We start from the raw sequence: 72089 nt of genomic DNA, 5'->3' as shown, positions 1-72089 counted from the left end.
TCCCCTAACATTGAAGAAATGACAGAAAATGTTTGCAGAGTTTTTTTAACTGATAGTTTGTTCACATGTCTAGTGAGTAGGCAAATTTTTATGCTACTAATACCATTAAAAACATTCCCATATATAATGCCTTCACCACCACATTTTCTATTATATACAGGTATTTTATGCAAACTTTCCTCTCTTAAACTGTACAGTAAGTTATATGATATGAAGTAATAAGAATAAATGTAATATCATTCTAATGTATAATATGTTATCTGATTTCCTAATAACTAAGTTTGTAATAACATACCTATATTAGGTTACTGTGTTTTTAGGACAGTTTTTCAGTCTTCTGTTGATTTAAAGTAGCAATTCATATTTGTGTTGAAGCTTATTATCAACCAGAATTATAACAGGTAAGACGAAGTTTCTTTTTGTTAAGTGTTATACTGCAATGAGGTTTATAGTTTTCTGTCAGTAAGTTTCAAATGAGGATTTAGTATTGTCTTTGAAATATTCACTCAGGTTTACTCTTTTGTTTATAAAGGTAACATTTTCTTGATACATATCAGTCTTTAAACCATTTGTGTTATAAAGAAAAAATAATTATAAAAATAACAATGTTGTGTATATATTATATTCTGGTTTTTTTAACAGTAATTTTAAGAATTTTATAACAAAACCTTTTTCTTAAAAAAAAACTAGTTTATGAACTTGTCAAGTTGACATGTAAATTATTGGTAGATGTATGATACAAAGAATTTTTACATTTCTAAAATTATAATAAATTCTTATTTCTGTTCCAAGGTTTGAACTTTCTAAATTTAAATAAGTTAATATATTTAAACATAATATTTGTTTTATTTAATTTATAAATAAAAATCATTATTATAATTCTGTTATTCTTTTTAACTGTTAAATAATTTTTTATTTCATTATTTTTAAAATCATTTTTACAAGAATGTATTTCAGAGAAATTTAGGATTAAATATTGCAATTACAATGATGTATCACTGGTTCTGACTTCTTTAACTACACTCAAATCTTTATCAGCATAAAAAGTATTGTTTAATCTACATTCGAACTGTCTAAGCAGCCATCTTCAGGATAAATTGATATATTAAAATTAGAGTACTTTATTAACATAATGTGCAAATTAATTATTTTATTCAGAAAGCATAAACTCAATTGTATTTGAAAATAATTGAACATATCAAACAAAATTATATATCTAAATATTTTGTAAACTGTATTATAAATAAAGTTCTGATTGTTTTCTTTACTATAAAACAATAGCTGCAACTTTAGAATTATACTTATAATAATGTTTTAACAATATTTCTAGTGCAAACATAATTTAATCTATCTAATAGAATGCATTAAATGGAAATTATCTAATTTTTCTGATCCAAAACAACAAAAATTAAGAAGTCACATTAAGGTTTACAAAAAAATAATAATTAATTTTTCCTTTACAATGACTTATTAAAGAAATATATTACTAGTAAATATACTGTATTTCTTTTATTAAATAACTTTACTGACTTATTAGTCATGCTCTTAATGTATCTTGTTAAAATTTACATTAAATGCAGACTACTGTACACTATAAGCAAACTAAGTACTGTAATTTACTGTGCATAACTTTCAGGCTATCTATGTTTTAAAGTAAATTTGAAAACAGGTGCAGAATATATGTAGGAAATTATATTTGATTAAGAGTCTCAAGCTTAAAGGGTCCTAAACTGAAATAATTGTTGAATTTTATCTATAATTTTTGCACTTAAGCTTGGAACTAACACCACATAAATATTAAATGGAACATTGAATAATTAAGATACTGCAACCAGGGCCACTGAGATGGGGAGCTGGGAATTTTGCTCTAGTTCCTGGAGTAAACGTAGGGGCCCATGATGGTTTTTACCACTATAAATTAATGTTATTTTATTAATACAAAAATAAAATCTTTAAGATTATTTTTATTAATAAAAGAAACATTTCACATATTTCATTTGTTCAAAAGAAAAAAAGACAAGAGGTACTTTCCCTGGCCCATACAAGCTTTGACAGTGCCTTGGCTCCAACAACCTATAACCAGATCTATTAATTCCCCTTTGATTAAGGGAATTAATTTGTAATTTTTTTTCTGACAAAGATAAAAAAAATCTTATTTAAAACTGCTTGTAAATAAATTTTTCTATATGATAATATAGAAAAATTTATTAACTAGAATTATTTAAAATATAATTCATCTTTTGTGAAGTTGATGAGTATTTTAAATTTCAGATTATTATTCTATATAATTCCATGACATATTTAATATATTTAATAAATATTATGGTTTCCTGAAGAAAAAATGATAATTTTGGGCATTTGTAGTTTTTATTGTTTATTCAATATTATCTGAAAATGCTTACTAATTACAATTTTTATAGAATACTTTCACAATAATTTAAGTGATTATTGCTAATATATAAACATATTTTATTAATTTTAATAATAATAATAATTAAGGATCATTCATTAATTACATTTGCAGTTTTGAGTACTTTTGACCTCCCTTCTTGTTGTATACAATTATGTATCTTTGGCAAGTCCTCTCTCCTTTTAATTATGTCTATAATTTTTCAAGAATCCCCTAACATTGAAGAAATGACAGAAAATGTTTGCAGAGTTTTTTTAACTGATAGTTTGTTCACATGTCTAGTGAGTAGGCAAATTTTTATGCTACTAATACCATTAAAAACATTCCCATATATAATGCCTTCACCACCACATTTTCTATTATATACAGGTATTTTATGCAAACTTTCCTCTCTTAAACTGTACACATAATTAATGGATGGTCCTTAATAAATTAATGAAATTAGTTTATTATTGAATTAACTAAAAGCCAATAAGTTTTGTTTCTTATCAAATTATATATGGAAATTTTTAAGATATAATTGTAAATAAATAATTACAGAATTGTAAACTTAAAAATTATATATGTAAGCAATGGTTGATTCAAAAATATTTAGAGGGGAGAGCAGAAAGGAAACAATATATCTTATTTTTTTAAGTACCTGGCTTTGCTTGCATAAACTCCAGAAGGAGATGGATCCATCTTGCCTGTGCACTCCCAAAATCCACTGTTATATATAAGTTTGTTATTTCATGATACTTTTAAATATAAATAAGTTTTTTAAAATGACAAGAACTATTTATAGATACAGTGTATTGTGTAAACCCTGTTTCACAAATATTAAATGTATTTAATATACCAACAGCACTTCTTAATAACTAAACATTTCAATGCTATCTTCAATTAAATACAGTAAACCTCTGCTAACTTGGACTAATACAATCAGACCATATCATTCACAATTCAACTAGGTACACATTTTAGAAGCAGTGAAAATAGTATCTAAAGCTGATTAAGCTCCAATTGTTTTTTTAAAATTTATTTATTTATTGATATTATAAATTGATGATATTATATTGAAGTGTTAATAAAACTGCTTTATTCAAAGATTGATTCTGTAATCAAAAACAGGTAAAACCAGGGACAGTCCCTGGAAATAGTCACCTTAACTAATAAGGATGAAGGTTGTCTGAGTTTTCCAAAAGTCCAAGTTAGTAGAGTGTTTTCTCTGACAACATGGAAAATGGGAAGGTGGATATACAGTACAGTAATTATGATCAGCTCTATACAGAAGTTTTATTGAACTTTAGTAGGCTATACTGCTAAATTTATTATTACAAGGAAATCAGCTAAAACATTTCATGGTAGTATAGTATACAATAATGTACAGTCTTTAGTAACTTACTGACTAATAATAATATAATGCAGGATATCACAAAGACTTCTGGATATTCATATAGGCCTTATTGTACTTTGCAGATAAAATCTAACAAAAAATTTCTTGATTTTGCATTTATAAAAAGTTATAATTTTTCTATTGTCAATGAAATTTAAAATTACTGTACAGTTTTTCAAAAAATTTCTCCAAGTTATGTGAAGTTACAGTTACCAGGGGTTTAATGTATACTAAAACTTCAAACTTTATTTTTTAAATAGAATTTTCAATAATAATTTTGGAATACTGGTAATTATTATTTGTTATAACATAAAAGAGAATGATGTTGCACAATTTGGATATTCAAACATAAAATAATTTTCAAGAAATGTTACTTATTGATGATATACCTCAATAATACACCATATAAGATGATAACATTCTTGAATGGACAATTGCTCAAAAGAATTGATTGAAGAACCAATTTATGATAATTTTATAATTTAAACATTTTAATTTTTTGAAGTTTTAAAAGTATTAATTCTATATTAAATATGTTGTTTAAATATAAAAATAAAATTGACATTTGCTTGAATTTTTATTTTTTGCAGCGATTAATTAAGTTATATAAATTGTTTTTATTAACAGTGACTGAAAATTTAAAAGGAATTTTAAAACTCTATCAAACATTGAGTTGTATTTTCATACAAGGAATGAAATAATGCTAATACAGATGCAATGCTATAGAGATATCTATATTTGAGAAAACAGGATATTTTGAAAGATTTTAAGTATTTACTATCACAAACGACTTCCAACAACTTAACACTGCATTGAATAACAATCCACGAAACCTTTTTGTACAAGTGTTATGACTGTAGTACACTCCACAAACGCTTTCCACCTGCTGATAGAAAGTTAATTGAAATTGAGATGTGAAAATTTTCTATACAGGAAATAAGAAACAATCATTTTGAAAGGTTGAAGTATTATATTTTTAAAAAAATTGATATGACCTCTTACAAGTTAGTTATATTATGGATTTGAAAATTAGAATGCAATCAGTAATGCTAACCATACTGTTATGCAAGATTAGTGCTGGTAATATTATCTAGTTTTTCTAACAGTCTGTATGTATTTCAATCAAATTGATTGATAGGAACACAAATGATGAAGGTTTAAAACTTTGTGAAATTCAAATTTTTTGATGTCTTATTGAAAATTGTCTAAAATAAAAACATATTGTTATTTTAAAATACATATGATTAATGTTAAAGCATATGTTTATGATTGAATTTTTGTATAAAAATACAAAATTTGGAAATTCTAACATTATAACAATGTTCTATTTTTTCTTAAAATCTTGAGAAGGATTTCTAACTTTTTATCATTTTTATTAGAACTTTTGAATTTTTGTACTTTTTACTCTCTATAAAACATATTTTTTCTCAGGTTATTTTTACTTTCATTGTTTTGCCCCAAAATTTTTAATTTTTTGATCAAAATAGATATCAATTTATTTCTTGTAGAAAAATATATCAAAGGTAATATAAGATTATAATTTCTTGCAATTTTGAAAGGCTAATTTTATATTTAAAAAATTTGCATAGGGGAGAGCAGAAAGGAAACAATATATCTTATTTTTTTAAGTACCTGGCTTTGCTTGCATAAACTCCAGAAGGAGATGGATCCATCTTGCCTGTGCACTCCCAAAATCCACTGTTATATATAAGTTTGTTATTTCATGATACTTTTAAATATAAATAAGTTTTTTAAAATGACAAGAACTATTTATAGATACAGTGTATTGTGTAAACCCTGTTTCACAAATATTAAATGTATTTAATATACCAACAGCACTTCTTAATAACTAAACATTTCAATGCTATCTTCAATTAAATACAGTAAACCTCTGNAAATAAAATATATATAAATGGTAAAAGTACTTTTATTATAATATTCTATTTATTTATTTATTTTTATATTAAATTTAGACTAACTTTGTGTAATACACAATGCTGTTTCTCAACTTTTGTTTTGGAAATGGAAATTTATAGGAAGTGTCACTAATACTATAGTTACTTCCTAAAATTATCTTATCAATAGAAGAAAAAATTACACAGAAAAGGACTAAACTAGATAAGTGTAATAAAATATAAACTCTTGAAATTATGAATTAAATACTTACTAAAATACAGAAATAAGAAATTGATACTCTATGCTCATTATTAAACAAATTAAATGAAAATATCATATATTTTGATGTAAATGCATAGAATCCAGAGTAATCATCCTATTCCAACAACAATCCTTCTCAAAATTCATCCAAAACTTGCTGATTCTTAAACTTCCACTTGAGAGACACTGATATATAGTATGAAATTAAATTATAGAATATATTATTAATAATGATTTTATTGTTTTGATCTAACTACAACAGAAAATTTATAACTGTAGTTGTATTTAAAGATCAAATAAAACATATGCCAATTATATAGAATTTTCTGTTAATGTTTGGACTTAGTAAATCTTGGATTTATATAATTCATTTTTCAAAAAAACAAGCAATGATATCTATATACTATGAGCATATACATATATAATTTGTTTGTTTATTTTTCTTTATATATATAATTTTAGTGTTAAATTTAATGAATTATAACAACTATAGAGAAAAATTTTGATTTCTTTCATATTAATTACTGTATTGATAATCAACAATTTGGTTAAGATCAAAGTGCAACATCTGTTTTGTGGAATAGTTGTATATTATATTACACTTAAAATATCAAAGAATTAGTCTAGATGGAAGTTTTGTCATTTTTAAAATCTTTAACCTTTTATAATGCTTGTTTTATTTAGAAAAATCTAGTACATGGAAGAAAAATTGTTATTCTGATAAAAGTATAGAATAGTGGAATATTCAATATTAAATTCAATAGTGAAAAATTTTAAATCCAGTATTTAAAAAATTAAATCAGAATTACATATTTTTTAAAATGAATAAACCATTATTTTCAAATATTAAATAATTAATGAAACATTCAATACTCGAAAATAATATGCTACTGGTGCATTAAATTACTCAAGTCAGTAGCGTACCGTAGTGGGGGCGGCAGGGGCGGCACTTTTTAGGGGGCGGCAAAATTTTACAATAAATAATAATAACATCTTGTAAAAATTTGAAACGTCCTAAACTATGCTATCGTCCGGACAGTCCGGGAATCGGCTCGCTGTCAGGGTGAACTAGTAATTTTCTTATCCGAGGAAATCCTGCAAAACCTATTGACCCTTTTTTTTGCTTGTACGATTCATTCGCGTTCATATACACTACTAATATCCAATAGAACTATTTTAAACAGGTCGCTGCACTACTACCGAATTTTCCATTGCTTGTTCTGTGACAAAACTGAATTTTGATCTTTTAAATTGAAATACCTAAATAAGGGGGAGCCAAAATTTTCCTCCGCCCCGGGCGGCTGACACCCACGGTACGCCACTGACTCAAGTAGCTTTATTAAATGACAGTAGATAAAATTAAAGAATGATTTATTAAATGTAAAACTACTTAAAATTATTAGGTATAAGTTCTACATTATATTTCAGTGGTTAGCAATTAGCAATAATAACAATTTTTTTTTGTTTATATATGTCTTCAAATATATATGTCAATTATGTTAGTGATTATAATTTAAAGAAAACATCATAAAAATATTTAGAGAAAAATAGTAATTAATTGTGATACGAAATTAACATACATATATTATTTACAAATAAAACAAATAATATTACATGTTGTTAATGGATATCTATATAGTCTGAAGCATGAAATGAAAGAGTTAAAATGGATCCTTGCTGACTGAAAATTTTTACAACCAAAAAAAAATATTTAATTTATGCATTTATTATTACAGAATTGCAATAACATTTTTATTATGGGTAGAAAAACACTAGTTCTTCACAGATATACTTTTATTAAATACAGGTGGAATATTGGAACCAAAACAATGTGTTTCGGTTCCAATACTCATACTTATTCAATTTATCTTTTATCACGAATTTAATGACAATGAAAAGTTATTTGTCAACTTTTTACCCACTTCTGGAAAAAAGGCCCATATTTTTTAGTGACCGCTGAAAAAAATGGGTTCCTTTAAAAATAAAACTTGAAGTAGTCACACTTTACACGTGTATATATATATATATAGATGAGAGCCAGATTTATGTATAAGCTATGTAAGCTATAGAGCTTTGCTTTATTGTTTATACATATTGTCTATTTGATGAAGGAGGAAGGGCCACTTGTATGTTGCAGCTTAGGGCTATAACAAGTCTAAATACAACTCTGTATGTATACATTATCATAATAATAATGTACATATGTTGTATTTTCATCTAAAGTTTATTTTTAAAAGAAATGAATTTACATATGAATAGAAAGTTTTTCAAAGCTATTAAAATTATTACAAAAATCGAATAAGGTAAAAAAGAATATTTAATATTAAGTACATGCTAAAATAAAATATATCGCACAGTAGTTTCTGTATATAGTAGATCAATATCATCTAACTAAATTAATATTTTTTTTGAGTTTTCCTCTTATGAAGTTAACCATACATTGCTTTAGGCTAATTGAAGAGGGAAAATTGGGTTTATTAATTTTTTACATCGTAATAAAATTATTGATTTTTTTTTATTATTATTTTATAAGTATTTGTTAATATTTCTAAGTAATGTTAAGGTTATATTTTGGTTTGGTTTGTTCTATTTTTCATTTTGAAATTTATATATTATAAAATAATAATGAAAAAATTCTCCAGAAGAATGTCATAAAGGAAAATGTAAAATAGGTCAGAGAAAGTGGTCCAGTGAGTGGAAAGAGTGAATGGACTGAAATTATTTAAAGATAGAATTTAACAAATACATTCTTAAATATCTTATTTTAGAATGTGTTCATTTTTTGTATTTTAATAATATAATAATAATTTAAGTGTTATTATAAAACATATTATGTTAATAATGTCAACACTTCTGGCACCCTGCCCCACACTTCTGGCTTGTATTACATAAAATTTAGAAACTTCTAAGCCTTAAAATAATTTTATATAAATTTAAAATTATTAACGTTTACACCAAATATTTCTAAAAATTATAAAGTTTTATAAAACAATTCATATGACAAATAAATTTGTTATTGTTTATTGATTAAAATTTGGTACTTATGTATAATTCTAACAAAACAATTTGTTTTATTATGCAAACATTTTTTTTTATAAAATTTATTACAGAATGAAAATTATCCATCTGAATGTTTTCTGTGATGTCTTTTGATGTAACAAGAATAGCATTGTACCAGTATAATTGGGACAAGGTGCAATAACCCAGATCGACAAACACCTGTCAGCCAATTGTATTTACTCTGTGCTATGAAAGAAGGATCAAAAAGTCTTACCCCATACTAAGATATAACATTTGACCATACTGTTTCAGTATTTCATGATTTCTTATTTATCCACTTAACCTCAATACACATTTATATTTTGTGACACACATTTCTCCAAAATATAAATCAATACCAAACATAATAACATACTTATTGAATCATCTTCAAAAAATTTTAAAGTAAACTTTTTGAAAAATTTATTTATTGTTAGAGATTAAATAGATACTTTTTATTCTATTTTTTGACATTACATATAATAATTTATATTATTCTATTTTAGCTTTGTTATAATAAAAATAATATAGTACAAACAAATTAATTTTAAAATAGGCTAATGAATTTATTTCCATTAATTCCATTAATAAAAAAAAAACAATTTGATAATGTAAATGATGTGAAAATATAAATATCAGAAGAATAAAATTTAGTATTTGTAAAAATATTTTTCAAATAAAAACAATTCTAATGTTTTATATCAGTTTAATTTTTATAACTAAAGTCTATAGATATTGATATTTGCTTTTATTGTTTTATCAAATAATATTATCTGTGGAGAATATATCACTGATAATATTTGTTTAGATATATAGTAACTATATATTGAAATTTTACATAAAGTAATTTACTGTAATATTTTGTAACTGACAGATTTAAATTGAAATCCCTTATAAAATAAATGAAGACAAAGAAGTGATGAAAGATAAAAAAAAAAAAATTTGTAATAATTAATTATTACTCTGAAAAAGTTTTACATTTTCTAAATTTAAATTTTTAATCAAAATATTGCACATACAATTTGAAAATAAATTTTTTTTTTTTTTCAATTAAAATTAATAATTCCTCATACTAGAGAATAATTATTTCTAAATCTTTTTAATTTAAAAACAAAAAGTATTTATTCAAAATTTTAAAATAAAGTTTTAATAAATTTAAAAACAGTTTATTTTTATGTAATGTAATTATTAATTTTAATATTTTTCTTTAGCTTTTATGAAAACATTTTTAATGAATAAAATATAATTAACTTGCAAGTAATGATGATTAAAATTTTAATACAAAATTTTGCATTTTTTTTCTTGTTAATATCATGAAATAAAATTTTAACTATTTAAGATTTTAAGATAATTATTTTAAAATTAGATTTATTGATTTAAGATCTAATGGTAATTTAATTATATTTAATCAATTTTGATTAAATTGTTTTCCTGTTTGAAAGTAAAAAAATAAAAAATATTTTATTCAATATTAAAAGCTATAATCAGGTATATACTTATATATTCAGGGAATTCTTATACGTTATTAACGTCAAAATTTCCAAGCATTTTCAATTATTTTTTTATTTTTAAAATAAATTATTGCATATGATGTAATATGTACTGTATATATAACGCAAATATTTATACATAAACCTATTTCATAATTATTTTCCTATTTCCTTAAAAAATATAGTTATAACATTTAATAAATTTAATATTAATTACAAGAAATTTTAATTTAGCATAGTAAAATTTCCATGAGTATCCTTGCTTAAGATATTTTAAATAATATATTCAATGAATTTTAAATACCGGGGAAAAAAACAAGGAAGTACAGTACCTGTACAGGAAAAATACAAACTAGTGAAAGTGAGTTGTTAGCATGCAAAAGTTATCAACACGAATAGAAAAGTGAATTAATACATAGATTTATTTTTCCTTAAAAATTCATACCAAGAAAAAAGAAAGTAAATTATATCATAATATATGTCAAGTGCATAAGGAATTGATGGAATATACAGAATAATTCTTGGTTAAAACGCAGACATGTCATTTTTTATAAGTAGCGTTTTTATTTCTGTAGTTCAAAGAAAAGTTGTTCGGCTTGTTCTTTCAGAAGAATTTTCTAAATTTTTTTGTCTAAATGTTCCGCTTTCAAGTTAGAGTATAAAAACGCCTATTAATCCAATTACTATCATTCAACTTCAGTTACAATTGAACGTACAGTACGATACTTTTGGAATATCGCGCTGACAGGAAGTTTCTCTGTCGGTAGAAAACTTGGTTAAAAATGGAGTCGTATTTAATTGGCGATTTTCATCGATGTTACTAAATAAAAACTACGATAAAAAACTTTTCCTAAATGTCAGTTTACGTTAAAGTGATAAAAATGAGTAAAATTAATCGCTGTATACAGTAATTTATCCTGGTTTTAAAAAATTTCTGAAAATCGAAAACTCTGGCTGTTGTGAAATGAAAGAAACAATTTTATTTGACACGAAATACATATTTCTAACTATAAGTATTTTTCGATTGAAGTGGCTATATTACTGTATATTGGATAAATTAAATTAAATATACTGTACTGTACATAACACTCAGAGCATTAGAAATCTTTTAAATGATATCAAATGAAATGTTCATTTTTACTGTATATTAAAAAAAAATCATCACAGACTACTGCTGACTACTTATTTTATGATTCATACTACTGACAGACTACTTATTTTATGATTCATACGCTGTATATATTATTGTTATAAATTTAATTAACAATGATGAAATATCTGAAAAGCTTAATGTTACATAGCCTATTTTCTGTTTCTTTAATTTAAAAAAAATGTTATCATTAAAACATAGGCTCCTTATTTCATATAAAATTTGTATTATTAAGAAAGGATCATTATTATTCATTTAATAGGGTTACTTTGTTGGGGTGTAATTTGAAAAAAATGGACGTATAAGTTCCCTTTGTCTGTGTTAATCTCGAGAACGGAGTTAGATAGATGGAATCCGAGACCAAACATGGAAACCTTAGGGGCAGGAAGCCCTAAATAATCATATATGAACTTTCGATGCAAACAAGAGATCATGTTATTTAAATTTAAAAATTTTTCCCTGAAAGGTGCTAGCTAGATGACCGGCACAACTCTATTGCTAGTATGATGTACAGAGGCAAGACACTACTAATTTGAGGTGGAGAGCATATATTTCAAATTAAATTAATTAAAAATATAATTAAACATTGCAGCTACATTTTTAATTGAAACAAGTATATTATCTCAGCTTATAGACCTATAGATTAAATATTGTTAGATAATACAGAAGAGATTAAATCATAAAGTCATTATATTTGAATTCGAAGTTTACAGTTGTGAATTAATAACATTATCAAAAATAATTTATTTAAAATAAAAATACATTTTTCTTATTGCAAGTTACTTAAAACTTTTATGCTTTATAGCATAGAGAATTAAGCTTTTTTCTGATATTTTATTTTTAGGAGTCTGCAATATATTCAGGTTTTTAATTCTTTGCGAGATTCAGTTAATTTTACCTGTAAAGGACAAATTCTTAGATTCACAATAGAATAAAATATAAAAAATAGTTCGAAGTAATTTTTGGTTACATTTTATTTTTATTTTTATTCGTAGAAAAAAATTGTAAAAGGGAAAATCACCACGAAAGTTATAAACGTCAAAACTTCATGGTCATTTATTTAGGGGATTTCTCAATACTCAACTATAATCATAATTATAAGGATGGCAAAGAAATTTACTATTGTTGTTATTTTTATTATTCTTTAGATATATCACGTAAAATATCCAAAGTAAAGAATAACTTTTGTTTTAATGAGTTTATTATTATAAATTTATAGATATTAAAAAAGTAACGTTAAATACAGCATTTTTCATGTCAATATTGGACAAGAAAATAGAATAATTTATAGTTTTAATTTATTCATACTTTATACTTTTCGTGAATATTAGAAAGAAATTAATATAAAATATTTTTAGTTTATTTGTATATAAATAAATTATATTTTTCTTTAATAACCTATAAAAGATATATATACTTTTTTAAAAATAAATTTTGAAACGTTTTTAACAATAAAATGATATAAATAAAATTACAAGCAATTATAAATATGAATTTTACAAAAATAAAAAACGAAGATAAAGAAAAAAAGCAAGAATTATTGTTAAATATAGACAGGCCAAGGATAACAACGATATTTTAATCACAAAATCTAATAAAATCTTATTCATTTTCATTCTTTTAAAATTTCTAATATTCTTCACACAACCTATCTTTATCCAAGGACTTCATTGAGACGATGATTAATATTAGTAAGTTCTATATATATTACCTGATATGAAAGAACTCTGAATTAAAAGTGGAGAAAAATTTACGCAATTGTTTTCATTGTGATGTTTAATTATAGCTAAATTATTTATTTTAAAATGTACTTGTATATTTATAAATGTGTTTTTCTATAACTCTGTACAATAAGAACATTAATAACTGTTTATTAATTTACTTTTTAATAATATATTGTTTTGACTGTAAATGAACCTTCTTGATTACTTATAGCTAATTATTGAATATCTTAAGATAATCTTTCTAATGAGGGGAATTTATTTATTCGAAGAAAATGTCTTAAGATATTATTAAAAATTCCCTTTTTTAATTTAGTAATCTTATTTATGAATTTGGCATTGGATTATTAAGTATTGTAATGTATATGATATCTCCTTTTATAGTTAGTTCTTTATATAAAAGATAACTGTAAAAATTCGTTAATAAATATAATATTTTCTAAATAAATTAGCTTAAGAAATGTAAAAATTTTAACTGAAGAAATAAATATCTCTGATCGATTTATTTTTAAACTATTTAAACTGGTTTTTCTTGATAAATACTTTGAATAATTTACAATAAAAAAGACCTTATCGCTGGCTACTCCTAACAGTTTTTTTTTCCCAATCAAATGATTAAATTATTAAGTAATGTATGATTAATTAACTATGCCAATAGATTTTTTTTACTTACTCGTTAATGAGATTGCCCGAATCTTCAGCAATTCAATTCACTTTTTATGATAAATATAATTTTCTGGACAAAAAGTTTTATTATTAGTTTTTTAAACTGACATTACATTGATCAAATCTATTTTAAAATTAAAATTAAGACGTATAGATTGAAATAATATATGTAAGAAATGCATTCTTAAAAATTCACTATAATTATTAAATGGTTTTTTATCATAAATTTTTTAAAACAGATTCATCATTTAGACTGTAACAACAGTTTATTGAGGTTGCTGGGTCAAATATTTTAATTCATTTAACAGTTGTTCTGTTTTCACAAAAACAATCTAATAGTATCATTTAATTGTTATTCTAGTTTTGTCTGTGATTTAATATAAATTTAAATGCCTTTGACTGTTTATTTTATGTTTTTGTTAAGATGAAAAGGAAAAGCATCAATTATTGTTGTACAGTTCTTTAAATAAACTTTAATACTGCGAAATAAATAAAACAGGCCATAATACGAAAAACTTTTACATTAAAAGAGGCCAGAGTTAATAGGACAAAGTCGTCGTTAAATTGCCAATTCTTTTAATTAAATTTCTCTCAAAATCAATTTAATTTAAAAAATTTTATATTATTTCTTACTTGTCTATAGCCTTATTTCCAGACAGTTTAAAACATTTTTTTTTTTCGAAGAAAGTTTGAATATATAGATTAAATATAACTTTGAAAAACTTTCCTGGATATATTAATTATAGAAATCATGATAACTTTTACCAATATTTTTCTTTTTTATGATAGTATTTTAATATTTATTAACTCAATCCAAATAAATTTGATTAATCCAAAAATCTATAAATTTATTAAAGACGTTTTAGATAACTTTTATTCACTTGAAGAAAACAGATTAGATAAAAAGAGTTAAATATTTGTTTAATGATATACGGTGTTGTGCAGTGAAATATTATTATTTTTAATGTTTTATTTTACAAATTTTTAAATCAGTTTTAAACACTGATTTTTTGGATAAATTCCAATAAACTTATCTAAACAGATATTACGTGTAGCCTATATGGAAAAACAATTAAGGTCTAAATTTAGAGCATCTTAAATGGAAACTTTAAAGAAAAACTTCCATTTATGACGTTCGATAAACTTAAACTATCTAATTTATTCTTTAAACTTATACAGTATTTATAAATTTCTTTATAGTACTTTTATATAAATATTATTCTAAATAAACAGATGATGCATTTTTAGACTTATTATTATCTAATAAAATTATTTCATAGACGGAAGATCATATTTTTTATTCCATATCAAGAATTTATTTGACTTAATTTTATTATTATTTTTTTTATTTTTACTTTCCAGAAAAGGTTATAAGGAAAATTAAAGTTGTATCTTATCGAAAACGAAAGTTGGAAACACGTTTTGTTAAAAATGAGGTTAAAGGGAATAAAAATAGAGCACACGTGTTCCTTTCTCAGGTAGTACTTGGTAAAAGACGAAAGCAGCAAAATATACTTATCTGCAGAAGACTATAGAAGGACAAAGTTGTTTATAAGTGTTGGAGGTCATTTCTTTTAAATGTAAGTTGGAATGTTTCTTTTTTTAGGATGATATTGTACGTATGTAAAAGTTTTTTATTGTCTCAAAAAGGCTAAACACGTCAGCAACTATTAACAAAATTAACGATCATTTCAATTTCTAAAATTAAAATGAATTTATATTAAATTGTTCTATAGTGACGAAAACACTCACGGTTATTTCATCACGAGGAGTTAAAATAGAATATTCTGCGTTGTATTTATATTTGAAGGATTTTTAATCTTTAAAAACAGCAAGCTNTTCGATTAGGAAGTATAATCCGTACTCCTTTTTTAGAAGTATGGGAAAAGATGATCCATCTTACGACATTTTCATGATACGATCTCAGTTTCGGAACGGATTAATTTCGTATCCTGAGGTACCACTGTATATGTTTTTAAAGAAAATTTAACAACTTATCTGTAATCACAACTTCAGAATTAATTCTTAACCTATGAAATAATTATCTTTAAAATATATTTACTGTTAAAACGTAAACAAAGATTTTGCAATTTATTTAATATATTGACGTCATTGATATAAATCTTTTATAATATAAAACAGAGCAGGTCATTTACCCTTCTTATACATTAAGGGAAATTACGTTAAAATTTGATATTCACACATATTGAGTAATATTAAGAAGCCATCTTTAAACTACTCCTTATTAACGTGAAGAAAGTTCAATGAACTTTATTTTCCTCGACAAAAGTATATTTTATCTTTTTTTAATGAATGTAATGAAAGTGAGACCTATTTAATTAATGTACATGNAATATAGTTATAACATTTAATAAATTTAATATTAATTACAAGAAATTTTAATTTAGCATAGTAAAATTTCCATGAGTATCCTTGCTTAAGATATTTTAAATAATATATTCAATGAATTTTAAATACCGGGGAAAAAAACAAGGAAGTACAGTACCTGTACAGGAAAAATACAAACTAGTGAAAGTGAGTTGTTAGCATGCAAAAGTTATCAACACGAATAGAAAAGTGAATTAATACATAGATTTATTTTTCCTTAAAAATTCATACCAAGAAAAAAGAAAGTAAATTATATCATAATATATGTCAAGTGCATAAGGAATTGATGGAATATACAGAATAATTCTTGGTTAAAACGCAGACATGTCATTTTTTATAAGTAGCGTTTTTATTTCTGTAGTTCAAAGAAAAGTTGTTCGGCTTGTTCTTTCAGAAGAATTTTCTAAATTTTTTTGTCTAAATGTTCCGCTTTCAAGTTAGAGTATAAAAAAGCCTATTAATCCAATTACTATCATTCAACTTCAGTTACAATTGAACGTACAGTACGATACTTTTGGAATATCGCGCTGACAGGAAGTTTCTCTGTCGGTAGAAAACTTGGTTAAAAATGGAGTCGTATTTAATTGGCGATTTTCATCGATGTTACTAAATAAAAACTACGATAAAAAACTTTTCCTAAATGTCAGTTTACGTTAAAGTGATAAAAATGAGTAAAATTAATCGCTGTATACAGTAATTTATCCTGGTTTTAAAAAATTTCTGAAAATCGAAAACTCTGGCTGTTGTGAAATGAAAGAAACAATTTTATTTGACACGAAATACATATTTCTAACTATAAGTATTTTTCGATTGAAGTGGCTATATTACTGTATATTGGATAAATTAAATTAAATATACTGTACTGTACGTAACACTCAGAGCATTAGAAATCTTTTAAATGATATCAAATGAAATGTTCATTTTTACTGTATATTAAAAAAAAATCATCACAGACTACTGCTGACTACTTATTTTATGATTCATACTACTGACAGACTACTTATTTTATGATTCATACGCTGTATATATTATTGTTATAAATTTAATTAACAATGATGAAATATCTGAAAAGCTTAATGTTACATAGCCTATTTTCTGTTTCTTTAATTTAAAAAAAATGTTATCATTAAAACATAGGCTCCTTATTTCATATAAAATTTGTATTATTAAGAAAGGATCATTATTATTCATTTAATAGGGTTACTTTGTTGGGGTGTAATTTGAAAAAAATGGACGTATAAGTTCCCTTTGTCTGTGTTAATCTCGAGAACGGAGTTAGATAGATGGAATCCGAGACCAAACATGGAAACCTTAGGGGCAGGAAGCCCTAATTAATCATATATGAACTTTCGATGCAAACAAGAGATCATGTTATTTAAATTTAAAAATTTTTCCCTGAAAGGTGCTAGCTAGATGACCGGCACAACTCTATTGCTAGTATGATGTACAGAGGCAAGACACTACTAATTTGAGGTGGAGAGCATATATTTCAAATTAAATTAATTAAAAATATAATTAAACATTGCAGCTACATTTTTAATTGAAACAAGTATATTATCTCAGCTTATAGACCTATAGATTAAATATTGTTAGATAATACAGAAGAGATTAAATCATAAAGTCATTATATTTGAATTCGAAGTTTACAGTTGTGAATTAATAACATTATCAAAAATAATTTATTTAAAATAAAAATACATTTTTCTTATTGCAAGTTACTTAAAACTTTTATGCTTTATAGCATAGAGAATTAAGCTTTTTTCTGATATTTTATTTTTAGGAGTCTGCAATATATTCAGGTTTTTAATTCTTTGCGAGATTCAGTTAATTTTACCTGTAAAGGACAAATTCTTAGATTCACAATAGAATAAAATATAAAAAATAGTTCGAAGTAATTTTTGGTTACATTTTATTTTTATTTTTATTCGTAGAAAAAAATTGTAAAAGGGAAAATCACCACGAAAGTTATAAACGTCAAAACTTCATGGTCATTTATTTAGGGGATTTCTCAATACTCAACTATAATCATAATTATAAGGATGGCAAAGAAATTTACTATTGTTGTTATTTTTATTATTCTTTAGATATATCACGTAAAATATCCAAAGTAAAGAATAACTTTTGTTTTAATGAGTTTATTATTATAAATTTATAGATATTAAAAAAGTAACGTTAAATACAGCATTTTTCATGTCAATATTGGACAAGAAAATAGAATAATTTATAGTTTTAATTTATTCATACTTTATACTTTTCGTGAATATTAGAAAGAAATTAATATAAAATATTTTTAGTTTATTTGTATATAAATAAATTATATTTTTCTTTAATAACCTATAAAAGATATATATACTTTTTTAAAAATAAATTTTGAAACGTTTTTAACAATAAAATGATATAAATAAAATTACAAGCAATTATAAATATGAATTTTACAAAAATAAAAAACGAAGATAAAGAAAAAAAGCAAGAATTATTGTTAAATATAGACAGGCCAAGGATAACAACGATATTTTAATCACAAAATCTAATAAAATCTTATTCATTTTCATTCTTTTAAAATTTCTAATATTCTTCACACAACCTATCTTTATCCAAGGACTTCATTGAGACGATGATTAATATTAGTAAGTTCTATATATATTACCTGATATGAAAGAACTCTGAATTAAAAGTGGAGAAAAATTTACGCAATTGTTTTCATTGTGATGTTTAATTATAGCTAAATTATTTATTTTAAAATGTACTTGTATATTTATAAATGTGTTTTTCTATAACTCTGTACAATAAGAACATTAATAACTGTTTATTAATTTACTTTTTAATAATATATTGTTTTGACTGTAAATGAACCTTCTTGATTACTTATAGCTAATTATTGAATATCTTAAGATAATCTTTCTAATGAGGGGAATTTATTTATTCGAAGAAAATGTCTTAAGATATTATTAAAAATTCCCTTTTTTAATTTAGTAATCTTATTTATGAATTTGGCATTGGATTATTAAGTATTGTAATGTATATGATATCTCCTTTTATAGTTAGTTCTTTATATAAAAGATAACTGTAAAAATTCGTTAATAAATATAATATTTTCTAAATAAATTAGCTTAAGAAATGTAAAAATTTTAACTGAAGAAATAAATATCTCTGATCGATTTATTTTTAAACTATTTAAACTGGTTTTTCTTGATAAATACTTTGAATAATTTACAATAAAAAAGACCTTATCGCTGGCTACTCCTAACAGTTTTTTTTTCCCAATCAAATGATTAAATTATTAAGTAATGTATGATTAATTAACTATGCCAATAGATTTTTTTTACTTACTCGTTAATGAGATTGCCCGAATCTTCAGCAATTCAATTCACTTTTTATGATAAATATAATTTTCTGGACAAAAAGTTTTATTATTAGTTTTTTAAACTGACATTACATTGATCAAATCTATTTTAAAATTAAAATTAAGACGTATAGATTGAAATAATATATGTAAGAAATGCATTCTTAAAAATTCACTATAATTATTAAATGGTTTTTTATCATAAATTTTTTAAAACAGATTCATCATTTAGACTGTAACAACAGTTTATTGAGGTTGCTGGGTCAAATATTTTAATTCATTTAACAGTTGTTCTGTTTTCACAAAAACAATCTAATAGTATCATTTAATTGTTATTCTAGTTTTGTCTGTGATTTAATATAAATTTAAATGCCTTTGACTGTTTATTTTATGTTTTTGTTAAGATGAAAAGGAAAAGCATCAATTATTGTTGTACAGTTCTTTAAATAAACTTTAATACTGCGAAATAAATAAAACAGGCCATAATACGAAAAACTTTTACATTAAAAGAGGCCAGAGTTAATAGGACAAAGTCGTCGTTAAATTGCCAATTCTTTTAATTAAATTTCTCTCAAAATCAATTTAATTTAAAAAATTTTATATTATTTCTTACTTGTCTATAGCCTTATTTCCAGACAGTTTAAAACATTTTTTTTTTTCGAAGAAAGTTTGAATATATAGATTAAATATAACTTTGAAAAACTTTCCTGGATATATTAATTATAGAAATCATGATAACTTTTACCAATATTTTTCTTTTTTATGATAGTATTTTAATATTTATTAACTCAATCCAAATAAATTTGATTAATCCAAAAATCTATAAATTTATTAAAGACGTTTTAGATAACTTTTATTCACTTGAAGAAAACAGATTAGATAAAAAGAGTTAAATATTTGTTTAATGATATACGGTGTTGTGCAGTGAAATATTATTATTTTTAATGTTTTATTTTACAAATTTTTAAATCAGTTTTAAACACTGATTTTTTGGATAAATTCCAATAAACTTATCTAAACAGATATTACGTGTAGCCTATATGGAAAAACAATTAAGGTCTAAATTTAGAGCATCTTAAATGGAAACTTTAAAGAAAAACTTCCATTTATGACGTTCGATAAACTTAAACTATCTAATTTATTCTTTAAACTTATACAGTATTTATAAATTTCTTTATAGTACTTTTATATAAATATTATTCTAAATAAACAGATGATGCATTTTTAGACTTATTATTATCTAATAAAATTATTTCATAGACGGAAGATCATATTTTTTATTCCATATCAAGAATTTATTTGACTTAATTTTATTATTATTTTTTTTATTTTTACTTTCCAGAAAAGGTTATAAGGAAAATTAAAGTTGTATCTTATCGAAAACGAAAGTTGGAAACACGTTTTGTTAAAAATGAGGTTAAAGGGAATAAAAATAGAGCACACGTGTTCCTTTCTCAGGTAGTACTTGGTAAAAGACGAAAGCAGCAAAATATACTTATCTGCAGAAGACTATAGAAGGACAAAGTTGTTTATAAGTGTTGGAGGTCATTTCTTTTAAATGTAAGTTGGAATGTTTCTTTTTTTAGGATGATATTGTACGTATGTAAAAGTTTTTTATTGTCTCAAAAAGGCTAAACACGTCAGCAACTATTAACAAAATTAACGATCATTTCAATTTCTAAAATTAAAATGAATTTATATTAAATTGTTCTATAGTGACGAAAACACTCACGGTTATTTCATCACGAGGAGTTAAAATAGAATATTCTGCGTTGTATTTATATTTGAAGGATTTTTAATCTTTAAAAACAGCAAGCTCCCGTTTTCCTTGAACTCCAGGAAATTGTTTACGTGATTGTTTTTTTACGAAAACATCAATTTTTACATCGTTATTAATTGCCTAAATATTTGCCTTTCAAAATGTTATAATTAGAAAACACTTAATTGTAGTCCAGGAAAATATAATTAATTTTGAGAGAATACAAGGAAAAATTGAGTAAGTGATCCTTGTTTAACAGACCGAATTGGTTCGTTATTAGGCTAATATATGTATGTGTAGACAGAACTGATTAATTTTTGGTTTATCTATTACAGTGTTTTTGCTACGTCGTATGTTTATTAATCAGATTAAAATTATTTTTTTATAATTAATCATTATTTCTTGCCGATTTTTTTATGATCTACGCCATCATATGAAAATTGCAAAAAAAGAAAGAAAAAATTAATTATTATACTGGGCATTTCATACTGGGAAACTCAAAAAAAAAAAATTGACAATGTAGGCCTACTTATTATTTAATATAATCTTCATTTATTTCAAATATTTCTCATTTTATATGCCATTTTATAGTCGTTTTGTTATCTAACTAATAAAGAAAATTTTTATAAATATAACCTTTAATGTACAGTGGTACCTCAGGTTACGAACGCCCCAGCATACGAAATTTTCAGGATACGACATGAAATTCGAACATATTTTTGCTCCACGATACGAACAAAAACTCACCATACGACGTTACATTAGTTCGCATTTTTCATTTGTTTTTCTTACTACAGTTATTTTTTTAAATGTATTACTTGGCTTTAATTTGAGTATGTTTTTCGCGTTGGAACGAATTATTTGGTTTTACATGTAATCGTATGGGAAAAGATGATCCATCTTACGACATTTTCATGATACGATCTCAGTTTCGGAACGGATTAATTTCGTATCCTGAGGTACCACTGTATATGTTTTTAAAGAAAATTTAACAACTTATCTGTAATCACAACTTCAGAATTAATTCTTAACCTATGAAATAATTATCTTTAAAATATATTTACTGTTAAAACGTAAACAAAGATTTTGCAATTTATTTAATATATTGACGTCATTGATATAAATCTTTTATAATATAAAACAGAGCAGGTCATTTACCCTTCTTATACATTAAGGGAAATTACGTTAAAATTTGATATTCACACATATTGAGTAATATTAAGAAGCCATCTTTAAACTACTCCTTATTAACGTGAAGAAAGTTCAATGAACTTTATTTTCCTCGACAAAAGTATATTTTATCTTTTTTTAATGAATGTAATGAAAGTGAGACCTATTTAATTAATGTACATGTAATTTTCCAAAATTATTTATCACTTTAAACATTTTTTTAATAATAATTCTAGAAAGTTATAGCTATTAATTTTTCTATAATTTTGATTATTTCTGTAAGATTTTATTTCAGGACTATTCTAAGATGATTCATTTATATGCTTGATTTATGAATGGATTTTTAATTTTTTTTTTTCATTTTGGTGAACATTCTATTCAAGCAGCTAAAACCTGATATGTGAAAATAGTTTTGGAATGTCACTTTGCACCTTTAAAAGCTTACAAAACGTTGTCTTGATGGCTAGCATGTTCTTGTATGTAATTCATTGTTTTTGGTATTGGCATTACTTTCTATATAAATCAGTCTACATAAAACTGTCATTATAATAAATTACTTTAAATATGTTTTGTAAAATAGAATTAACATAAATTATAAATATATTTTAATTTAATTTTATTAATTCATAAAAATTTATAAAATAGAAAACGATATATCTATCACTATGCATGAAAAATTCATCTATAAAAAACTGGCCTTGCAAAATTATTATAAAATTCAGGAAGATATCAAAGATTTGCTGTTATTTCCTTATTTAAAAAATGTTTTACGATCTGATTTTGTCAACGTGAATAATTTATGTATTTTATAGATGTGTTTGTAAATTCATAAAACTATATATAGAGTTATGTTCATTCAAAATACCAGATACTAGGAAACAATTCACCTATAAATATCCAATTATAAAGGAAAAATAACGAATACTTAGAATAACAATATGCAATATCCTACTTTCAAGTGATTTTTTAAAATAATGTCATAATTAAGGAAGTAGTTTTAATGAAGTAAAGGAAAAAAAACGATAGCCTAATATTATTTACGCTAGGGATAAACATTAATAAAGAATAAATTTACAAGACCTATAACTACAGATAAATATTTCTAATGACAAATAGATTGACTGTCAGTACGCCTGTCAAAAATTTCAGGCCTCTTGTTCTACAGTGATGTGTCAATAACCTCTTAATTCCCTCCAGGAAACTCGACTTGTTCAGATACATATTATTTAGTTCTTTATTGGGGTCTCAAGACATTCGAGTTGATAAATTCCTATTAATTAATGAATGTAAATACCACAATCATATACGAAACAGATACCACTTTTTCAACTTATAAAAGATATCAAGCGATATCTCTGAAATAAAAATTTATGGGTTAAACTGGGACATTTCTGCAGTTAAGAATTTTTATTTTATTAAATAAACCGTTAAATTATAAATAGATAAAGATAAAAACCAGTTATTTTATTCTAGTTTCACGTAGCTACTATTGAATATATACGTTAGGCCTATATGCTTTAAATCTGAACAGCAATTCAGGAATTTGCATTTTCAATTACTCGGGTTTTAGTCATTTATGATAAATAAATAATTATTTACGAAAATTAACATTTTAATAGTATAAGGGTTGTTCAAACGAAACATAAACTAGACCGTATAAAATATAGGGTGTCACTAATCACCACAGAAGGATTACTATACATAATGAGAAAGTTGCGTTAGCCACTATAGGAAATCACTTCTGCGTTCAGACATATGTTCCAGCGTGATACAAGTTTATGTATACCTTCCACGTAGAAAGTGGAAGGCTGCTGGATGAATCATTAAGTTACAGCCATACGGTTGTCAGACTGGAATCTGCGACCTTTGAGAAACTTTATAAATGTCCGAAAACTGGAAGTTGCAAGGCGACATATCATGGCTGTAAGGCGGAAGTTGTTTTGCTTCGGATAGAAAATTCTGTTCATATGTGCCTTGCAGCTTCCAGTTTTCGGACATTTGTAAAAGTTTCTCTCAAAAGTCGCAGATTTCAGTTTGATAGCAAGTCTAAGCAGTGTTCAACTGTAACTGTATGATTCATCTAGCAGCCTTCCACTTTCTATTGTGAAAGGTATACATAAACTTGTACCATGCTGGAACATATATCTGAACGCAGAAGTGATTTCCTATAGCAGCTAACGCATTTTTGTCATTATGTATACAGTAATCCTGCTGTGATTACTAGTGACACTCTATATTTTATACGATCTAGTTTATTTTTCATTTGAACAATCGTTATATTTACATACCATTCAAGGCTGTAAGATTTAATGATAAAATAAAATGGTATTTAATTTTTTCGTGCAGTTTTGTATAGTATGTAGCTTAAATAGTGTTTAAAAGTTATCTGTTTTGGTTATCTTCCAAGAATCAAGAAACTGTCATATTTCTGCTCCTGTTTAATATAACGGAACTAAATATGATTTATGAGATTTTTGTTTTAGGAAATGTTACTAAATATCCTATATTCCACTTGTAATGTTATGCGAGTATTCTAGATCGCATCACTAGTATTTTATATTCTGTAACTTAAATGTATTAAAATCAGTGAATTAGTAATGAAAATATCTTTATATATTTTAAATAAACTTTCAGAATATTAAAAAAAAATTAGGAAGTATAATCCGTACTCCTTTTTTAGAATTAAATTTCGATAGAAAATACGATAAACATGATGTGCTACTTTGAATTAAATGAAAACAAATGTTTGGACAACAACCAGTTGAGTCAAGGTTTTTTTTCTTAAACAGTTCTACGCTCCAAGCTAAATTTTAATTCAGAATTTAAATTATTTGGAACTTTTTATGCTTTCTACATGCTTTAAAGATTCAAGAACTATAAATTTAATATTTAATAATATTAACTGTTCTTTTTCTTTTTGCTATGCCATTTCCTAAACAACAGTTCAAATAGTTTAAACTGCTAATTTAGAATTTTTTTTTTGCAAATTTTTCCTTTCATGTGTTGGCATGACAGATTAAACATCACGTTTTTTTCCACGTGCAAGGTAAACGCGTTTAATGTTGTTCCTTTTATTTAAAATATTCATTTTAGAGTTATTTTTGAAGTTAAAAAATAAACAGATAATAGGCCTAATAGAACAACTGATATAGTGTGTTGACGTATGATCAATCAGTTCTTTCAGTCATTTGTCGTATTGTGTAGACACAGGTTTACATTTAGTATCAGTAAAAAAAAAATGATGATAATTTTTCTTATATTAAATGTTTTTATTGTTATCATATAAATTAAGGTAATATATTTCTAGAATAATTACATGCTTCGATATAAAATGGCATGCGTATCCTTGAAAAGAATACGTTGAATGTTTTAACCATTCTTCTGCATTTTTTTTAGCATTGTAGTTATAAATTTTACGTTAATTACAGATTTGTATAAATATTATAAGCCCGTGTTTTCTAAAATTACAAAAAAATCATGTCAACTTACTTCGAAATATTTAAAAAAGCCACATGATATTAAAAGACATTTCTTCTCCTACATCAGAGTTTTTAATTAGATTATGTTCAAAAATAATTTTGCTAATAATTTAATGAAATAAATAAATTTAGTAAACTGTTTTAATTAAGTCTGATTGGGATGAAATTTTCATATTGCAGACTTATACATTTCCACTGTCGACCGTCTATCTGTCTGACTGTCCTTCGTTAATCTCGAGAACGGAGTGAAAATCGAGATCAGATATTAACTATACACGAACTTTCAGTCTGGACCGGAAGTCACTTGTTTTAAATTAAAATATAATTAAAAATTGGCATTGTGTAAAGAAGTTCTTGTGTCATTTATGGCTTAACTTTCAGTTTTAACATTCAAAATTGATATAGGCTACAAGATATCACTTCTCTTCTAACATGTTATATTTTTATTAAAAAAGTGATATCTTGTATATATATAAAAAAATATAATATATATATATATATTTTTTTTTTCGTGTTTCTTGGTTCTATTGTTCATAAAATTAGTCAATATACAAGCTAGACAATATTACATAATTCGGTTGTAATAATTATGACTCAGGTCTTACTACAATGACGTGTAAAAAAGTTAGAAACAGTAGTCATATCACAGCACGCTACTACACTTGCAATCATTACAATGAACGTGAGAGATTCTATGACAAAGAACTCTTGCAAGAATTTAGACAAATATCTTACTAACTGAACTTTCAGTGAAAGAAAACCGGAATTTAACAACAACATTTTAATTGATCCGAAACAAGAACATGATTTCTTTTAACAATGTTGTTTTTTCAAGCATCTCTATTTCCTAGCTGGCATGTTTAAAGGTGGAAACGACATTGCTTTGTTATTTAAAAAAAAAAAATACTGTTCTAACAGAAATCAAGTGGAGCATACTTATATACAATTCAGACAAAGTTCGTTGATTTCTTGTATGTAATGATATTCTTGGTTAACACACAATGACTTTCCGGTTCAGTTTCTTTCGAATTCGGAACATTTTTTGGTGTGGAATGAACTTCAACTGAAAGAGAAGCGATGCGTTTTATGTCTATTTTAACTCATTTTTTTCTAACTTTAAAAAAATGATTTTCGACATTAAAACATGTGTTTTTCTCTTCTACGAAAATATCTGCATTGTTCTCACTGTTTGAAAAATCGTATTGCAATTACAATAACAATAAATCATTGTTTGATTTATGGATTTTTATATTTTTACATATGTTTTTGTCGTTATGCATTCAGTAAGCTTCCACTGGAAAGTACATTAAACAAGTTCACTTCAGTACATGTAAACTTAAAAACTTCCTGAGTCATTCGATAACTGGAGATAAAAAAACAGGTGATCTTTGTTTATGTTTGTTTAATTTCGAATCGTCTGGAGATAATATCGTTAAGAAAGTAGTAGTAACGGCAAATTCTATTTTTTTTTTTTTAGATTTAGGTCGTTGTCAACAATATAATTAGTAGTTTAATACGAATATCGATTTGATTAACTCGGTTCAATACTCTTAAAATTATAATTTAAAATTAATTTTATAACGTGGAAGCTTAAATATATTTAGGAAGAATAACGTACAGATTTAAAATTACGTGTATATATAATTAATTAGTGATATAATATCCATGAAATTAAAAAAAGTTCATCTTTTTTTCTTCCTGAAAATTTTAGTCTGCAGTTAATTTTCAAGGACACAAAGTAACGATATTCAAAGATAAAACATCATTAATAATTTTAGTTGCTACAGGCTTATGATTCAGTTATGTAATTACGTAAAAAATATACATAATCAACATATTAACACTTTTAAAATATATAATTAGGTTTCTAGAGTAAGGAAACATAAATATGTAAGTCTTAGTTGCATACAAGACTTAATTTGAAAAATCATTCGCTCGAATTGAAGTGAATTGATTCTTGAATCAATGTTAGTAAAATATTAATCAGAATATAAAAAAAAAAACAGAAGTAAAAACTGTTAATGTATATTCAATACGGGCCTTTAATTTATGATTTATGAGCGAAAAATACGAACACATCACATCTGTTGATCTTGACCTTGGTATTTAACTCAGTCAAGATACTTTCCTTAAAGTAAAAAACGTTGTATGTATACCAGTTTGCCCTTGAAATTAATTAGGAATTTTTGAAAATGTATTGCTCAAACCAGTGGAAAATTATTAAATAAAATTTGTTTTTTCTTATAACAACGTTATGTAATGTGATTTTAAAAAATTTTTTTTAAATCTAACACAATTGAATGATATATTTAAAAAATNAATTTTGAAACGTTTTTAACAATAAAATGATATAAATAAAATTACAAGCAATTATAAATATGAATTTTACAAAAATAAAAAACGAAGATAAAGAAAAAAAGCAAGAATTATTGTTAAATATAGACAGGCCAAGGATAACAACGATATTTTAATCACAAAATCTAATAAAATCTTATTCATTTTCATTCTTTTAAAATTTCTAATATTCTTCACACAACCTATCTTTATCCAAGGACTTCATTGAGACGATGATTAATATTAGTAAGTTCTATATATATTACCTGATATGAAAGAACTCTGAATTAAAAGTGGAGAAAAATTTACGCAATTGTTTTCATTGTGATGTTTAATTATAGCTAAATTATTTATTTTAAAATGTACTTGTATATTTATAAATGTGTTTTTCTATAACTCTGTACAATAAGAACATTAATAACTGTTTATTAATTTACTTTTTAATAATATATTGTTTTGACTGTAAATGAACCTTCTTGATTACTTATAGCTAATTATTGAATATCTTAAGATAATCTTTCTAATGAGGGGAATTTATTTATTCGAAGAAAATGTCTTAAGATATTATTAAAAATTCCCTTTTTTAATTTAGTAATCTTATTTATGAATTTGGCATTGGATTATTAAGTATTGTAATGTATATGATATCTCCTTTTATAGTTAGTTCTTTATATAAAAGATAACTGTAAAAATTCGTTAATAAATATAATATTTTCTAAATAAATTAGCTTAAGAAATGTAAAAATTTTAACTGAAGAAATAAATATCTCTGATTGATTTATTTTTAAACTATTTAAACTGGTTTTTCTTGATAAATACTTTGAATAATTTACAATAAAAAAGACCTTATCGCTGGCTACTCCTAACAGTTTTTTTTTCCCAATCAAATGATTAAATTATTAAGTAATGTATGATTAATTAACTATGCCAATAGATTTTTTTTACTTACTCGTTAATGAGATTGCCCGAATCTTCAGCAATTCAATTCACTTTTTATGATAAATATAATTTTCTGGACAAAAAGTTTTATTATTAGTTTTTTAAACTGACATTACATTGATCAAATCTATTTTAAAATTAAAATTAAGACGTATAGATTGAAATAATATATGTAAGAAATGCATTCTTAAAAATTCACTATAATTATTAAATGGTTTTTTATCATAAATTTTTTAAAACAGATTCATCATTTAGACTGTAACAACAGTTTATTGAGGTTGCTGGGTCAAATATTTTAATTCATTTAACAGTTGTTCTGTTTTCACAAAAACAATCTAATAGTATCATTTAATTGTTATTCTAGTTTTGTCTGTGATTTAATATAAATTTAAATGCCTTTGACTGTTTATTTTATGTTTTTGTTAAGATGAAAAGGAAAAGCATCAATTATTGTTGTACAGTTCTTTAAATAAACTTTAATACTGCGAAATAAATAAAACAGGCCATAATACGAAAAACTTTTACATTAAAAGAGGCCAGAGTTAATAGGACAAAGTCGTCGTTAAATTGCCAATNCCGTTATAAACATTTTTAATAACTTTATTATTTTTAAACTTTTGTATTTTTTGAAAATTATGATTTAAGGTGCGATGGTTGATATACCATCCATTACGTTACTATTTTTTATGGTTCGCTACCTTAGTCATGATTTTTGCTTTTATGTGGCAAACCTATTTAAAGCCATATAAGATTTGAACCATTATATTAAAATTGATGACAGAAATGAAGTGACTAAAATAGGATATACATTTGGAATAGATTTTTTTTTTTTTTTTTTTACATTTTTCCTTTATTTCGATGCATTTTATAGAAGTTTTATTAATAGAAACAGGCTTTATATATTATAAAAATTCGTCTTGTACATGTATTACAGAATCAAAATTAATAAAATTGATAATATACAAAATGCTGTTTCCTAGAGAAACAGATTTTTTATCCCCTTCCTTCCTAAAACGTGATTACCGCGTGAAAGAATGACGTTAATCTCCTGATGCCGAACATTCGATTTAATTGCGATAACATTTCTGTCTCTATGAGTAACTATACACTGTATATACCGATTGATACAATATATTTATAGCTTTTATCTAAAGATGATAAAAATTATGACGAAAAGTACTTATACTATTTGTAGATCAGACGTTTGTAATACCAATGTGGAGTTTAAGGTTACATAAATTAATCGATTCACTAAGTAAATGTTTAATATATCCACTTCAATTTCTCTTTAATATTGCCCGAAAACTAGGATTTATTACATATTTATTTAATCCATCCAAAGATATAGACCAGCTGCAAATGGCATACAGAATGATTTCTTTCCGTTATTTGAATTTTACTAAATAATTAATAGTGCGGAAACACTGAATATAATTGTGATCTTAAAAATAATAATTTACTGACAATGATCAAATGAGAACAATAAGAATTATTTTAGCTTCTCCTTCCAGTTATTAAAGTTAATGTCTTATTCTCTAAAGTAAACTAGTTTACAGGTTATAAATTTGTTTTTTAAAATATAATATTAATTAAATTTAATTGTTTTTAAATAAATATATTAAAATTGATGCAATGTATTAATATATTTAAATTAATTAAAATAGTTTATCTCTTGTTTAATTTAGAATAATTTCAAGGTCTATAGGTTTGGCATTTAAATTATTATGTAATAAGTATTATCAAGTAGTTAATTTTATATTATTGTTATGATTACAAATGAATTATTTATAATTAGCTTTAAAGAAACCTTTTTTTCAATTACTGCTTAATGATTTCAATCAAATTTCATATTTTCTTAGTCATGTATAAAATTAATAAGCACAGTTTTAAACATTGCTCTATTAGTTATTTAATATATGCAGGAATGTGTTGTTATAATAATATTTTTAATGACATTTAGATAAAATTTACTATTAAAAAAAATTTCTAAAATATTGCATTTCCGCAATTTTGATTTCTATCCTTGAATGATAACCTATCTTTGAGTAGATTTATGATTATTTAGAATAATTTTTTTTTATTAGTCATATCTTATCTAAACCTTTTTTATAAATTTTTAATCATTTGAATTATTTTAAGATTGTTACAAAATAATTTTAACAGTTTAATCTTGTACTATTTTCTTCTAATATAAAGCAAACACAACTTAAATACATGACTACTGAGCTCTAATTTAATAGGTTAAATAAGGATTAATCTAAGAGATAGTAATTTGTGATATGACTAGTTTTTATAATGGAAACAGTTATTAAATCTTATCACTTGTGCTGAATATACATTGAAATCTATTCTTATATAAAAAGGATTAGAATGATTATTAGATGCAAATTATGCAGTTCTAATGTATATAATGAATTATGTAAATATATTATACATTCTGGCTTAGTAAACACTAGTATTGTGTTGTATTCCAATGACACATGGCAAGTTTTTCCATCAAATATCTTTATTAGTTGAGTTGACTCAACTAATAAAGATATTTGATGGAAAAACTTGCCATGTGTCTTTGGAATACAACACAATACTAGTGTTTACTAAGCCAGAATTATAGAACAGGACACGATTTCTAAAAAACAAATCAACAAATATTATACATGTTTTATGATATGCATAATAATTGTATTTAGAACAGTATATAGACAGATTATTAACTATATTTAAGTATTTTTAAAGTTTTGCATTAAAGGTCATCATGTAGGTTCCAGTTTTTAAACTGGACAATGTAATATTTTTATTTCTACAACCTTTGCTACAGTTACTGATGGTTATCCTTGTATTAATGGAAATTATCTGTCAATTTTTTTTTATTTGATTTAGAGTATGATAAAATATACCTTATCTTATATGAATGATTTATTTATTATTTTGACTTAGAAATTTCAATTCAAATTTTCACAAGGAAAACAATTTTTTCTTATTGAAACTTTTCTGTTATCACCTAATAACCAATCACACATGTTTTTCCATTGTAGAGAAAACTATTTTTTTAAATTATAAATTTGTTTTTATTATATCATTTGATGTAAAATCAAGCCTAAAGGTAAAAACTGTAATTAGAAAAAAAAAAAATACCACCACCAATCTGAAATTCAAAATTTAGTATTAAGGTCAGTAATCTCTATACAAATAAACAAAATAAATAAATAAATAAATAAAACTAAAAATTTAATAATTGAACAAATAAATTAATACTTTCATTCTTATAATTTATAATTTGAAAGATCTTACTAAATTTTTTAAATTTATTCAAATTGTTTACATAATAAGCAGTAAAAAAAAATTACATTTACAATTTACTTAATTTTATAATCATTAAATAATTATATAATATAACTTAAAATTATTTAGATATTAGAATTTTTTTGTTTTAAAAATTTATTGTTGTTATCGCAATTACATCTTATAACCTTAATCAAGTTATTTTTTATTATTATTTTTTTTAAATAAATTTTTTTACTTAAAATCTGTTTTGCAGTTTGTCCTAATTATGTATCGAGTTTGCCCTCGATTCTGTAATTCTGAATATTTATAGACTTGTAAATGAAATATATTGCATTCTATTGCATTTAAAATATGAATAATAAGATATAAATTCACATAAAATTAGTTATGATAAATAATATATAATATTATTAACTTATTAAGTAGAACTATTTTAAAATATTTGATTAATTTTTTATTCAAATCACATTCAACTTTCTTTGATAACCGGATAATTTTTTTAAGAAAGATGTATTTAAATAACTTAGTAACTATTTTTTTCTTGAGATTTTTCCCTCAATGAGTCATTTTTCTTGGTGGACTCTACAAGATGATATCACTTCCGCGAAAGTTACTATGTGGTTATTTACATGGTAAATTTCGACATCACACTGTGGCAATATAAAATGTTCGGTGATAAAAATAAATTTCTTTGATAGAAAATTGGAAGGTCTTCAAATCATTAGTAATGCCAAGATGTTATTGACACCAAGTTAAGGATAGAAAGCATAATATAAAACTTATCACTGATTTATTGTTTACATTGTATTACTGTAATGTTAAAACAAACTAAGATTAGTTTTAATAATGAAAATTTTAAAAAGAATGAAATTATCAATGATTAGTGTCAAGGCTGTAATGGCTTTTTCGTAGAAGTAGTATCCTCTGCTTATACTAATTTTTATGTAACCTCGTAACGAATATAACTAATCAACACCTTAATTTTTTACAATTAATTTTTTTCTCTCTCTTTTCTAACACCAATTTTAATTTAATATTGAAGAAAAAAACTAGTAAAACATAAACTTTCTACCGACTTTTCGACTACAACACTGCTTAGCACGCAAAAGGAAATAAGTAAGCTTATAGGCCTATAAACCGGGATTGCGCCGGAAATAAGGTTTGTTGCTCTTATCTGTTAACTTTATATAAATGATTTGATAAATCTAAAATTATTACATTCCAATAAATATTGCTGGATGTGATTTAAAATCTAAATAATTGTAAAAAACAGCTACTCGTTTCAATACTAACACGATTCGAACACGTGTAATTATTTTATATTTACGAGAAAAACAATTACATCGGCTATTTGATAACGTATTATGATAGAATTGTTTCGTATTTGTTGATCAAATTAACCTTAATAACTGTAAACGGCCTTTTCAGTCCTCAATCGATAGGAACAAAAACAATAACCTACTTAAATTGTTGTAATGTTATGTAGTTTACTGGGATGTTATTCTAAAGATGAATTCAGAATAAGACATATAACACAAATTACATATAACTAATGAATTGTCTCTCGTTAACGTTACACGTTGAATAGTTTAAATTAGTTAACCCAGTTCTTAATTTGTCAACGTGTAAAGCCTTCATTCGTGCCCCTCAAAACGGACGTTTCGCCATTGCTGCTTTAGATTCGCGGAATCCTAAAGGATATGACGTCAATTTTTTCATAACTCAAGTTACTTTTCCAGTCAATTATGGCTATCGACCTGCTTCATTCTATATTCGGTATACATCGATCTATCTCTTTGTCGATAGCATAAATTTTACCGAAATTTGGAGTTAAAACACAAATCCAATGCCAGATAAAATAAGTTTATTAACTTATAAATCTTTGTTTTACATAGAGGTAATTGCCGTTAATATTTTTAAATGATTAAATATTATCTACTGCTAGACATTCGTGCCAGCCGGTTAATCAAGTGGTTTAAACGCTTCATCAGAAGGATCCGGGTTAATATATAGGTCTATTGAATCCTTGTTTCCTACAGATAAAAGCAACTTTTAATACTCTCTAGGAGTTAAAAAAATAGCTTATGTAAATGGCTTAAATTACGGGTTGTGGCATAGTAAGAAGTAGGTTACTTACTATCTGTGACGTAAAATCGGCACATCCTCCAGAATTCTTATAAATGACACCGCAGATGTCTATAATGAAATACACTCTTAGAAACTTGAAAAATTCCCTGTCTGATTCTGATATTATAGAAAAAATGCTATAATTGTTACTATGTAAAATGTACACGCGATCTTAATCTTGTGCCACATATACGGAGGCTTTCGAAAAGGGAAGCTGGGGACTTTTCCCCTGATCTGGAGAACATTTAGTGGTCCTTAATGGTTCCTGCCTCTATAAAATTAATGCTATTTTTACTAACAGAAAATAAAGTCTTTAAAAGACTGCTTCTTATTAATAAAAAAAAAAAAAACATTCTATTTAATTTATTCAAAAAAAGAAAAAGTCAAATGAGGCCCGCTCTACCTCCAGGCTCCTTGCAAGTTCATTTATGCACAGATTTATGATATATTTTGCAATTCAAATTTATAAAATTATCTACAAATATAAATAATAAAAAAACTGTTTATACAAAGAATGAAGCTTCTTATATAAGAATTAATTCACGATATACTAACTTTCTTAAAATATTTCATTTAATTTTCGGTGTTTTACCTTGGCATGTTTCCTTTCCCGTTCTACATGTATCTTATCCATAATTTAATCGAAATTACAAAGAACCGGTTCAAAACTACAATAACCTTCAGAATTTTGGATATTAAAAATGGTAAGATGAATATAATGGTAATGCTGGCAATAAGCCAAAATATATTTCTTCAGTAAAATTGAGTAAAATAAATGATTTACTGTTTAATGTTGAATGGAATATAACAAATACAATACTTATTATTCAATCCATCTTTTATAATTTATATCAGCTCGTGGCGCTATCTGTTGATATGAATTTAAATTATTTTTAATATGTGTATCTTATATTTCAAATTTTTATAAAAATTTATTTAATAAAAAGTAAAAAAAAAAAAAAATTAAATTATTTTTCATCCCCGTAACGAATTAATAGAAATTTAAAATCTATAATTTTAATTATAAATTTGTTTACAATCTATTATTATTATTATTATAAATAAGATTAATGTGTTTAAATGCGTTTTTCATTCTTTAAAAACTAAAACATTTTAAAGATTTCTCTCTATCAGTCTAGTTTTAAATTCTTTTTTCAATATTTTAGATATGGAGCATGTACTGTACCTTTCATTAAAAATAAACTAGCATAAACGTTTATATAACTTTGTTAGTAGATTATTAAAATAATTAAGATTTATTTCAATATTTAAATGCCTGTACTCAATTTAAATGATTGTTCTCAATTGGTAAATTAACTCATAATTCAAGAATGTTAGAATATTACATACTACTGACAACCCTAGTCAAATGATTAAGAATCTTCAAGATGTGTTTCAAGCATATATATTCATCAAAATAGAAACTATTAATATATAAAATTTTTAATTACCNTATATATATATATATAACCTATTTAAATTATGAACAATTCAAGCTACAAGTTCAAGGGAGGGAGGGAATTTGCTAAAACTACATTATGTACACAAAAGGGAAGAAGGGAGTTAAAAATGTCTCAAAAACTGTATAGTAATTAATGGACGACCCTATTTAAGTATAATTTAAATTATATTATATACTGGAAACTTGGAGTTTCTTTACAAACATGTTTCTCAAGTATTATTTACATGATTTAAATGATTTTTATACAGTTATATAGTATATAAGCTTAAATTTTAAAAGAACAATTTATAATAGCTTCGAAAAAATCGTGATTAATCTTTGAAAACATTTCAATTTTTTTTTTTAATTATTTAAATCTCCAATATTTTATTTTATTGTTAAGGTATTTAAATTAATGTTTTTTTTCGGCCTTGAATTTAAAAAGAATATAAATTATCATCATATAACTAGGCAGGCAGGAAAAGGTTTTATTTTTCTTAATCATTTTATACATTTTTTTAAAGTAACAATCCGTACGTTGCACAATTTGCAAATCATTTTAAATGACAAACTGGCGTAATGAGAGCGTAAATACGGAGCTGTGAATTGATTCTTAGATATATGAGTATATAAATAAATAATTATATATATATTTTTTATTCTTAATATATTTATTCGTTGAAGCAATAAGTTTCTGTCAACATTACACGTGTCTAACCTTCTTCGTCATTAGCCTTTTCTAACCTTGAGATTAAAAATAAGGAAAAAAACAATCAACACTTCGAAGCAATGAATTTACATATACAAGAATGGGTAGAGCAAGTACAACATACATAATTACGTAGTAAGTCTACGTAATTTTATAATATAATACGGGTCAGATAAAATTAATATCTTAGTTGTCAGAAGCAAATTATTTCATTGGGAAAATTTAATTAAACTATTTGTAGGCTAACAATTTATGAAACTTAATTCATAATAATAACTCATTTGAATTGCTTAAGGAATATTTACAATAATAAATACTACGAGTGATGAATTACGATACAATTTCATTAAGGTTTTTAAGTTACTTACATCGTATAAAGTTATTTCTATAAGGTAAGAAAAGTTTTATAGTTTCATACTGTGAAAAAAAACAATTTTTTATATGGGATATGTACTATAGATTTATAAAGTGAGTATATAAAACAAAGTTTGTTTAATTTAATTGAATATTTTTGTATCGAATGCATTTATAAATTAAATAACCATCTTTAATTTTGTTTAAAAGGGAGGATCTGATCATCAGGATCGAGCATCATGCACGATCCTCTGATGATCAGATCTTCCGATTATCAATAAGAATAATTGAAAATTTCATAAAATTTTGAAATCTATCAGATCTAAAACTAGTAGATTAATGTGCGCATACAAGTTTAAAATAGGCAAGACAGTGAACCGATTCACAGTAAACAGATAGGCAAAAACAAAGCCAAATAACTTTTAAAGTGCTTCAATAAGGAAGCTTAAATATTATCTTTTTATTTTTATATGTAATGTTATTTTAACGGGATTTAAATACGTTAAACTTAATGCTATAATGTTATTTTAATGGAAGAAAAAAACGAAAGTAATATGGTTTACAACACTAAAATTGTCTAAAAATACAAACTTATTTTAAACGTAATTATAATCATATAACATAAGTTATGGTTGATTTATTAGTTGATTAGTGAATGCCAGACACTAGTACATTTAGGATGTAGGCTTATTTTTTGCCACAATTATATGCATTATGAAAGACCTCATTCTCGACCTGATCACCAGCGAGTATCAGGGAAACATAGCTTTGATTTCTGATGTTTATAAATTCAATTTCTTTCAATAAATTAAGTTATTGACTATTTCTACAATACATTAAATTAGTGTTTCTCAAATTCGAATAATATAAGAATCCTTTTTTGTAGGGCCACCAGTGACCAAGTGGATGAATCGAGTGAACACTGGTAGAATCCTGGATTTGCACTTGATTAACGTGAACTTTTCCAAGTTTCTTCACCTATGTAGCATCTAAACGGGGATAATTTTTCCATTAAAAAGCTTCTTGACAGATACTCTCCCTCATCAGATGTTGCTTCTCCTTATCCTATCAAACCGAACCGAACCAAATCTTTTTGTAAGTAATTTTCTAGACTCTAAATTAAAATTAAACAAATAAATTAAAGTCAAAGATGTAAAATTTTTGCTTAACAAATAAAAAATATTATCTAGGTTATAATCTTAATAACATTTGTACTTTTTTTTTAATTAAATTATTGATGAAAACTAAACTACACGCATACCATAAAACCATATTACTGACAGGAATTTCTTCATATCCTCATTTCTCCACATCCATAATGGAGAAATACGGGAACTGCTTTCTATACCCCATAATATATATGAGGAAAAGAGAGTTAAGAGGGCTTTTCTTCTAGGCCATAGAAGAAAGACCTTGATGCCCACAAGGAAGAAAGAGGCTGAAATGAAAAGCGCAGAAAGTATTTTTTTTTTTAATATTACCTATGAGATAAATTCAGTTGCTTTTATCTAATGAAACATTAATAAAACAGTCGAATAAATTTGCGTAAATACTTTTATTTTAAGCTTAAAATTTATCCGGATTCAAATCACTGAAAAGAGTTTGATTATACTTTTAGATAATATAGTTGTTTCTGTTTCAATGTAATTAAAATAAAAAAATTATAAAATATTAGTTTGTTATTATAGAAAAAATACAAAAGTTAGAATGATTATCTCATTCTAATAAAGTAAAACTTGTTTAAACATATACTTTATAAAACGGATGCGTGTCTAAATGAAAAATGAAGCTTGAAATGGAAGGATTTTCTATGTAAAATATTATCATAAGCGGGAAACCTATATAAAGGGGAAAGATAAGAGTTATTGAGTGCCAATTTCACAACGTAACCTGAGTAAAACGGGATTTTTCGATAAAGCAACAATTAAATTTTAAATTGTAATTAAAACACATTGTAAAATCCCGAGACCCTTGTTTTTGTTAAAGATTTTTCCCTCATATACCACATACACGCATCAGCGTTGAGCTGTATTATATATTGGGAAGTAGGTGAGAATGAGTAAGAAAAATTTCTCATCGTTGGGTTTTGAATGGCTATAAAAAATAATAGTACAGTACCTATTATGTACAATATTGGTTTTTACTCCTAATTTTTGTAGTATATAAAATAAAAATATGTTGGAAGGGGGCAATTCGCCGGTAGAAAAGTATTGAGAAAATATATTCCCTCTAAACAATCACTGTATTTACACAAGTGATTGTGAATTAACTGTGTTCTAGTGACTGTGAATGGATGTTCAGAAGACTTCAAATTTATTATTATTATTTGTATTTAGTCTTCAATATTGTACATTTTAAAAAATATATTTTGTCCTGGATTTTTAGTCTTTACTTTAGAAATTTTACTATATTCATTTTTTAAATAAATTATTAATTTGTATCAATGTTGTAATATCGTGATGTTGACAATGCTATAATGTATTAAACTATTTTTAAAATGAAAAAATTGTTATTTTATTTATTTTTATACTTAAGGGAATTAATTCGAAATAAATTCTGCATTATTATTTCATCGGCTTTTATAAAATGGATAAGAATTCACATTGCAAATAAATAATTTAGAATTTTATCTAATCAAATCTACTTTTATCAGTGATAAAAATCAAATGATCTATCATCTATTCGAAAAAAATTATTTTTTTTAGAAAACTTCTCTGAATATGATTTTATAATTTATAAAACCCAGAAAAATTCTCTACAAACGAATATCTAGGATTAATCATAGAATCATAAAGGTTAGGAGCAAATGCGATGTATCCTCTATCATTACAATAAGTTACTGCAAAATTTTATATAATTTATAATAAAAAATTCTTAAATAAACAAGTGCCAAATACACCCTCAAAAAACGAATCAATAATTTTATTTATATTTACCAATGAATGCTATTAGAATAGCCCAGAATATTATTTTCATATTGTTCACTATACACTTAAAATTTTATTTATTTGTATATGAATTTACAATTACATTTGTGAGCACATCATACCCGGGCCCTAATATGCTTAGTTTTGTAAATTACAGTAGATATATAAGTTCTTATATTTTATTAACACAAATATAAGAAAATAATCTGAAATTGTTAACTTCAAAACAACAAAAAGTTTTAATCACATTATTATTCTTATCTGAGGGTAAACAACTTTTAGTTCCTTTAGCAGTCAATGCATTGTTAAAGAACTGCTGAATAAAAATACCTGTATTATAAATTAGATTTAATAACGAATTAATTTAAAATTTCAATTTTTAAACTGTAACGTTAATTAATGTATTTATTTCTATGGTAAAACTCTCGCAAATACAGTAGATATCCCGATTTAAACAGTTTCAAATATATTCTTTTGTAAATTTATTAATGAGCAATTCTGAGTTTCTTTAAAGTAACACATTACGTAAGTGAGGATGTAAATGGTTGTATTAATTAGGAAATCGTTATAATAATATGCTGAAAAATAATTTGATGATGGCTGGTTTTGTTTTATTACATGTGTTTAAATAACAGAATTTATTTTATCCAATTTCTGAATGCTTTAAACGTTTAAATAGAAATTAATTTCATATAGTTTTCTTTAAATGTTAATTTATTTTTCGAGTTTTATATCTCTTCTATCAGTTTACTGTTTTTCTAGTATCGAAATCAAATATATGTCACCAAATATGACCAGATTATTAGGTAAAATATAATATTTTACACCATTTTCCTCGTTTTGTTTACAACTCATTATTATATTAGAGTATATATATATATACAGTACTAATTATAATATGAACCGTTTCGTATATTTGTTTATTTATATTTTTATGCAAAAATAGTCTTTAAAATATAGAACATCCTTGAATAATACTCGATAAAATAGAATCTGTAAATTTTTTTCTAATGCTGAATGATGTCTGCCAATTTTTAAATATCGTGTGTAAATGACCGAATTACATCGAATTAAACTTTAAATTTATCATTAGATTTTATATAGAACAATGTTAAATTAAACACATTCAAGGTCATTTTAAGCACCTTTGAGGCCCCCCTGGCCCAATTTCTTTAGAGGCATTATACAGATATACATACTGAATAAAAATATAAGTAATGAGCAGTAAGAAGGCGAGGCCCTTTACCATAATTGCGTATACCCATGTGTCATTGTGATCCTGAATACACTGAATTACTCCAAAATTCGTGATAAACATGACTTTGGTTCTTATTTTTTTTTGTAGTAAATAATTTTGAATATTTTATTATCGTATTGCTGTAAATGCTAAATTCTAAATAAATTCTGTAAATTTATATCAAAGTATTAAACATTAGCATTGTAAACAAAACAGTTTTAAAATGTAGAAAACATTTTATATATCATAATTTTGATTACTTTATTTATGAGATATATTTACTATGTAATCAAGGAAAGTTAGGAAAACAAGAATAGTTAATTAATTTTACTATGTAAATATGATAATTAATTAAGTCTCTCCCAGAAGACATCTTTCAGCTATGTTTATATTCCAGGATAATTTCATTAAATACATAAAAGATCTCTTAGAAACTTTTTAAAAAATTATTCCTCCATTAAACATTTTATTCAGTTTAATACTAACCAGAGAAAGACTAAGGTTTATCACATCAAAAGATTAAAATTAAACTTTTATTATTAATAATTAGAACTTAATAAATTTTATTGTATCCCTAAAGGTATTTGTTGATGTACAGTACAAATAGCTACTTTAAAATATTAAATTAACTGTACAGTCCTTATTTATTATGTATTGTGTTGTGTTTTACCTTAAAAACTTTTCCTTTTGTAACAATTTTAAAAAATTATAATTATTACTGATTGCTAATAAAATATAAGGTATATTAAATAACCTTGAAAACAGTAAGATTATATTCCAACTTGTTTTCATACAGAAAACTTTATTTTCCTCCTCCTTTTTGTACTTTTTAAGCTGTATTTTGAATTTAAAATTATTCCATGTAATTATAATTATAATTATTTCCTATAAAATCTTTGCTTGATAAGTGAAATTTTAATTCGTAGAATTTTTCACTGAATGTTTGAATTATTCCAGTTTTTCCTCTATCATTTTATTATTTTAAATGTTAATCTGTGAAGCATAAAACGTAGATTTTAATTTTGTTATTTTGAAAACAATTACTTATATTACGTATAAAGAAAATAAAATATGCCTTATCCTTCAATACACTCTTTCAATTGTCTAATAAAAGTTATCATGTGACGAAAATATTTTTCTCTTGAAAATTATTTTATTGAAGTTTTGATAGAATTTGAATATTTATTAACCATTTTTATTGGAACATCTGAAATTGGATTATCATAATAAAGAAATTAGTAAGGATCATAATGCAGAATTCAAAAGACATCTGTTGATCGATTGACAAAGCTTACAATTTGAGAAATTTTTTTATGGCCATTAGAAACCTACTGGAAAATTTTCTGCCTTTGCTTCGGAGACTTTATTTTGACAAATTTAGACATCTACTTCAACACTTAGTTACTAATTTGCATTATAAAGAAGCTGATAAATAGAAATTGAACTTCATAAAAATACTAACATATTAACTGCTTTGATAAATAAATGATTATCCATGTATTGAATAATGATGAAATGATATTAAAAACTTGTTTAATTTCATGTAAATCAATGTAACATTAAACAAAAGGCCGTTATAAAGTTACTGAAGCATGATTTAATTGATATTGTGAACTGTAACTGTTTATAAAAGTTGCACCGCAAACGGGAATGTTCGGTTGGCTGTGGTAACTAGTCTGCTGCCGTTCTACGTATCTTGCATGTACAAGTACGATTAAGTATTTTCGTGCCTGTTGGGCACTGTCTTATCTTTAACGTATTTTCTTTAGAGTTCGGAGAATTCTATAATATGTTCCTCTTAATAATGCTTTTCACGTATGGAGGTTATGACACGAATTTTTCTCCAAATGAAAAGTGAAATAGTATGTTTAGAAATCTCGGAAATACTGCATAAAAGGTTTTTCCCCTTCTTTTTCGAGGTTTCCCTTATTCAAATTAATTAAAACTTTCTTATTCCCTTCCTGGACTCATTGCTTTCATATTAAATTTATTATTATTATTTTTTAAATAATAACTGTAGAATGTTCGTAAAATGGTTTAGAGTTAGTTTAAATAAAATGGCCGATGAGGTTAAGGCGTTAGCCTAGCGTTCTGGGTACCCGAGATTGAATCCAGGCGAACAGCTCCCAAAAAATTTTCATGGCGGCTAGTTCTGGATCCTGTCATCACCGCCCACCGGCCACTTCTATTATTGGCCTGGCCGAACCCACGATGAATATGGTAAAAGGTTCTCTTAGTGCAGAGTGAAAAGAACCAAAATAATAATAATTAATTCAACGAAATAATTATATTGTGTAATGCCACAGATTAAAATGCAAAATGCAGATACAGAGCTATATCTATAAGACTATATAAATAAAAAAAAATATATATTTTCATAAGTTTCCAGCTTGTTAAACTGAGGAATAACGAAGAAATATACTTAAAGTAACCGTATTTAACACTGTTAAGAGCAATATTTAGCAGTACAAATGCAATTAAATTTGGTTTGACGACATTTTAGGGCATGCAGAAGATGTTTCTGTAAAAAAATTATCAACAAAATTGCAAGAAAGAAAAAAGCAATTTTATTTATGGAGACACTTAAAAATTGTAGTTTATTCAAGATATGTTGCAAATTTGGCAACCTTGAAAGATAGTATCATGCTGCGCATGTGAGAAGCATGCAGAGGAGAAATTGAGGTTGCCCGTTGAACACACTGTTCACAACAATTGAACACACATCACTTTCAGGTTTTAAACCTTTAGAATGGGGGTTTACGTTAAGCGATATCCTTATATCGTTAAGATTTTTGCATAGCACTAGTATCTTTTACACTCAAAATGTTTGTTACTTTCAGTGCCAAAAGTGCCACAGCGGTGCATTTTGATATTGTCGTTTTAATGGAAATATTTTCTGCAGATCCTGAAATATTACCACAGCAAATTTGGTTGCATTTGGACTGCTAAATACAGTATCCTTTTGGGCAGCGTTGAGTAGGGGTACTTAAATTACGATCATCCGGTATTTGCTTTAGTATCTCACAAATATTACATAAGTTATATTGTTTTTCATAGTTATGAGATTAATAACGAACGTTATTTCAGAAACGTTTGGAAAGCTAAATAATTATTTTTAAAATTTTCATGCTTTATAATCAATCTTTTGATTAGTATCAATACCAAACATTTTAGTTTTTTTAATGTGTGCTCATCGTTTATTGTATAAAAATAGTGGGACACAAAATCGGAACCATCCCGATCAACTTAGGACATTTTTATTATTATTTTTTAAACTCTTTTCGCCCTGTGGGCACTAAGAGGTTCTCTATTAGCAAGCCCATTATGGGTTCCGCCAGGCCCACAATAGTGCGGCCGGGTGGGCCCGACATATCCGGTCGGATCACCCCAGAAAAATTTCTGGGGATTTTTCGACCCGTTTGAATACGATTCCGGATTCCCAGAGCGGTAGATTGCCACTTTTACCGCTCGGCCATCCAGGACATATTATAAACCGTTTACCGTAGTATTATTTTTTATTTAAGACAAATTCGTATAAAAACTCAGCGAATTCTAAATATAAGATTTATCGTCGTAAACTGAAGCGAAGCAATAATCGAAATTAAAACTATATTTATCCATAGATGCCAGATTGGATTAGAAAACATTTTTTTTTTCAATTTCCTCTTCAGTAACGCTCTAAACCCGATCGATAAAAAAAAAAAAGAGAGAGAGAGAGAGAGAGAGAGAGATAAATTCGTGAATAAATTCTACTAATGCTTAGCTATAATTTTAAAAATTAAATTAAATAAAACTATTAAATAATTGCTACAAAATTTTCAAATACAAGCGAATAAATATAAAAACAACTTTTATGGCAGAAATCAAGGGGGCGTTTTGATACTAAACAGAGATGGCGTTGATGAGAAATACTAGTTGCCAGTAACTATCGTCTCTACCCATGCACGAGCGGGTACGGAGATGGCACCGACATCAGCAAATGGTTTCTGGGGTAAACCGACAGCGACTCTCGATTGGTGCGAAAGAAATTACGAAGTTACTTTTTATATCGCTGAATTTTGTAAGTGGTTCTTATATTATAGCTTATGCATTATAAGGACGATCACGGTCGAAACTTTAATTCAAAGCCATTTATATTGAATTTTAATGGTTGTTATGTAAAATCTCATAATGTTTTTATTGCTACAGCATTGAATTCGGTATCGTAATCGATAGAATGATTCGATGGAAACTGTATAATTTAATGGTTAATAAATATTTTGTAGTAGATATTAAAAGAATTTTTATTCTCTTTATTGAAATAGTTTTTAAATATTAAATTTTATACATCTAATCATCAAGAATTATCTTAATAGAGTTAATAATTGTACAGTATTTAAATATGTTTGTAATTGTTATCAAAACAGGAAGACTTCTATTGATCATCACAAGTGATTGTTCTGTTTTTCATGTTGTTCAGATAGGATCTCTACTGGAATGTTTAAAATGTGGGCATTGGAAAAGGAAATCTTTTGCATGCAGAGGTGAATGACATTTAATCAATTAGCTGATGGAAAAAAGATGTGGATGTGGAGTGACTTTGATTTCAACTCAAGAGTTTCTAATAATAATAATAATAATTATTGTTATTACCAAAAATAGAATACTATGCTTTTACTTTAAATATATTTAATTCAAAGCTTTTTTTTTTTATCAATTTCCTTTTAGCAAAATTACAGATGATTTAATAATGTCAATGTATATTATTGAGAATTTTCATATGTATTATTTCTAAAACAAAACTAATAATATTGTAAAATGAATTATACATTATTATTAGTTTTGTATTAGAAACAATATATTAAATTTGTTAGTCTTAGAGTACCGTATTTACTCGTGTATAAGACAATCTTGCATATAGGATGAGGTGTGACTTTATAGGTCAAAATAAAGAAAATTAGATTTATTAATACAATTCTAATTTTATTTTATTTAATCACAAATAAAATATCAAATGCACCTAAATGCACATGTCCCACAAAAATTATTGGCATTTTAAACTTTAAGGAAAAATCTTGTAAAATTGACAGCATAATTTGTTCATGTAAAGCTGGGCGGTTGGGAACCATTTTTGCCAACAGTCGAATCCACTCTGTTGATTACACTTGTGAGTTTTTCTGAATTCTGATTTCCAAATATTCATTTGTTTTTGCATGGGAATGGATTAAAACTTATATTGGGCTCCTGTGTAATTTTGGAATTTAATTTAAAAACTTTGCTTTTCCTATTGCTATTCATCTTTACTCCTGACATTACACGAAAATGATTCAAATGACCCAGATAAAATACTTTTGTTTTTAATTACCAGAGGGTGAACATTGGTAAAAAATGTGAATATACGGTTTACAAAAATTATTGCAAAAATGTAAAGAATCCTTCACATGTATAGGACAACGTAGGTTTTTGAATCAGTGAAAAACAAATAAAAACCTTGTCTCATATGCAAGTAAATATACTATATGTATGAAATTTTATTTTACTGAAATCTGTTAAAGCATGAATATATGTAAGTTAAAGTGTGTCTAAATAGAATGTTAAAACATTGGTGTAAAGTAAAAAAATGAAAAGAAAAATAACTTGTAGGTATTAATATATGAATTCCATTCTGATGGAGAATGAGATGACTTGTGTACTGAGGCTGCAGATGATTACAAGCATGAAATTACACCACATACTCTCACACCATATTCGGTGCTCGGGTAGCTTGTAGATAGTAACAACAAACCGTTCCTTGGAGGTAAGTCAAATACTCTCAGACAGCTCTCTGTAATTTGTCACTTGTGAAAATTTTCATCAAAAAAAAAAAGGTGTCTTCAATTTTCTGAAGAGAGAATAGTACTCAGAAGGCCAAGTCAAGATGACAACCAGAGATTCCAAATACTGTTACTGTGTGATAGCCTGCATGTAGCTTGGAGAAGCAGAACATGCCGTGTGAAATTTTTTGTACAGGAACTTTCATTTATGTTTTTATTGTTTTGATTGGCTTTTCAATTTGGGTGTGTGATGATGAAATCAGACTTGTCACTAGTGATGAAAAATTATTCAGAATTTTCATTTTATAGAGCTGGCAGTTCAAAACACTTTTCCACTCTTATAGTCTTCTGTTCAAAATCAGGTTTTATGGTATCTAGTATGTGCACACTTTTTGGCTTTAGCTCCAGCTCTTCAAGGAGTATTGTATGGACTGTTTTACAGTAAGGGATATCACACAAAATAAATAGATGTACAGTGGTGCCTTGTATAACGTACTTAATCCGTTCCAGGTCACATCCGTTAAGTGAAAAGTCCGTTATACGAAACACATTTTACCATAGTTAAAACATGTTAAAACATAATTCGTTCCGCAGCATAAAATAACCGTACTGTTCCATAAAAAAAAAAATGAAAACGGAGCAGTCACCGATTATTCCAGGTAGTCAGATGTTGTGAGGAGGAGGTGAAGGAACACTTTCTTTACACATTCATACAGATACAGACTTTTTACACATTGCAGCAGGTATCTTTTTATTATTTTTTAATCGGAGTCAGATTCAGGAGAGGCTACCAGAGCTTGCAGGGTCATCTCCTCTTGTTCCATCCTTTGTTTTTTGGCAGCTTGCTTCTTGAAAAACATGTCCAAGGTGGTCTGTTTCTCTCTGTTCTTCAACACCTGTCGGAAATGACGGGCAAGGGTGTCATTGTAGAGATCATTGATACTGTTGGCCTCAGTTCTGTTTGGATAATGAGTGTTGGTAAACTCCTGAACCTCTCCCCATTTGACAAGGAAGTTTTTGTCAACTTTCACTCCTTCTGATGATTTCTTGCATTGTTTCAATTGAAATCACTTTTCTGTTTTTTTAGAAGCCATGATTTGCACAACACTTGAATAAATGTAAATACCCTGCACTGAGGTGATGTACGTAATAAATAAGGGAGCAAGCCGAATCCCAGCGGGAGCTCTGTACTTTAGATATACTAATAATATATTCTAATAATACTAATATGTTATAAAAATAGCAGATTGTCATTGGCAATAGCAAACGAGTGGAAACATTATTCGCACTTGTTCGCAGAAAGTCCGTTGTTCGCCTCATGTAACTGCCGAATGGAAAGTCCGCTGTTTGCAGACAGTCTGTTGCTCGAGTCACGTAATGGCCAAACAGAAAGTCCATTGTTCGCAGCGTCTGTTATACGAGGCACCACTGTATATAATTATAACTAGTCAAAAGAAAATGCATTTTTGATTTTTTATCTATTAAATTTAAAAAATGATTATATACTATAATACATATTTATCATATTATATAATATGTAAATAGGAAAATTTTGAAACAATTTCATATAAACTTGACTTGTTTTTTAGTTTGTTGTTGCTAAATCAATAAACTCAAAAACAAGTAAAGTTTATATATGTGAGATTTTTCTGAGTCATTTAGTAGATATTTTGAAATTAAAATACTGATAATTTTTCTGACAGATAATGATTTGAATATTTTAAATTAGAAACTTTGTATTTAAATTTTCTAATATCAGAAGTTAAGTATATATATTCTATTTGAATTATTTTGATAATAGATAATAACAATATAACACTCAAATACATTCAAAAACCAGCAAATCTGTAATAATTGAGTGTTTTCAACCTTTATAAATGTCGTGTTAAAGCATATGGAGGTGCTGGAAATTTATAAATCTGGTAGGAAAGGTCAGTCTGTTAACTTCAAATACCAAGAAGCTATTTCAAATGCCTGGAAGTTGTACTACAAGTTACTTTATATACATGGACACAAGTGAGCCTGTTCCACATGTGCATAGAATATTATTGGATTATTTTTGTATTACAGGTTCTTTAATGTAAGAATAACATATATTAACACATGTTTAGTTGTATTTTATCATCTCTCCTAATGAAAATTAAATTTAGGTTTAAACATTTTTTTTTTATTAAGTACTTGTTGCTGAGCTTATATAAAGTGTGATTTTTATTTTATTTTAATCAGAGAGCACACAACATAGTTAAATTTTGTAAGATTTGAATCACTTTACTCAAAGTTGATTCCTGTATTGATTAGCTGTACTTGCTGATGAGGGTCAAAAACATTTAATTATTAAAGCTTTGCTGGGTTTTGAGATACTTGGTCTTGTATTATGTTGATAATACCAGTATAGATGGATTTAATTTGATAATGGATTTTTGCATCTGAAAAATATAATTATTATATATTATCTATAATTTTTCTCCATTTAAAGAATCCATTATTTAATTTTTTGAAATATAATTAATTATTAACAATAAGGAAGTTTAGAAAAATTTATCTCATTATCTATTTTATGTTTTGGATTTATATATACATTATATTTTAGATTTAGCATGTTTTTATATCAACAAAAACATATTGAAGTAAATACAAAACTACTTATATATTCTCTGATTTGTTATGGAAAGATATAAGGACTAAGAATTTGAGGCTGGATTCACAAAAGTGTCATTAATAATGATGTCATATACTAATAATGATATTAAAAATAAGTTTAACAATTTGTCATAGATAGGATTCACAAATTTCATCATATAGCAATGTACTGCTAATGACATAGTAATTAGCATCTTGTGTTGAGTATGTGGAAGTATCATTATCACTTCCTGTTGTCCACTGTCAGTAAGAAATTAGGGTTTACTCCATTCAGTTTAAGAACTTGTTAAGTGGCTGACATGAAAGGAAATATTAGTTAAGAAATTTTATACATTTTTTAAAAATTGGTTCATAATATTAAAGGATCATAACAGTTTTATAAAAAGAATAAATTGTGTAGTCTGGCTACAAAATATATTTAGAATATTTTACAGCAAACATACAATAAAATGTATTTTAAGAAATTGCAACAATAAAGTTGAATACAATTATGTGGGTAGCCTGAGGTAGGACAAAGTCGTACCTCTTTTTGATAGGCAACAGTTTGGTGAGAATTGCCCACTGGTCAGTGGATGGCTTGTTTATGGGTTTTTTTCTATCCCGGAAAGTCGGGATTCTTTTGTCAGGTCGAGTGGAGGAGGTGAGAGGGATTGTCGGTAAGACGTTGGCGATACTCGAATTAAAGACACCAATTAACAACAAAACAAGGATTTATTTAGATGATAACATAAATACATTGAGCTTACCTCGAGCGGACACGCGGAAATGGAGGGAAATGCGCCGAAAGAGAGTTTACATTAATGGATATCATACCTCTACGAGGAGGGGATCGGATGGTTAGACGTTTTCTAACCGGATCGGACAAGTTGCCTTGAGGAACGGACGGCGGCGATGAGGATCGGCACAGGTTTTCGGCGATCACGAGCGGTGATGACGGACCTCCTTTTTCTCGTCGTCACCCCTTTTTTATACCTTTTGTTACGTTACTGGGTTTCGCCAATCGCCGATTTTTAGGATAAGTTCCTCATGAATCATTTTTCGGGTTCCTGAGAGATAGGAAACGGCTCCATGGGAAGGAAATATGTATATCCTTTTTTGTAAAATTTTGAAAAATGAAGTTTTTCTTTGTTTAACTATAATAAAGATATTTAATTTAATTTGAACTTCTTTATTTAATTTTATTTTTATCAGTCCGACCCTCACAATTACAAAGATATTTTACATAGGAAATGTTAGATTCATAAAATATATTGGCCTAATTTATCTTAGAATTTGATTGTTATTATTGAATATAAATGTCAAAAAATCTTAGGCATAAAATAGTGCAACTGAGTTCATTACTAATAAAATAATATACTTTAATCTGATTTTACACAATGCATTGCATATACTATATACGATCAAACATTGGTTTTTGAAGGATTCACTTTTCAAAGAAATTGGTTCACAAACAGAATTTTGAAGTCATAATTTCACCGGTTGCCGAACAACCTACTCGGCAAGAGCCAGCCACAGATTAAGAGACATAGATGGTCAAATCCTTCTACTTCCAACATTAAAGAAAGTTGAAGGCTCAACCAATGAACGACAGGGCTAATGATTCAGAAGTTAGTGGTACAAAGATTGCCTCGTGTCATTAGACGTCACATGACTCATTGGTGACGTTGCTATTTAAATCAGATTTCTATGTGCATGCAAGAAATATACTAATTCTGTTTGTTTGGTATGTGTTGCAGTTGAATTTAAATCAAATTAATTAATAAAAATCACATTAATTGACATTCTTATAATATAAATAGCATTTAAGAATTTGTTTAGTGGTGTTTAAGTGAAATTAAATAACAAAAATATATTATTAAATATAATTTCGTTATTATTTCTCATTAGTATACAATTGGTGTTTGTATTATATTTAACAGTATTAATTAAATGCATGAACTTTTAATGAACATCTTTTAGAAAGGTAATGAATACTGCTAAAAAAGTAAAAATGGGGCTCCTTAGGAGGTCAGGAATGGATTAATTCAGTTTGTGTTGTTATTTATAAAACAGAAGTGGACAGCACACCGACCATTTAATAGGAGAAAGTTTTTATCATACAGGCGTTAAATTACAAATAAATGTGGCGAGACCGACAAGAGCTTTCGACGATAATTATTTTCGTCTTTATCAGGTCATTAAAAACGGTTAAATTCCTTTTTTGACTACAAATAACCGACTGTTCCAAGTGTATTAACGTTTTGGAATGAAAGCAACAGTAGAACATAAAATAATTTTTAAATAAAAACACGCGCTGTTATAATGCGCACGTGCTATGTGCCTCCAAATTGTGGAGTTAGATATGTTGTTTTAGATAGTTATACAAATTAATCCACAAAGGTTGAAAATCAAGTGTGGGGGTGTTGCAGTTTGTATTGTTCCTTATGGGAAAATTAGTTTTAGTTTTAGAACAACTTTTAGAAACAAATTGTTTGGAAACAGAGATTTGACTATCTTATTATCTAGATGATGTTACTTGATTAATATGATCAGTTTTTCTGTAATGGATTGGACTCTTATTGTCGTTATGAGAATATTTTAATACACTTAAAACACAAGTATCCATTAGAGAGTGGTGTGTACTCTCTTAGTATGTAAACAATTGGTGCTCCTTAATTAAATTAAGAATTACTTCTCTCGATAAACAATAATATCTAATAAGTTCAAAAATTATATCATCATCAATATTTACAAAATTATTTCTTCTGCCATCTTGAAATTGTGAATAACATCATCTCTGATGCTGTTGTAAAATAACAGTGGATCAATGAGAATTTGGTTAATGCCATGTTTCATGAATATGCTAAAATATTATTATAACCTATATAACAACAAAATACCATCATTGTTTAATCCAGCTCTTAATTTGTTCTTTTTATTTATGTTTTAATACTGTATAGATTTTTAACAAATACTAAAGAGATTACATAGATTGTGACATTTGCTATTAAATTGAACCTTAGCATTGTTTTAGATGTTTATGTTGACATAGAAACAACATACTGCACATCAGTTTGTTTCAAATGAAATATGCCATATTCATCATATATTGTATCAATATACAGTAGATCCCCCTATAAGACGATAGATACGTTCCGTTCTTTATGAATCAATTTTGTAGGAATCATAGTTTACGGACTACGGCTGTTTGAAAGGTTTTCTTTCATAAAATTAATCGATTCTAGACTAATTCGACTCAACATTTCCAAAATACGTATATTTTTTTGAAAATAATCCGTATAAACTACGTTATAAACAAAAAATTGTAGGATTGCTTACCGAGTGTGTACCGTTCGACTACGCCCGTTGCTAAAGCTTGGTTTCGTCGCGGAACAGCGCATCAAACCGCGGCCGCGATTTCTGATATTATTTTTCTGCGAAAACTTCGTTGACCTTTGGAGACATCCTTAATATAAATAATTTTTATGGCCGTTAAATAAGAAATGTTTCTTTCACAAGAAATGTATAAAATTACAGTACTGGACAGACGATAGGTCGCCTAACTCGCCGTAGCGTGACGCTAGACGGCGAAAAATATATATTTAATTATAATAAAGTTACAATAAATTAAGTTAATATATAATTATATATACAGTACCTAATTTATATATAATTAATATATAATTATATGTACAGTACCTAATTTATATATAATTATATGAACAGACGATACTAAACTCAATTTATCCGCCTAAACGTCCGTAGCGTGGCGCTACGGACGGCGGGAAAGTAGTTCGGCTGCCCGATGACGTTTTACGTATTATAGGAGTTATTTTTACCATTGTTTATGGATACTGCCACAATTTTTATAGGAATCATAACTATAGGAAACGGTTTTATAGGGGGATCTACTGTATCTGATAATAGATGATGATCTGGTCTGGTGTACATTGATTTCTTGTTTTGTGGAAAGTATGTAAGTGCACTTTGAAGTTGAGTATGCAACCAAGCCAAATTCATGTTAAGTTGACCCCCTCTATAACGCAGTAGATACGTTCCACTTTATAAGAATTTCATGTTGTAGGAATCCTTAAATACATGAGCCAATCACAGCCCAGCACATGTGCAGTTTACGGACTACGGCTGTTTGAAAGGTTTCCTCCATAAAATTAATCAATTCTAGACTAATTTGACTTAACATTTCCAAAATACGTATATTTTTTGGGAATAATCCGTATAAACTATGCTATAAACAAAAAAAATTTGTAGGATTACTTACTGAGTGTTCACTGTTTGACGACGCCATTGCTTAAGCTTGTTTTCGTCGTGGAGCAGCGCACCGAACGGCAGGTGCGTTTTCTGATAAGTTATTTTTCTTTGAAAAATTTGCTGAACTTTGAAGACATCATTACTAGAAATAATTTTTATGGCTGTTGAATAAGAAATGGTTTTTTCACAAGAAATGTGTAAAATTACAGTACTGTATTAGATTTACAGTACCTAATTTATATACCATACAAACGATAGTAAACTCAACTTACCTGCCTAAACTCTTCGTAGCGTGTAAGTAGTTCGGCTGCTCATCCACTATTGGTCCAGATTCGACCAATCCTGTCATGACACGAGTCATCGATGACGTTTTACCGCATTTTACGAGTCACTTTTAGCGTCTTTATACGAATACGGTCGCAATTTTTTTGCTGCGATATACAAATCCGCATTATATGAACCTGTGTTATAGGGGGTCTACTGTATTTTTCTTTATTAGTTCAAATTGAGGCATAATGCAGTTGAACATTTAATATAGCATTGGACAAGAAACAGCATGCAAAAGAATGCAGAGTGCTGGTTTCAAAAATTCCTTGCAAAAGACATGAACCTACATGTGGTTGTCCAGCCAAATCATCAACATTGATCAAGGAATGTCATTTGGCATAATCAAGTAAATGTGAGATGGCTGCTAAATTTCGTGTTTATTATTCAACAGTGTTCAGACATTTGATTGCTCTAGGAAAGGTCAAAAAGTTGTATAAATGGATGCCTCATGGGTTAAGACAAAAACAACGTGAACCACCTGGAAGTGTACTGTACATTTCTGTCCTGAAAAGACAAAAGGGATAATGGATTTTATAATGATCATTAATGCTGACCATCCAAATTCAAATCAATCATTGGATGCTGAATCATCCGAATATGTAGCAAAGTTAAGTCCATACTGACAGAAGGTTATAGTGACTACATGATCTGCTGCTGGTACTGTCAATTTCTTGTTCTTGAAACAATGTATTTAAAATTTAAAAAATTATTCCAAAACTCTTAAAATATAATTATTATTAGTCACTCAGTCTAACAAAACTGGAATTATTAACAAAATGACATATAATACCTTTCACACTTTTCCAGCAGTATGTTTTAATGTTTGCTTGGTTTATATTTGGATATACATTAAAACATTATATTACTCAAAAAGTGTGCAAAGTGTTGTTATTCATTTTATTATTATTAATTTTATAATTTCAAAAGTTCTCTGGATACAGTTTTTTATCATCATATACTCTATAAGTATATTATAAAAATAAAGATTTAAAAGAAACTTAAATTTAGAAAAGTCAAATAAAATTTGCTAATGAAACAAATTTTTGAGCAGGTAGGCATGCAATAACATTGAGGGTTGCATACTTGACTGTTTAATGTCAATATTTAACTCCTGAAATATGAATTCCTATTTGCTTTTATAATCCATTTTTTCAAAGAACCATATTTTATTAAATTTTATGAAATAATAATAATTAGTAATAATAAGATTTTTGCATTTTTTATTTAATGAAATAATTTTTCTTCAAGGCTAACTTATAATAATTTTTTTATTTTTCAGGGAATACTCTAAGTAATCTTGCTATGTTATTGCCAGCAATATGGGGTGGGTGGCAAGCTTGGAAAGATGGCTTAGAATTAAGATTTCTTCTAAGTCATTTTTTTCTTTTAGGTATGTATATAAAATTAAATTTAATATTGTTTGGAAGTATTTAGTTTATTATTATTATTGTAAGAAAGATACGTAATTTTTTCTTAAATAATCTAAAATAAATTTTCAAATATTTATTTCAGAAATTTCTTAATAATTTAAATTTCTTTTTAATTTGTTAACTTCAAAAATTTCTTTTAATATAATTTAATTTTTGAAAATCAAGATTCCCAATTTTTGTTAAAGATAATTTTAGTTTAGATTTGAAGTTTCTTAAGATTATTATTTGCATATTTTATTTAACCTTAATGCTGAAATTGGAACTGATTTTTTTTATTTTTTTATACCTGGCATAAAGCTAGACGAACATCAAAGGAAGATGGCTTGTTTATTTTATTTTTCATTCTTCAAATTCTTTGTTTATAATGAAGGCTTACTTTATATTTGTTGCTAAACCAAATTAAATGTGGTCCAGGCAAAAAAACGGTGGTTATTTCTGTAGAATTAACTTATGAAGTTTCATCAATTTTTGAGGAATATTTTTTTGAAAAATTGATTTTTAAAAGGAATATAAAGAAAACTGCACCATTGATAAATACATATCTATTACTTGTAAGAAATTCTTGTTTATTATTGTGATTATTATGTTGTGAATGTTATGCTTAGCTGATACTGGTGCCAAGTTTTATGCTAAAGTCAAGGCATAGCTACCCAAACAAGTATAGCATTAAGCCTCTGTGTTATTGGTATATGTGTCAATGTCTAAAAACTTCCTAATAATGTGATTGTTCAATATTATGGCTTTTTGTAATGCCATGTATATGCTTATATTAAGATTTAACATTTCTGGACATTTGTGTAGTGTATGTGGTGTAACTCCAGTAGAAGAGAGGACAGTAGGCATAATATATACTTTATCCTTCCTCTTTATTTCTTGGGCAAGTGGAGTGTTCTTGATTTTTTTTAGTGTGAGCATTTTTTATGTTATGAGTGCTTGAAATCGAGATGTCTATTATATAAGTGATCTTACTGCATATGTCAATGAAAGTGATGTCAGGTTTATTGTGATGAATTGTTTTATTTGTGATTATAGCTCTGTCGTAGTATATTTTGTATGTCATTTTCTAATACTGCCTATAGTATGATACTTGGGTATATAATAATCTATGCTTTGTGCAAGCTCTTGTTATATAATACACCAAGAGCTTGCACAAAAGCATAGATTATTATATTCCCCAGTATTATGCATATGTATATAGTCTGTTTGTGCAAAGAACTTGCAACCAGAGGTTATATTGTGTTGTTTCTGGCAGAATGTGGCATTTTCTGCAAGAGTCATTTGTGAATAATGTATCCTTCAAACTGTGTTTTCTGTAGTTTGTGTTTATGATCTTATCTTGAATGGCAACCATAAAGCCCTCAGTCTCTCCAAACAGGCAACCCCTAGTCAGCCAGTAGTTTGATACAGTTTTTTCGACATAGTCCTGAGCTAGGTTGTAGGCATGCCTTCCATGAAGTGCCTTTTGGACCCATAACTGCTTAGTGATGTCTATGTTATTTAGGTGTTGAGCTATGTCTAAGACATAGCTCAACACCTAAATAACATAAATAATGTTCATAATAAATAAACAATAAGTAATGCTCAGAATGTAAGTTTAGAAGTATGTGGTTACTATCTGCCAGGGTTACAGCTTTATGTTTTCTTGATGTTTCTTGTTTTTTGTGGAAAAACTGCAATGTCAATTTTTTGTTTGTAGTGCAGGTTTATCATATTCATCAGGCCATGCCACCTTCTTTACAAGGATGAGTTAGTCTTTCTATGGATGATTTCAGGTGATATTGACTATGTTTAGTAAGTGTTGTTCTGTTTTCCTTCAGAAGTGCTAGAGATCTGTACATGTCTAGTGTATAACTCCAAAAGAATAAGTGAGTACAGGGATAACATAAGTATTAATAGCTTTAACAGTACATTTAGGTGTGTTTTTAGTACTGCATGTAGTCTGTTTAGGTATTTGAGTGTTAATGTTTGTTTTGTGTGTGCATGATCTGTAAGTTTGGCCTGTTGTAATCCTAAATATTTGTAAAATTTGCCCTCTTCCATGGACTCAGTATCTCCACTTTTGAGTACAAAGTCTCCTTTCTTCATAACTCCTTTTTTCAATGTGTAGTGTTTTGCATTTGTCTAGACCAGTGGTTCCCAACTTATTTTTATCATGGAACTCCTTTCACCCTTAGTAAAAAATATTAGAACCCTGACAATATTTAATGATTATAGATAAAACAGCAAATAGAAACAACAAAAACAGTTTATTGCAAATGTAAGAAAAATGAGCTATTATATATTATGACGTTGTCATAATGATGAGCTTTATAATCATAGTCTTAATTTATTCAATTTTTTAATTTAAAATATATGTTCTCCATCTCAAATTAGTAGTGTCTTGCCCCTGTACATCATACTTTTCCTGATAACAACAGTCATGCCAGTCATCTATATAACTTTTAACAGGGGAAATTTTTGAATTGACTTCCAATATAGACCAGAAGTTTGTGTATGGTTAATTGGGGGCCTCCTGCCACTAAGCTTTCCATATCTGGTCTTGACTTTCATATATCTAACACTGTTCTTTAGATTAAAGGAGGACAGACAGACAGATAGACAATAGTGAAAATTTATAGTGTACATTTACAGAAGAATTTTCTACATGTATCGTCACCAGGGGGCAGCTCTTCTAAAAATATACATTTTCCGGTGCCAATTTCTAGTAGATAAAAAGCAGCCAAAACCCCAAAAGAAGGTATAGATGGATGTAAGCAGGACAACTGTATGTCACCAGTTCCTTTTTTCAGAAATTTTTGTAATTTTAATTGGATGTGTTTTGTGTTTTTTAAAAGGACTCTTTGTAATTTTCCGGTGACAAGCAGCCTACAAAGAAAGGTCAGTCGCCAAGAATGTGTTAGTCTTGGAACACACAAAATATAATACATGGTGATCCTTTTTGGACAGTTTTGTCTTCAATTTTATTAAGAAAATTTATAGGTTTAAAATTTTCAAATTGCAGTCCAAATACTTAAAATATCACAAAACAACTGTAGTGAAAAACTCTAATAATCTTTGATATGCCCATTTATATGCTGTACCATTGTGCTACAACAGACTACAGATGATGGGACGTTAATAAATTAATCTCTTGGCAACAAGTGACACTCGTCTGACATGAGTGTCTTGTCAGTAGTATCATAGTATTTACAGTACCATCAGGCATCTGACTGGCCACTCCCATTATTAGATTTAATAGGCTTGCACTATAGATATTGACAAATTAAAGTATATTTAATGACTATATATATAAAGTTATATATATATAGATAAAGTTTCATTTTGTATTATTTTCGTACTAAAATATTGAATTCAATGTTTCTATAGATCATTTTCATATCATAGACCTTTTTTTCATGTACGCATATAGAGTAATTTATTTTTTCATAATTAAAATTGTTTCTTTCATCAAATTTATCATATCTTTTATGTATCCTAAAATAGAATAATTTAATTATATGCAAAATATATTAGGTTATTTGGAAAGTAATTTCGTTTTTTTTTACCACTAGACGGATTAGTTGTATTTTTCCCGCCATTTTTATTCTAAACTGTATTATCATTATATATTTTGACAGCTAACATTTTAAGGCTTATTTGTAAAAAATTTTGTTTGATTTTCTGCAATTGTTTATTTTTTGTGTCCCATCAAATATGGAAGATCGAAAGCAGCATTTTCGGCATATTTTGCTCTTTTATTACCGAAAAGGTAAGAATGCTGTTCAAGCGAGAAAAAAATTGTGTGACGTGTATGGAGAAGATGTATTGACAGAACGACAGTGCCAAAACTGGTTTACAAAATTTCGTTCTGGCAATTTCAATATTGAAGATGCACCACGTTCTGGATGGCCAGTTGAAGCCAATGAAAACAAAATAAAGGTACTGATTGAAGCAAACTGCCGAATAACAACACGTGAAATCACTAAGAGATTAAATTTGTCAAATTGAACTGTTTATGATTACTTGAAACAAATTGGTTTCGTTTCAAAGCTTGATATATGGGTTCCACATGTTCTTAAAGAGAGATGCTCTCTTTGGTGGGATTTTAAGGAAATTTTTTTTTGGAGCTTTTACCAGACAATTTAACAATTGATTCGAAAGTGTACTGCCATCGAGTAAACAAATTGAGTAATATCATCAAACAGAAAAGGCGGCCAGAATTGATCAACAAAACAGGTGTAGTGTTTTACCACGATAATGTCAAATTTCACACAAGTTTGGTAACTCGTCAGAAACTGTTATAACTTAGATGGGACGTGCTATCGCACCAACCATATTCGCCAGATCGAGCACACTCAGATTATTACTTGTTCCGGTCTATACAAATTTTTTTTAACTGTAAGACATTTACTTGAAATGACAATGTCAAAAATCACTTGGATCAGTTTTTTGTAAGCAACGATCAAAACTTTTATGAATGCTACTACCAGAAATGATGACAACAGGTATTTGACCAAAATGGCCGATAAATAATTCAACAAAATATTTTTATTTATTATAAAAATATTGTGTTTTTTTCCACGGAAAAAAAACGAAATTACTTTCCAAACAACCCGATAGTATAAATGATATCCATGAAATAGTTTAATTAGAAATGACTTCTATAAAAATTTAATTGTAAAACATAAATAATGCTATTATTAAATTTTATTATACTATAGAACTGTATTATTAATTTTATTTAGTTTTATAATTTTGACAGTAGTGTCACATACTTTTAAAAAGTCTAGAAAATATACCAGTACATAACAATCTTGTATAGTTATCATTCTACTTTCTAAAATCTGTTTGAACAAAAGCTTTTATACATAAAATTTCTTCTGGCTTTTTTTCTTTCTCTATATTGAATTTTACAACTTACATATTTTTAACTTATTTAAATTCCTAATTATTTTATTAGTAATTTTAATAAATAACTAAAAATAACAATCTTGAATAATTAAAATACTAAAAGTAATAACGTTGAAATGATTACTGTATTTATAGATTCATGAATACTATTTCTTGAAAACTAAACATGATTAAAGTCCATATTTTCAATCTTTCGGATTTTATTGCCATCAATACTTGTATTAAATAATAATTATATCCTGTGATAAGTTTACAACACAGTAACTGGTTAGACTCTGATTTTGGCTTTATGTTGTATTTCAATCAAATTAATTTAGTTTGCACCGTTACTATTTTTGATTTTTTGTCCTGAACTTAAATGTTTTCATGTGTGTATCAAATGATAATCTTTTATAATGTCACTGCACTTCAATTATCTTAAACTTTAATTCCAAAGTCATTTGCTTTTATGTGACATCATATGTGTATATGAATTAAAATGAAGTGTACAATAGAATGTACAGCTTTTACAGTATTTAATATATTTTTGCTCATTCACTTGTTGAGTGATCATTTGCTGCACTTCTCCATCAGCAATTGAATGCAGATTAATTTATAGTACAAACTGATGTTTTGGGCCATAAATCTATATATTTATTGAAAGGATAACATTATTATGCTATAATTGATTGCCACTATTGACATAATCAATTGTAAAATAAATAAACAATTGCATCATCATAGGAGGATAACCATTGAATAGTAAACTCAAAAAACAACATTAAAATATACCCAAATTTAAAAGGCAGAATTGTTCTAAAATTCAATTCTAATTATTTGAGAACTTGATTATGATCACTTGAACTGATTATGAAGTTAGCACACCCTTCTGAACTGTTTTTCCTGGCTATTTCTTTAATGGATGAAAATTGCAAATTTATATTATCATTAAAATATTTTCAATAAAAAAATTATTAAATAATACCTAACATTATATAAATTTTTCAGTTGTTGGATGTGGTTCTTGGTGGTTTCATATGACACTTCAGTATGGAATGCAAGTAAGTTAATATTCTATAGTATTATTAACTTAAAACTTCAAATTTATTGCAAAATATTTGGAAATCAGAATTCAAAGAAACTTGTAAGTGTAATCAACAGAGTGAATTCGACCATTAAGAATTGGCAAAAGGGTTCCCAATTGTTTGGCTTTACATGAGCAAATTATGTAATTGATTTTTACAAGATTTTTCCTTAAAGTTTAAAATGCCAGTAATTTTTGCTAGACAATGTGTGCAATTACGTGCATTTGATATTTTATTTGTGGTTAAACGAAATAAAATTACAATTGTATTGATTAATCTAATTTTCTTTAGTTTGATCTTGAAAGTCACACCTTGTCCTATATGCGAGATCATCTTATATTCGAGTAAATGCGGTAAAATAATTTTTGAAGGTCACTAAAAGTAGGATAACTTTATATAACACTGTATAAATGAAACTGCTTTCTTCAGGAAGCCAAATTTATTACAACAAGATTTTTATCTATTTTAGGTCATCTTTAGCTTTAAATTGCAAATGTTCAAAAATGAAATGTTTATTACTAACAGGTTTATTCAGAATAATTTTGGCATTTCAGACAAGCCTAAGAACAGTGCCAATGTACTTATAAACATTATGATGCCATTTTAATATCACTTTTTTTTTATGATTCCTGAGGCAGTTCCTCTCTGCCTCATCTATTGACATGGCCCTGATTACCAAGTTTACATAAATCAAATACTGATATTTGAAGTTATGTAATATATAAAAAAGTTATAAATTGTAGAATATTCTCACAATATAAATATTATAATAATAACACTTTTAAAAAAATATGTAACAACATGCAAGTTAATATCAAGACTGTGTGAAAGTGCAAAACAAAGACAAAAAGGCATAAAAAAAAAGCCATAACATTAAGATGTTAAAAGACATTTTAAAAAACTTAAAATTATTAGAATTTGCATGTAAAGTGTTTCACTAGATTGTAAAAATTAATGTTGTCTAATGTTAATTATTGAGTCTAAGACAAATTAATATTAAGATAACTAATTTATTGTTGTTTTGTTATATTTATATTCCAAGAATATTTTATGATTTATAAATTAATTTATAATTTTAAATATTTTGTTTTTACTCTTTGCCCTGTGGACACTAAAAAGACCATTTTTTCCATACCCATTGTGGGTTTAGCTAGGCTTATAATGGAGACAACTGGATGGGATCTGACATATCCAGGATGGACCATCTATAAAAATTTTCTAGGATTGTTTGCCTGGATTCAATCCTAAGTCTTCAGAGTTGATATCTTAACCACTTTGGCCATCTAGCCATCAATATTGATATTTGATTTTTGTAAGCTTTCTAACACGCATTTATTTTTAGACCAAATGATTGCCAAATTATATTGGGCCATACTACTACTATTATTAATTACTTAGCAATTAATTAAAAATATGTAGTAGTAGTAATATAGCTTGATATAATTCTGGAATCATTTGGCTTTAATATATAACTGTTGGGTTTGACTGTTCATTTTTAGACATTTGCAGTCTCAAACCCAAGATAACTTAAGATAGATTGAAAACATTTGTTTTAATAAATACATTTAGTTTTCTGAAGAAAGCAATTTAATTTATATAGTTTACCAAATTATGCCAGTTTTCACATAATTTGTTTATATGGCACTGAAATATTGTAAATGTAACCAACTTATGATGATGATGATTGCATGACAGTTGCAGGGAAGATAACTGAGGGCATTAATGACATTCCTTGTTACATGAACCGTAGCCAGTTTAGGTATAAAAAAAATTGTTTCAAAAATAAAACTGGAAAGTAATTGATGGCTTGTTGCATAATTTTTCAAACAAATCAAATGTTTCAACTATAATAAAAAATAGTGCATATAATAATAACTGTATATATTAATATAACATAATATAACTCATTGTAATTCACTTTGGAACTCACCTATACTGATTGTGATTTCTGATTGATAACATTAAGCATGGTAATTAAATAAGACTACAATTAGTGAAAATTTTAATCTTATTGACTCTAACATTAAAAGGACACATTAAAAGAATTTTTAAAATGTATAACTTGAAGATTTAATTAAACTATATAATGATTATTTAGGTTATTGTTGATAATATAGTTAAAACTATAATTCATTTTTTATCATTAAATTATATTTATTATTTTAAAAGACTATAAGTATAATTTATACTTCTGTATATACCCATTAGCATATCCCGAAACAAATAATTTAATTATATATTTTAGATATGCTAATTCTGTTAACTCTTTTTATGATTATAATAATCAGATTTTATTTTATTTAGATTAATACTATTACATTTATTTTTTAAATAAAAAAATTAAGTATAGTCAATATTTAACAATAAAAATATATGATATTGAAATGTAAACAATTTTGTGAGTGTTGTAGATATAATAATTGAACATACTGTAAGTGAAAATACTGATTTATTTGCCATCAATTTGTTGAATCTTTCTTGTTATATTTGTGGGATTAATTTTAATTTTTCTGTTAGATAAATGCTTTTCTTATAAAATATATATCATATAAATTTTTTATTTTATGAACTATTATCTAACACAGGGGTCGGCAACCTTTTGAGTCGGAAGAGCTGAAATTACAATTTACAAAATTTCAAAGTTTTTAAAGAGCCACAAAATTTTTTCTTGCCAACAATAAATAGTACTCGCATAAATAAAAGTTTTTTGATAAAAAAACTAATCTATTTATTCATAAGAAAAAGTATCTATTTATTCATATATAAGTAGTGTTTTTCACAACAAATTAGATAATAGAAACATCCGACGACAGCGTCATTCGAGAGCTTCCGACGGACTGACGACAGTGACGACGCGTGTCACGGGGGAGGGGTGCGGTGAAAAGCGAGTACAAGTGGCTGAGAGATAGAATCGGTGCCTAATCCTCGTTAATCGATTCAGAACGATTTTTAAATGTTTTTTTTTTTTTTTTTGATAAAATAAATATTTGCGTATGGAACTAAAGAGCCACAGCTTCACACCCAAAGAGCCGCATGTGGCTCGCGTGCTGCAGGTTGCCGACCCCTGATCTAACATAATGAATTTAAATATATATATATTTATTTAAATATTTAAAATTCATTTTAATTTTTTTTATTTCATATTTATTGCACCTTTTGTTTCATTAAGAAAATCTATATATATAAAAATTTCTTTAGATTTTAAGACAATCATATCTATTAAATTTAATCAATTATCTAGTTATTAATTTCTAAACATTCAAAACACTAAATTAAATATTAGAAGATATGTTTAAAGCCTGTAAATATATACATAAGTCATTTAAGTTACAACTCCAGTTATTCATGGGAAGCTACATTAAGCATTAAAAATGACAGTGATCAGATCCAAATATTTGAATTATTTTCTCCATTTCATTAAGCATTTCAATAAATTGGCTGTTTTTATAGTTTATTTTTTAAAATTATTATTTATTGAAAATTATTAATATTAAATATAAAAGATTTAATAATTGTTTTTGAAATTATTTCAGTTATTTGATGAATTACCAATGGTTTGGGGTAGTTTGATATTAGTATATGCCTTGTAAGTATAATAATGAAAGTTTTAATAATTATTTCAGTGAAATTGTTTCTAAAATGTTCAATATAGACTTTCTTTTAATACTAACATGCAACACTTTTGGTAATAAATTTTTCATTACAAATTAACTATATAATGTTTCTAAAATCTGCATGCACACTGCTTATAAACTTATAATAGATATTTAATTATTTTATTCTTATTAATCTAAAATCAAAATGAGCACTATGAATATTATGCAATTAACATTTCTTTTAATTAATGCTTGCTGTACTTACTTACTTTAGAGCTGAGGTTAACAGTCCTCCAAAAAAGCGAAATGTTCCATTAATAATTGGGTTAATACTTTATGGACTTGTAGTAACTATTGTAAGTAATTCTCTTATAACTGATCATGAAATGAAATACTATCATATTAAAAATATAGTAAATCTTGAAAAATGTTTTTAGCAGATAATAAATTAGATTAAAATTTTATTATAATAGTTTTGTATTTAAATTTGATTAATGGATGTTTCCAGTTCAGCATTTCCTTCTGTTTTAAATTTAATTTCTATTTATAAGTGTGTATAGAATAGGATGAATTAGATAAATATATACTATGTGAAAAATAATATTACATATGTAATTTAATTATTCTATAATATAAAAACTGTCATCTATGTGTGTGAATTCCTTATAACTCCTGCAATTTTTGTCCAATCCAGATGAAATTTTGGTTATATTTGTTTTATATTCTGATGGAAACTATAGTCTACTTATTTTGTGGAAATATTTATTAGCTATAGAATAAATATTTTATTAATTTTGCATGTACAGTACATTGCAGTGATGTACTGCACTGACAAGTGACGTTCTTGCTTGATGAGGAGATTTCCCTTAAGTTTTTTAAGTATTTTGGCAAATGGCATATTTTAAACTTTATTAAATTTAAAACTTAAACTTTATAAATAGCTGCACCATGTCACTTCTATAGTAAATTTAAAAAAAAAAAGTTTTCTATAGTGACCATATGACATTCTATTATCCAGTTTGAAGTAACAATCTAAGAAGCCCATTATTTTGGAAGTGTTATCACTCATCTAACTAACGTATCTGTACATACAATTCATCTTTGTTTTATAAACGTGGAATTAAAAAAACTTGCTATTTTGTCAAAAACTGTTTAGGAGAAAGCATAAGAGTAGAATTAGTTAAGTAAATTCTAGATCTAAAAGAATAAGAACAACTGAGACTCCTAAAGGTCGTGAAATTTGACTTGAGCAACATTGAGTAAGAATGACTTTGTCAAGGGCTGCATCTCTATTCTTCTCAATTCTTCAATCTGTTTTCTCATAAAAAATATTCCATCATGCTTGATGGGGGAATTTCTAGTTATTCTATAATGATACAGTATATCTATGGAAAATTCTGGACATCTTTCAATGTTGGAAGCCAAGTATATCTGAAAATAGTGCACAAGAAATTTCATTGACGTTAGCAACTGTTAAAGCGTAGAAACAATGTTTTTTGCTAGAAACTTTTCATATCTGTGAATAATCACATATTTTATTTTAAAAAAAAAAAAGTTTATCTTCAGTATATATTTTCTCCAATTAAAATGAAATTAAGTCAAAGATCATTAATGTGTACAATGTTGAGACACAGACTTCATATCAAATAAGTTAAAATTCTTCATCTTAGCTTTTGTATAGTACCTTTTATAGCTTTCCAATTTTTCTTTAAAGATGGAAGATTATGTTTAGAATAAACATGAATAATGAAAAATATAAATTTCTTTTAATTTAAATTTTTTAATTTTCATTGATTTTGAATTATTCAAAAGCTTACTTTTTGTTATTATTGATTAAATAAAACATATTAGATTTCAACAGAAATATTAATTATAAAATTTTGCCTAAAATGAATATCATAAAGAAAGAAAAATTTTGATTAAAGTTTCAGTACAAATAGTTTCAATAACAAATATCAAATTAAAAATTTTAGAAAAATTTAAATAGAATAAAAAATTTAATTTAATGTAAATGTGGAAACAATTGGAATTCTACTCTATTGCACTTGAATATTTATAAAAATTTGTGTCATGCTGCTTGAAAAATAGTCATGGGTTAAATTTAAAGTTTCTTAAAACATTTATATAAATATTGAAACCTATATTTGTTATGTAAAATTTACAAAATATGACATTGAAAGTATAAGTTAAACCAAGTATATCTTTCTTGGCTCTGACATTTTTCATGAGTAACAATCACTAAAATAACTAATTTTTAATTATATATCACCATCCCGAAGCCCAATGAATTTATGCTAATCCAAACTCTCACAGTAATTAATTGGGCTATTATTATGTTATAATTAATTTTCAATTGAGTTGAGAATATGTTTAAATGTAAAATATTTCATTCAAAAGTATTTAAGTTATTTTTGCACAGATCACGTATTTAGGTCTTTTTATTATTATTCACAAGAAATTTCAGAAACAAAAAACATACAATTGACCTAATTTTATTTTACAAACTTGACCATTTAAACCTGACCTTTTAAAATACAAAATACAGCTTTACGTAGTTAATAAATAAATATTTAATTACTTGTCCATTTAATATTGAATAGATTAACATATTTGGATTTTTTAAATACTATTACTAGTTATTCAAATAAATTTATTTATAGAAAACTGTATAAACATCTATAAATAACATAAAAAACAAGAATAGCATCTGTGTTTAAAAGAAAATAACTTTATTAATTGTTGTTTTATTGTATTATATAAAATTGAGAATATTATGAATATTGATTCATAATTTTCAAACATTTCAGTTTTATAGATTCATTTTCAGAAATAAAACTTTAAATGTGGAACTTTAAACTTAGTTTATTATACCTAACTAATCTGTTAAAAAATCAAATATTAAGAGAATCAAATAAGTAAACAGAACTACATACCAATAATTATATAATATATTAGTGGTTTTACCCTGATCATTTTCAGTGGCCTAATCTGTGCTTTTATTCCACTTTTGCAATGCTTTTCAAATCTATGTTGCAATTGTAATTTTTTTATATAATAGTACTAGTTTTATATGTATAATGCATTGATTAAATAACTATAAATAATGTTTAAAAATATAATAATAATTATTATTAAAAGTTGATATAATTTAAAATAATGTGGAATAAATTAAGTGTAATAAAATTTTATAAAAAGAGCAGATGTCATTTAAACTAATTGACTGCTTGAAATGCTGAAAGAGTTTAATGTGACATTTTACTGTACTTAAAATATTTTCCTTTTTCAAGATTTCAAAATTTTCTGGTAACATTCACAACATTCTTTTTTGACTATCATTTTGTTATTCTGTAAGAATTTTGTTTGTTTAAACATTTTATTTGAAAGAATGAGTGAGACCAATATAACTTTATTATATTAATTAACAATTTCTAATAGTCTACAAATTATATAATTAGAATGTTAAGTAATAAAAAATAAGTCGGTTACATAGATTATGTATTGTTCTATTCAATATGAACTAGTACAAGATGAGTCAAAAGTCAAGGCTGCCCTAAATATCTTCAGAATGAAAAGAGCAACAAGTGTAAGACTGTGTATAACATTTAGATTCAGGGGAATCTTTTTGGCACTATGTTGGTGTCTGTTGGCCATTAGCCTTGTTCATATTGGATTCATTTCAAGAATGTTCAGTGGGAAGAGGGTCATGTGACATAATTTAGGTCAGAATTTTATGAGAAATGCATTGGTGAAGTCTATTTTTCAATATCTGTAACCCATTTTGTGCTAGTAATGATTTGAAATAAAACACTCACATTAGGAAAAATGTTTTAATACAAGTGTTTTGTTAAAGATGAATTTTTTTATGTATCAATAACTATACAGTTGTATGAAAAAATTCAGCTGTAACAACAAAACATATGTATTAAAACATTGATTACATATGTATCACATACATTCACGTGTTCAGTTACATATGATATGCTCAAAATATTCTCCATCTTGAGCCCAAGCCTTAAATGTCTCTCTCAATCAGCATGAACTCAGAAGAATACATTTGCTGTGATCTTTGAGCAGGTTATCTGTGGTATCACCTGAAAGCCATTGTGTATCAGTGCCATATTCATGGCACATTGCCTCAGTCTTAGAATCCTTAATTAAAGCCTGCTCAAAAATGTATAATTTTGTCTCTATACCTTTCTGTGTGACAGCAATAAGCTTTTTTATTTTTGCATGTTTTTGATAGGGGAAAGGTCTGTCTGCCAGTTCGAAGCTAATAGATCAGGCCCGTCTTTGGTACTTGCAAGGCCCTGGGCCAAGAAAAACTTGGAGGCCCTTTTAAGGAATTCATAATGTAGAGTTAATGTTCATAAATTTTTTCAATTAGCTTTCTCTGTTAAACATATTGTTATCTTTATGTTTAATAAAATTTATCAAACATATCTTTTGATTGTTTACTGTTTATAATAATTTTATTACTTGTTGCTCTATTCAATTTTGCATATTTTTGAGGTCTTGAATGTTAGGAGGCCCCTGGGCCCAGCCCTTACAGGCCAACACCTAAAGACGGACCTGTAAGGGATGTGTAATACTTGGTGCATGGCATAGTTTTTAATGTGTATTTTGTACATAATGAGTATTTTATATAGGTAGGCAGAATAAGAGAGTGCCAATTGGTTTGCCAATAGCAGAACCTTTAGCTGAATTTATTGAGAGGCATGTGGAGGAGTGAGTTAGGTGCAAGTTTGGTCTGGACATTGAAATAATGGTTAGGTGTGTAGATGACTTATTAGTCATATGGAAGAAGGGACAAAGAGTTTTTTAGACAATTTTCTGATTTTACATTAGAATTGATGATACAGAAAGAATAGAGCTTACAAGACCATGTACTGTACATTTCTTTGATATATTGCTTTGAAAAGAGACAAAATAGATAAGTAATAAAAGTTTTTAGCAAAGATACATATATCCACTTAAACTCTAAGACCCATGGGAGTATAAAGCAGCTGCATGGGGGCATTAGTATGCAGAGTGCATACAATAACAAGTAATCAAAAAGACTTGGATAGTAAGATTTAGTATCTATGAGGGCTTGCCAAGGAGTATGGGTAGTCAGACCATGTATTTGATTTTTTCAAAAAATACTAATGGGAAATATTGAGAATGGGAAGAAAACAGCTAAAGTGGACCAAGCAGATTTCTTGGTGATTCACTATGGATGTTATAGGAAGAATTTTTAGAGGATGCTAGAGAAGAAGACAAGGGGAAAAAAAGGTCTTTGTAATAAGACAGTTTTGATTTGTTTTGAAATAAGAAAACAAAAATAGAAAAGACCTAGAAATAAAATTTGAGGAAGAGGATCAGGAGACATCAAGAAGACAAAGAAAGGTAGTATAGGAACAACCTTAATGACATAAACATATAACAGAAATGTAGCAGTTTCTATCACAAAGTTAATGATGGAAATTAGGGAGAAGGAGAATATCGATTTGACAAAAAAGTAGAGATTTATTTGCAGCATAAGAAAGGTTAAGTGGTCAATGCTAGGAACACTGATGATTTCCATAGTGTGTGACATGGTTATTCAATAAAAAATAGTTTAAACAGTAAGTTGTAGAAAAACCACACTAACTAAAAGAGGACACTCTGTATCACTTTTAAAAAGTGTTTGATTACTATAAGTTTAAAAGTTCACATAGAGTATTCAAAATCAAAATGTTCTTTTCTCTTCTTTTTTAGTGCAAGTTGAATCTTTTGATTATAACAATTACAAATTTAAAAATGGAAGGGATATGGAGAGACGGGATTGTTTTATCTTTGGTGTTTTGGTTTTATTTTTGTTACTTTTGTTACAAGCCCTGACAATAAGCACAGCTCAGAAAGTGTTTGATGTATGAAAATATATTACATTATAATTTAAATGTTATGGCCAAAGTTATTGTAAATTAACTGGCCAATGTTTGATCTTTTCTTGATTTTGGGATTTGGCCGGCCAGTTTGTGAAATGGCATGGAGCGATCGGCCAAAGTCAGAAGAAAAGGTCATGAGCAGATTTTGGTGGGTCTGTATAATTTCATGCTTTATAGTGATTATAAAGTATCCCACATATGCTTCGGCGCTGCTTGGATATCCTGTCATTATTTGCAGTTTGGTGATCTCACAGTTGTTTGAGAACACCATCACACTGGAATCAAAAGATGTGCTGTCTACCAGACAGTCTCACATCAGCACAATGAATTTTGGCCAGGGATTACCTGCCCCTTTGCAAAATGGCTGGCCAAAGTAGCACATACACTGGTCATTTCAAGTACATCGGACCTTGGCCACACCTCTCAGCCAAGGTGCAAAATGGCCAGCCAATTCGGACACACAAGTACTATATATTAAAAAACCACAGTTCACTGCTGCTTTATTCAGAGAGGTATTCTTTACTTTATATTTGAAAATACATAAATGGAAAATAGTCAATTGAAACAAGTGTTTTATTCATTTTGCATTTGCATTTACAATTGTTAAAATTAATTAAATAATAATAATTCTAATCAAATTTGAATTTTATTTCTATTAATCATTTATAAAAGATAAAATTTGGAAAACCTTTATAAAAT

General features: G+C 26.5%; 1 protein-coding gene and 1 long non-coding RNA gene across 3 annotated transcripts; one reads left to right on the top strand and one right to left on the bottom strand.

Moving 5' to 3' along the window:
- The first annotated feature begins 21084 nt into the window (after positions 1-21084).
- On the top strand, positions 21085-65936 carry LOC111626051 (alkaline ceramidase 3-like). Of its 2 annotated transcripts, none has more exons than XM_023369328.1 (7): positions 21085-21299; positions 38220-38428; positions 45358-45557; positions 55784-55894; positions 61812-61864; positions 65422-65474; positions 65759-65936. In XM_023369328.1, the coding sequence occupies exons 3-7, from the start codon at positions 45458-45460 to the stop codon at positions 65919-65921; spliced, it is 480 nt and encodes a 159-aa protein (XP_023225096.1). In that variant the 5' UTR covers positions 21085-21299; positions 38220-38428; positions 45358-45457; the 3' UTR covers positions 65922-65936. The 2 variants fall into 2 exon arrangements, with proteins under 2 accessions (XP_023225096.1, XP_023225097.1); XM_023369329.1 differs by lacking the exon at positions 21085-21299 and adding an exon at positions 37075-37371.
- On the bottom strand, positions 34606-35627 carry LOC111626052. The gene is made up of 3 exons (XR_002756823.1): positions 35422-35627; positions 34840-34898; positions 34606-34735 (listed from the first exon to the last, which is right to left on the bottom strand). It is a non-coding gene; the product is annotated as an uncharacterized LOC111626052 (long non-coding RNA).
- Positions 65937-72089: the final 6153 nt, after the last annotated feature.

The sequence above is a fragment of the Centruroides sculpturatus genome, unplaced genomic scaffold (genome assembly GCF_000671375.1).
Source record: "Centruroides sculpturatus isolate CEXI.00-Female unplaced genomic scaffold, Cexi_2.0 scaffold350, whole genome shotgun sequence".
Classification (NCBI taxonomy): Eukaryota; Metazoa; Arthropoda; class Arachnida; order Scorpiones; family Buthidae; genus Centruroides; species Centruroides sculpturatus.
Note: the sequence above shows the minus strand (reverse complement) of the source record. Positions and strands in the feature narration are given on the sequence as shown.

What these genes read in the sequence shown, in the direction of transcription:
- LOC111626051 (XM_023369328.1), top strand. Translation starts at nt 45,458, where the DNA reads ATGGCACCGACATCAGCAAATGGTTTCTGGGGTAAACCGACAGCGACT. An exon ending in TTTTTATATCGCTGAATTTT is followed by an intron (nt 45,558 to 55,783) that starts GTAAGTGGTTCT and finishes TTTATTTTTCAG; the next exon opens with GGAATACTCTAAGTAATCTT. An exon ending in AAGTCATTTTTTTCTTTTAG is followed by an intron (nt 55,895 to 61,811) that starts GTATGTATATAA and finishes TAAATTTTTCAG; the next exon opens with TTGTTGGATGTGGTTCTTGG.